The sequence below is a fragment of the Bos mutus genome, chromosome 19 (genome assembly GCF_027580195.1).
Source record: "Bos mutus isolate GX-2022 chromosome 19, NWIPB_WYAK_1.1, whole genome shotgun sequence".
In the NCBI taxonomy this organism is placed as follows: Eukaryota; Metazoa; Chordata; class Mammalia; order Artiodactyla; family Bovidae; genus Bos; species Bos mutus.
The window spans coordinates 24,490,008-24,561,228 of NC_091635.1; the positions used below are offsets into that span (position 1 = coordinate 24,490,008).

Consider the following 71,221-nt stretch of genomic DNA (forward strand, 5'->3'; position numbering starts at 1 on the left):
CAGAGACCAAAGCGTGAGCTTGCCAGAGCAGATTGGTAGGACACTGGGGAAAGAAAGAGGCGGGATGGGGGAGGGGAACAGAGCTGGGACAGTTGGTCTTAGGGAAGCATCTGTTGGGTGGCCAGTTGATGATGGTCACCTGGATCCCCAAGGCCCTGGAGAGGGGGAAGGGCAAGATGGCCTAGGGCCACCTGGTGGGAAGAGGGGAGAGAACAGGATGGCAGAGAGGCTTGTGGAAGGGTGCACCTTGGGCCCTCCAGTGTGAATTTAAGCACCAAGTAGCAGGATTTTAGTGTCTGCTTCAGGTTATGCTATGCCTTTGCCTCTAGCCTCCTGCTTGAGCAGATCAGCAGGTAAAGGGGTGGTGTCCTGGGTTGGCAGGAAAACTTTTCCTCTACCCATTTAGGTCTGAAAGGTAACAAAGTTTTTATGTACACCAGAGCATTCAGGAGTGAGTAACTACCCCAAATAGCTAGGGATTAAGGTTTAGACATCAGTTTAATAAGAGTGGGGGTGATTAGGGATTCAAAGGATGGAAGTCTCTAATGAGACTTGTTTACACAATTTTTTGGAATGTCCAAGAAAATGGACATTCCAAATGGCTGGGTGGTGCCTGCCTGACTGGAGATCTTCCTGGATGGGTGGAGGGGGTTGCCAGATTGTGACCACTGGTGTTTGGAAAACTCTGGTTTATTTATATCAGGGAAGTTCAAATTGGATTTCTTTCTGCATCGGCTGTAGCCCAAATACTTCCAACTTAAAAGTAAAAACTCTCCTGAAGATTTTTTTTTTTAAAGTCCATTCACCTGCTGTTTCTCTAGTATTCTATCACAGCATGGCACGAAGTCCTGGGTACAAAGTTCCCAGTGAACCTGCTAAAATTTAGCTCCTGGACTAACTTCAGCATGCTTCACATCACAGATGTGGATTTTGTCTTTTCCCTTAGTTGTTTTGACCACAGGTTTTCTTAGGAGGCCTTCTCCTTCTTACATGTCTCCCCTCAATTGCTGGAAAAGAAAGTAATGATCCAAGTCTTACATAAATCATACTCCTTGGGACTAAACGATCTTTTTTTTCACAGGAGCAGCTACATTTCAGTGGCATCAAGTCAAGCATCTGGAAATTTTTCAAGAAGGAAGAGGGATGTATATCCCTCCTCTGTTCAATCCGTTAAGGGAGTTTCTCAAAATCGCTATGATTCAAGACTTAAAATCAATCCTTTGTTCAATCTTTCACCAATCTGAATTAACCCAGGCAAAAACAGCTCTGTGCTGTGCTTAGTCTCTCAGTCGTGTCCGATTCTTTACTGGCTGCCAATCCTTTCCAGGCAGAACTCTAAGCTCAGACAGGTGGAAACTTTAGGAAACCACAATTACCTGAATCCAGTCACTACTCTGATTCTCCACCTGAGAACAGTCAAGGTGTTGTTTTGAGAAGTCAAAACCCCTGAGCCCTGGGCGGCTCTTTCTTATTGGCCAGTTCAGTGGCGGTGTCAGGGCCCCCCCTACGGCCCCCCCTCCCACCCTCTGAGGTATCGTGATTCAATAAGCCTGAGCGGTTCGTCACAGGCTTGTGATACCCATTTTACTGCTAAAGAAGCTAAGTCTCAGGTCACGTCGGCTGTCCGAGGTTACACAGGAAACCTGAGATCTCGACTTGGGTTTCAATCTAGCCCTCTCCGCTCGGTGTTTCCTGCTCCGGGTAGTGGATGTTTACCCTCTACAGAGTGCCTAAGGCCCAAGGCTCCCCTCGCTCGGACCGACTAACGCCCCTGGAGCTCCAGAATCAGACGTTCTGATTCGCTCCGGTCCCCGACGTTCAAGCCGCGCCTGCGCACGACGCCCGGACGGCGCGGGCCGGGTCCGCCGAGGACCCGGGGGCGGGGCGGACCGGGGAGGGCTGGGCGGATCTGGTAAGGCGGGGACCCGCGGAGGGCAAGCGGTAGTTGCGCCTCGCGAGGCTGGAGCGCGGCCCCGCGTCCCAGCGTCCTCGGCGTCTCCCGGGACGACCTCGGGCGCTTCTCTCCGAGCGGTTAACTGGATTCGGGAGGCTAGGGGCATGCCAACTACCGAAGGGGCCAATCGAAGCCCTGAAAAGCCCTATATGCAAATAGGGGGGCCGGGTGGACCCCAAATTAGGAGCGGCTAGGGTTGGGGTTAGGGGTTGTCTGGCAGCCAGAGGGAGCGTGTCTCCGAGGAGGGGACCCACGAGTGTGGTTGCGAACTATACGGGCGGCAAGCGGGGGCGAGACGGGGGAATAGGAATTGCGGGTAAGAGCGCCCCAAAGCCCGCTGCTGCCCCCAGGCTGCGGCCTCCTAGTGCCTCGCCAGTGAAAACCGGGTTCTACATGTCCCCCTCGTCCCCCACGGTGCCTAGTTTCCCAAGGCTACCCCTCTGCCCTTCCCTGGTGGCATTCTGTGGCAAAAGCCTCCCGCACGCCCCTGCTTTCTCTCGGTTCTCCTGTAGCCCACCTCTTCTCATCAGGTCTAGGTATCGCTTGCCCTCTTCCACGCCCCATACTCAGTTCATTGCTGAAATATTCTCACTCCCTTTTCTCATCCTCAGGACCCCATGCCAGTACCTTTCTCACACACCAGCCATTCTTTTCCCAGCTCCTCACTCTTTCCTAACCTACCTTTCCTCCCAAACCTGGGTCGCCCTCTGTGCGCACCCTCACTTCCTGCCCTCCCTCGATTTCCCCAAATCGTTGCCCCCAGGGAGCTGTCCCTGAGATACCAGAGATCCCTGGGAATCGCACAACTCTGTCCCTTTCCTCATTCCTCATCCTCGGATCCTTCTCCTGACCACCTTTCTTCCTTTGTCTGAAGAATCCTTACAGAAAGACACTCTGTTTCTCGTGGCAGCGCAGCCCCCTGCAAATAACCTACCTCCTTTCCAGCCCTCTGCAAATAACCTACCTCCTTTCCAGCCCTCTGCAAATAACCTCGGAGAAGGCAATGGCAACCCACTCCAGTACTCTTGCCTGGAAAATCCCATGGGCAGAGGAGCCTGGTAGGCTGCAGTCCATGGGGTCGCTAAGAGTCGGAAACGACTGAGCTACTTCACTTTCACTTTCATGCATTGGAGAAGGAAATGGCAACCCACTCCAGTGTTCTTGCCTGGAGAATCCCAGGGACAGGGGAGCCTGGTGGGCTGCCGTCTGTGGGGTCACACAGAGTCTGACATGACTGAAGCGACTTAGCAGCAGCAGCAGCAAATAACCTATCTCCTTTTTCTTTCACTTCTAGGCGTTATTTTTCACCTTCCTGAAGGAAAACCCTTCTAGGCTTGAGGAAAATTCTTTGAGACTTGAACCCTAGGGAAAAACGTAACATATTTATTAATAGGAATGAACGTGGGAAGGGAGTTAACAGTTTACTAAACCCTAGTATGTGCTAGGCACTTAAGTTATTTATTGTGTATACCAGTGCCACAATTACATTTTCATTTTACAATAGCCCTTATTTTGAACCAAACATTACTTTAAGAGCTTTAGATATATTAACTCACGTAATCTTTAAAGCAACCTCATGAGGTGAATATTATTTTCATTTTACCTATGAGGGAACTGAGGTACGGAGAGACTCACTCATCCACAGTCACGCTTCTGTTATAGTAAGTGGTAGAGGTGGGGTTTGGATCCAGAACCAATCTGTCTTTGCTAGTTGCTGCTGCTAAGTCGCTTCAGTCATGTCCGACTGCGTAATGTGGAGAAAATGACTGGGTATGAGCCTGCCTGAAAATTGCATCTTCCAGTCTTGCAGAATGCCTTGATTTCTAGCAGAATAAAAGATGGCATCTGAGTCAGCAAGTTTCTTGTTCGCAGGGAACGTGGCCAGTTATTCTCAGCACTTATTGGCAAAACCCTTGAATAGTTGAGTGCCTCCCTTGTTAGTCTGGGTTTTGCTAAGGGTCCCTTCAGGCCCTGTGCTGAAATTCAAAGGGTGGATAGAATGAAAAGCCAAAAGACCATAGTGAAAGTGAAAGTCTCTCAGTCGTGTCCAACTCTTTGTGACCCCATGGACTATACAGTCCATGGAATTCTTCAGGCCAGAATACTGAAGTGGATAGCCGTTCCCTTCTCCAAGGGGTCTTCCCAACCCCGAATTGAACCCAGGTCTCCTACATTGCAGGCAGAGTCTTTACCAGTTGAGGCACCAGGGAAGCCCTTCCTTTCTGAAGTCATAGTTTTATGCTAAAATATAGACCAAATAGTGCTCAAATTGACTCTGGTAACAAGAGGCAGAAAAAATAACCTTGCTAGAGTAGGGGAAGGAGTGGAGGACCATAGTAGGCATTTTATTTTATCCTGCCCGCTTCAAAGTTCAAAGCACTTTCCTGGATATTAATCTTAGTGGTGATTCTGTAATGACAGAAAAGATAGGAAATGAGGGAGAATATAAGCACTGGCTTCTAAATATGATATCCTATGTCAAAGAGGCAAAGCTAAAAGCAAGATCCAGAGATCTTACTCCATATCTTTTTTGCCCTATCTACTTCTATCTTTTCTAATAGCTAGCAGAGGCGTTCTATGCTTCTGGTAGGGGAATGAGGACTAAAAGATGAAAAGGTGAGTGGAGTGCAGGAAAACCTATTATTTGGAAGAAGAGAAGGAAATCACAGGCAGACACAGTAGGAAAACTCTTCAGTGCTGAATGAATTCCTACAGACCAAAAGAAAAGCCTAGGTTGTGAAGGTCAGGGTTAAAAAAACTAGGCTAACATTTGAAACACTTAACAACCAAATGATTCTTTCCTCCCTTTTACAGACCCCCATATTAATCCCTGGTAGCTCAGCTGGTAAAGAATCTGCCTGAAATGCAGGAGACCCCAGTTCGATTCCTAGGTTGGGAAGATTCTCTGCAGAAGGGATAGGCTACCCATTCCTGTATTCTCAGGCTTCCCTGGTGGCTCAGACAGTAAAGAATCTGCCTGCAATGCGGGAAACCTGAGTTCAATCTCTGGGTTGGGAAGATCCCCTGGAGGAGGGCATGGCAACCCAGTCTAGTATTCTTGCCTGGAGAATCCCCATGGACAGAGGAGCCTTGCAGGTTGCAGTCTATGTTGCAGAGTCGGACATGACTGAGCAACTAAACATATTAATTCAGCCTAGCAAAGGAAAGCACTAAACATTTCCCACCCTTCTGTAGCACCTCTCGGGCCAAGAGTAGTCAACATGTGTAGTCTTTGAGAAGTGGAAATGGGTCTCTCCAAGTAACCTGCGTTGTGTTTGCTTGCGTGGAGCTCTCCCGGTGCTCATCCCCTCCCCCTGGTGGCCAATGGAAGTCATTTTCATGCTGTCACTAGGCTTTGGTTGGCAACCTCTGCTTGGAAGATCCCAAGATCAAATCCCATACCAAAATGCAAACAGGGTTTTTTCCCACTGTCTTAACTATTTTACTTAGGAAGGGGAATTGACTGTGTCTTGTGTCATCAAGAAGAACTGAAGATGATATTTGCTATGTTTGCTACATATATTTGTGCAGCATAGTATGTATGTTGTTTTTGCTTTAACTCCCTAAGTCCCTTGGTCTATATTGCCTGCCCACTGACTGGCATAATGGAAAGCTATGTAGAAGGGCAGGAAGCTGGGGCTTTGATCCTGGCTCTGCTGACTTCTCTCTGGCTTTCTACAAGTTGTCCCTGTCCGCTAGCTGGGAGGGGGATTTCAAAACCTCTAAGAAGCAAACAGGCTGAACTGGACAATTTCCAAGGTTCCTCCCCACTGTAATATTCAGGAATCCCACTGGAACATGCTCTAATTACACTCAAATAAGAGCCCTGGTACAGTGTGGACACTGGCAAAAAGAAGGGAAAGAAACAGAGTAAAAATACATACACAGTAGGAACAATAGGGCTGGTCTCAGATTATGTCAGATCTGGGGAGATCCAGGCCCCTTGTTGGAAGTGGGGATTTAGAAGTATTTGGCTTAAAGGAAAATGGTGTGGGACCAGCTGATTCTTAAGAGGCTAACATCACTAGACTGCTTCTGGGAGCTAGGAAATCAGTCGCTTCACTTTATGGTTATGGTCGTTTACGGGTGATTGGCAGAGAGGAAAAGGCAGTGGATGGAGTGTAGAGGAGAGACAGGATGTGGGGTCAGATGAATATGAATATAGCTTCTAATCCCAGGTCTGCCTCTTACCCTCTCTGTGTTTCAGCCTTCTCATCTGTAGTAGAAGTAAGAGAGTATCTATGGTATGATATTATGAGGATGAGATGAGACAGTATGTATGTAAAGTGCTTTAGTATAATTAATACCTGTTATACTTGGTAAGTATAATTAATACCTGTTATACTTGGTAAGTGGGCTTCCCAGGTGGTGCTAGTGGTAAAGAATCTGCCTGCCAATGCAGGAGACGTAAGAGACATGGGTTTGATCTCTGGGTTGGGAAGACCCCCTGGAGGGGGGCATGGCAACCCACTCCTAGAGAATCCCACAAACAGAGGAGCCTGGTGGGCTATACAGTCCATAGGGTCACACAGAGTCTCACAGGACTGAAGCGACTTAGCACGCATGCATGCTAAGTAGTCTAGGTAAGTAGGTTGTAAATAGTATTTACTATTATAGTGAATGAAACTGTTTTAAATGCCTTCCGTATGAAAGGATGCAAAGTCAATGCTTAAAAAAAGTTATTTTTTATGCTCACACAACATTTCTATTATATAGATGAGGAAAAGGAACCTTAGAAAAGTGAAACTAGTTCCTGCGTTTATTCATCCTTCCAGTCCATTCATTCAAGAAGCATAGGGATCTCTGTTATGTGTCAGACACTGTGGCAAGAGTTGAGAATTCACAATAGCCTCTTCCATCAGAGAAGTCACAGTCCAGGGCCACACAGCTGAGAATGATAGCAAATAGTGAGCACCTGCTTATGTGCCAGGCACTCTCCTAAGCAGACTGTATTAACTCAAATGAATTACTACATTTAATTCTCATGGCTGGGGTACACCATTTTACAGCTGAGGAAGCTAAGGCAGAGAGCTGTTATGATAAGTAAATTGCCTGAGACCACACGCCTAGGAAGTGGCAAAGCATGGACTTAAATCTAGGCAGATAGACTCCAGAATCTTGAGTTCTTAGCCACTTGCGTACAGCTGCCTCTTAGTAAGTGGTTTAAAGCCACATCCCTGACTGCACAGGCCCTTTGTTGTTGTTGCCAGTTACTCAGTGCGACCCCGTGGACTGCAGCATGCCAGGCTTCCCTGTCTTTCACCATCTCCCGGACCTTGCTCAAACTCATGTCCACTGAATCGGTGATGCCATCCAACCATCCCATCCTGTGTCATCCCCTTTTCCTCCTGCCTTCAGTCTTTCCCAGCATCAGGGTCTTTTCTAATGAGTCAGTTCTTCTCATGTGGCTGAAGTATTGGAGCTTCAGCATCAGGCACAGGCCCTTCCACTAGGATATAAGTACCGTATTTCAGGATGCCAGCAGCAGCCCCCCTCCCTTCTTTGCATTCTCCTTAACCTTGTTCTTTGAATCTGTGGCCTCACCTCTTTTGATTTCTCAAGGCTACAAGATTGCTTTTGACCAAATTTTAAGACAGAAGAGTAGGTAGGAACCCCCAGGTTAACAGGGAGTAGTTGCTGAGACTGGGAAAGAAAAGTTGAGATCTGCTAGCAGAGTCTGAGTAAATTCAGATGTCTGTGGGGTCAGACGTGGAGCCTAAATGAAAGAGCAGTGATCTGGGGCATACAAAAGTGTTTCCTCTCTCTCTTAATGCTGCTAAATGGAAAACAATAACATGAGGGTAACTGTCACTTGGCTCCTGAATCAGGGAGACAACAGGGAATGATAGGGACTGAGGCAGACTGGAAAATGTCTAGAGAGGGAGCCATTGCTCTGTTCTGGTTGATTGCTGGTCTGAAGCTATGGGGACCTCCTTTTCTGAAAGGAATGGACATCTAGATTTTTATGACAGATCTACATTTCCCAGTTATTGGCAGCTACTTCTTTTTTACATCTCTAACAGTGATGACCACCACTGTGGGGCAAGTAAACATTTCTGTAGGCTAGATTCAGGAGGCAAACCCTGGTGACAAATGTTGAGTGAGCTGTTCTCTTTTAGGGGCTGGAGAGAAGCCAACAGGATTTAGCCTTGGGTATGAAACAGGAAGAAGAGGGCTGAGGAAGAGAAAGCTCCCAAAGACAAAGTGAAAATAGTCACATGTGGCAATGGCTGTTGTCTGCTGTCTTGCATCTGTCTCGGGTGCCTTCCAAGTGTGTCTCATGTAGCCTAGTTTACAGAGGAAGGTGGGCAAGTCTGCCATGATGAACCCACAGAACTACACAAGCTCTGTCCCTTCCTTGCCTTCTGTGCCCGAGGCTCTCTTGTGCAAGAGTAAACAGAATTTGACTGGCTTTTTTTTTTTTTAGGGGGGGTTGTTGTTGTTCTCTTTGAGGCAGACAAATACAAGCAACCATGACTTGTTTTTACCACTTGGGCAAGGATTTGAAAAAGGGCAAAGACAACTTGCAACTCCAGAGGCCAGATTCAGGGTCAGTTTTCCCTTCTCAAGTTAACATTAACCTTTAGGTAAACGGAGCCACTCCTCCTAGAGGGCTTGGTAAACAGGAGCCATTGTGGAGGCCAGGGGAGGGGAGCCGGCCGTTTACCTGGCAGGAAGCGAGCAGTCCAAGGTCAAGATTTCATGTACTGCAGTCCTCTTGAACTTTTCCAAGAATATGCCTGTTCACTGAGAAAAACTGACGCACAACGCCCAGGTTTCATCCGTTAATTGCACTGAGTGCAGCCTTTCTCCCCTTGCTCAGGGCAGGCGTCACCACAGATGGCTTGGCTGTGAGGAACAGCCCTCTTCAGCAAGAGAGAGAAACCAGGGGCAGTTCTTGGCCACTTAAGAGCTCTGCTGTTCCTCTCAGTGGTGGCTACGAGCATTCAGTGAGATGGTGTATTGAAAATTCTTTGGAAAACCTAAGGAATTATGTCCATGTAGGGTTTTATTATTAAATTATTCATAGGTAGCCTCTGAATTAGAGCACCCTCCCCCATCTTGGTTTGAAAAAGAAATGGAGAGTGGTGGCAGGGTATCATAATGTTAAATAAAACACGGCTGTAAGGTATCGAAGTTGTCTAGAATTAGCAAGGTTGGGTATAGAGGGGAGGTGATTCCCAAGAGGCTGTGTGACTCTGCTGAGCCTGCTGTAATTGCATGCTGCTGGTGGTAGCTGAAATTGTTGGAATCCCTCTGGGAAATAACATGGCGATATAAATAAATAAATAAAATATCAGAGGCTACATAATTTCCATATCCATTAATTTAGTAATTCTGGTTCTGGATAAATATCTTAAGACTATAATCCTAAAGAAATAAAGGCTCTTCTATACATGAAAGTGTGCATTTTAGAGCTATTTATATAATAGCAGAATTGAAAGCAACTTTCATTGCCAATAACTGCATTTAATTGCAACGGCTGGTTAAATTCAGACACATTCCTTCAGTGGGATATTATTACACAATGATGAAAAGCTAGAACTATGTAAACTTTGCCACAACCAAAAGAATGATTATGATATGATAGTAAGGGACAAAAAGCAGATCAAACGTTATTTATTATATAATTATAATTATATAAGACTTAATTATATAAGACATATGTAAGACTTGTATAATTATATAAGACTAACGATAATTAGAATTTTAGAATAAAAAGGAATATACAAGGGACTTCCCTCTGGTCCAGTCGCTAAGACTTTGCCTTCCAATGCAGAAGACACAGGTTTGATCCCTGGGCCAGGAACTAAGATTTCACGTGCCTTGTGGCCAAAAACCAAAACATAAAACAGAAGCGGTTTTGCAACAAACTCAATAAAGACTTTTTAAATTGTCCACATTAAAAAAAAGAGAATGCACGAAAAGGCCAAAGTTGCTCTGTTAGTTACAGGTGGCTTCCCACCTTGCCCTTTTCTGAGCTTCCTTTAATGTTATAACATTAACAGTATTTCAATGATAATAATAAATTAGAGTAAATTGTAGTAAAGGTATTAACCATTTTTTAAAAGCCAAGGAGTTTTGAGGAAAGAATAGGGTAATTAGCAAGAGGACTATTGGCATCAAATCAGAGGGATTAAAATAATGAAGAGGTTGGTGGGGTTTGGGGAGGTGAGGAGAATGTACCAGAAATCTGGTTTTATGGTCATAGAAGCCTCAGATGTGAAGGGGATATGAATCAGTTCATTGGGCCTGGCCAGTTCTAGCTTACCCAAAGGCAGACTAAACACATTCCTAAGGATTAGTGAAGCAAGGGCATTAAAATCCACGTCGAAAAACTTGATTTTGAAATTTCAAGCAAGCATCAAGGAAGTCATCATGGAGGTGGGGTTAGGGGATGAAAATTTTGCTGGACTTCCTTGTAGGTATTTTATTATTTTGTCTTGCTTTTATTTTGAATTGGATGGTGAGGGAGACACTGTAGCCTCTTCTGTGGTTGAAGTCTCTGAAGGGTTGCATCTGACCCTGGGCTGGAGTCTTGCTCAGTCAGCTACAAGTCAGTCCTGCATTTGTGAATGTCAGTTGCATGCGGGATGTTTGGTGCAGTGCCTGAATAGTTAACAGACCTCCTCAAAGCACCCCGTCTACAACCATGGGGACCAACTCCCTCAGCTAGGGAGGCTCAGGGCTCAGTTCTGAGGCTGTCTCCAGACACTCAGTTTAATAAGACTGTTTACCTGGTGCCGGGCATAGCATCTCAGCTTGCTATGATGCTGAAAACCCCAGGAGGGAAAAACCAAGGCCAGAGTTGGCTGAGTGAGTCCCCAAGGTCATAGTCATGGCAAAAGGTGGAATCAGCTCCTTGCTGGAGCTTGCACGAACCGTGGAGGTGAGGTAGCATTTCATGCACTGCAACCTGTTGTCTGGTTCTGAGTGCTGGCCCACCGCCCACATGAGCAAGGGAGGGGGTCCCCCTGCAGGTGGATCTGAGTAACTGCCATTCTGTTTGCCCTCTCTCCAGGGTAGAGGCGGGGGCAGTATTTCCCCCGAGCCTCCTCGCAGGCAGGGGAGATGCTCCAGTGCCTACCTTTGGAAGAAGAGGAAGGGACAGACTCAGAAGAGAAAGAGGATGGTTCTATAGAAGATTCTAAAGAAATCATCACCATGGCTTTTGTGAGAGAGAACATTGGGGCGCAAAGGGGGCTTCAGAGTGCCCATCAGCAAGGCAAGAAGAAGAGGAAGAAAAAGAGGTTAGGATTGCAAGATGGGGAATGGGGATCCATATTGGGAAAAGCAGGAGGGACCTGGAGGGGAGGGGGCCTCAGCTGCGAAGGAGTAAGTAAAGGAGAAACTGTGGAGTAAGTCACACCATTTTTGGTTCATATAAAAAAGAACCTACTTTTGATTATCTGTTTTATAGAATCAAATAATGGTGTGTGTAATCTAAAACCACACCTGTCCTCATCTTTATTCTGTTGTTAGAATGCCTTTTGAAAAACTGTGTGGGGAGAGACGATTTCCTCATTTTAAGAGAGCACTTATTGTCTTGGGGATTCAGTATACTTTAAATGTAACAGAACCACATTGATTTCTTAGGATCTGACTGTGGCTTCTGTATTCCAGTTCTTATTTAATATTTTGCCATACCCTACTCCATTCTTGGTGAGGGGGGAATGAATCACTCCTCAGACTGATTGATATCTGACATCTTATCTGCTTTCTAACTCATAGCTTCCCTTAATCGGGGGCAATAGGAGGGAGACCATTAAATATTTTGGCCAAAAAGATGTTCACTTCCTATTCCTGATGGGCCACTGGAATTAGAGGATTGAGGAGTGATGATGTTAATGTGAAGCTTCAAAATCAGCGATAATCACAATACAGAGTTTCTAGCTCATAGGCAGAGCAACAGTACTCTGCACCCATGTTTCCTGTCACTCTGCAGCTACAGGGGTGTGTGTCCTTGGTAACAGGGATGGTCAAAGCAGGCTCAGTGTGGCCACTGAGAGTTCACTCAGCTCCCATGGGGCTGGATGTTTTTGCATGCAGTCACTTGTTCTGGCAAGTGTGTCTGTCTCTGTCTTGGTGCTTTCCCCTTTCTCTTTTCCAGATGATTGGTGATCAATCTATCCAGCTGCCGATATGAGAGTGGTGAGCATCTGCCCTCAACGCATCCACCATGGGGACCCCACCAGATTCCCCCAAAGAGTTGGGAAGGGTCACTCACATATTCCTGAGGACAGGAAAGGGGTTCTAATTGTGTTCTTTGCATCTCCCAGTCCAATGAACTATTTGAGAAGGTTGGGTATCTCATTCCAAGAAAATACGAGTTTTGATCTCAGTGGTGTGTACTTCCACTATCTATAGTTCCTGTTGATGGTTATTGGGGGATCTGTTGAAGAGCTGGCAGCGATGGCTGCAATCAATGGCTCTTTTTTGGAGTACAAGTTACAAACTGGCAGTCCATGGGCGAAAGATGACCTGCAGACCTACTTTGACTGCAGAGCAGAGTGTCATTATTTTCACTTTGAATTTGGGTGCTTTAGGCTGGTCCTGACTCTTTGGGTCACTACAGGCACTTCTTCCTTTCCAGGTCCTTAAAGGTATTTGAATTTGTGTTGGAGTCAGCTCCCAGTTATTAATAGGGACCAGGAAAGAAGGATGTGTGTGGTTTTGAAATACACTGTGTAGTTTTCTTCTGTCAATTTACCTTACTAATTAAGCTTGGTTTTGGCTGATGTTAAGGATTAGTTTATATTCCCTGAACACTCAGTGCTAGTGTTTGGAGGAAAGCCAAGGCCTGCTTCCTGGCAAGGGTGGGTGAAACACTGACCTCAGAAAACCTTTTGTGGTGATCGCTGGGCACAGGCCATGCTCTCCAATAGCTTTTGACTCTCTGTGTTCCTTTCTCGGCAATGGCATGTCCAGATGGGGCAAGATGGCTTCCGGTCCCAAGGAGCCCACTAGTCTGGCTTCCGTGTATAGTCTGGGAGCACCTAGGAACGTAACCTCCCCCTCTTGTGCTTCTTCCCCACTTTCCCCCTTGGGTCTTTCTTCCTCTCCCTCCTGGCAGTGCGTAGGGCCGCCCAACAGTATGGCCTTCGAGAGGGAGGAGAAAATGACGACTGGACTCTCTACTGGACTGACTTCTCAGTGTCACTGGAACGGGTGATGGAAATGAAAAGTTACCAGGTATCTGGGTCAGAGCTGGTCCTCGGTGTAAGCGTGGCATCGACCCTGTGGGGCCCCACTCTTATGACTACCCCAAAGGGGAGCTCCTGGGTGCTCCTCTGGGCCCCATTGTTCACCACTTCGGCTTCCTTTGCAGAAAATCAATCACTTCCCAGGGATGAGTGAAATCTGCCGCAAGGACTTGCTGGCCAGGAATATGAGCCGCATGTTGAAGATGTTCCCGAAAGATTTCCACTTTTTCCCGAGGACCTGGTGTCTTCCTGCTGAGTGAGTGCCCCTTTCTCCACTCCCCACCCCCAGTTTACATTTTCCTCTTGCCCCTAACCCTGGTTACTACTTTCCCTTCCCATGGGATCTTCCATTTCTCTCGCTTCAGGAAGAGAAGGGATAAAGGGTGTGTCAAAGGTTGAGAAAACACAAGGCTCTGCCTGTAAAATTAGATGACATTTAGGGGCTGGGTGCCTTGGAGCCTGTGCCCACAGTTGGGTTGAGAGTTTGTTCTCACCTTGAAAGCTGTTAATTTTGAACTTGTTCCAGTCCTTTCACTGTGCAGTTTCTGAATTTTTGAGGCCTTCGAGCACTTCTGGAGGGAGTGAGGTGATAGTTAGAGCCCTCTAACCATTAGGAGCAGGGAGGGATGCCTGACCTCTGACCCATGGCAGGACATGGCAGTCAGCCTTTTCCCATCTCTGTCTCACTATATCCATCTGGACATCCATTCCTGGTACATAAAGTACTCTGGACCACACCGCTGAGAAGCAGGAGAAATGTGAGGTGACATGAGCATGACCTGGGTACAGTCCGGTGTCTGGATGAGGTGGGGAGGTGGGGGTACAGAAGCATTGCCATCAGAATGATGTTCATAGGGCAGGGGCCCCACAGGAGTCCCACTGTCCCTGCTCCACTGAGTGCTTTCCCAAACCAAGAGCACCAGGGTGCCCAGCCTTTTCAGACTTGTCTAGAACAATTGGCAGAACTTAGCTGCAACTTAGAAGGAAATGTGTTTGTCATCAGGTCAGCAGGCTCCTCCAGATTTCCTGGCCACTGAGAGACATTGTAGTTACATGACTTTTCCAGTGGCCACAAAGCTCCTTTGAGTTAAATGGAAAACAAGAAGTATTGCAAGGCTGAGATTTAGAATGCTTTAAGTTGGTTGCTTGCTTCTGAGTATACTTTCTTCAAAGTACATTCAAAGATAGCATTTGCCGGACTACCCCAGTGGTCCAGTGATTAAGACTCCACCTTCCAATGCAGGGGGTGCAGGTTCAATCCTGGTTGGGGAACTAAGATCCCAAATGCCATGGGGTGAGGCCAAAAATTAAAATAAAAAGATAGCACTTTCCCTGTCCCTCTAGCTAGAGTGGAGGTGTTACAGAGGAAAAGCTGAAGTCCAGAGCAGGGAAGGAGATCCAAAGTCACGTCATTTGTCAGGGCTTGAGTCAGATTTAGAACTCCACATCTCTTATCTGTAAACTCAAAGCCAAACTGCGTGGATCACAGTTACTTTTATGGGAAGTGAGGCATGTACCAACACCTTGCCTGCACTGTGTCATGTATGAGATAACTGCCATTGTCCACATTGTGTAGATGAGGGAACTGAGGTTTAGTGAGATCAAGTCCATGCAAAGGGCCACACTGCTGGTGAGTGATGTTGCCTGGGTTTAAATCCAGCTCTGATCTCCCTCCAGAGCCCATCCACTCTCCACTGTGTGTGCTCCACTATCTCTCCAGATCTCTGGGCATCTGTCTGTCAATTCCAGGGTTTTTGTAGCTTTTTTTAAAAAAATAAAGAGCTTTCATTTTCGCTGATCCCCAGCTAAAGGTGTCTCATTCCCTCCCTGCTCTGGTAGCTGGGGAGATTTGCAGAACTACAGCAGGTCAAGAAAAAATAAGACTTACATCTGTAAGCCGGATTCGGGCTGCCAAGGGAAAGGTATATTCATCACCCGAACAGTGAAAGAAATCAAACCAGGGGAGGATATGATCTGTCAGCTCTATATCTCAAAGGTACTTCCTCATCATAACTATTTATTTATCATCCATGCACCCTCAGGCTGTAGCTTCACTGTGAAACTAGGGAAGGGAGGGCAGGGAGGGAGTGATGCTGAATCCCATCTTCTGCCTTGTACTTGGTCAGACCAAGCCTTCTGACTGGAGAGGTGACATGTGCCTAGGCCAGCGTGCCCTTGCACCCTTGGAGGTTGGTCTGGCCCTGCCAGGCTGGCCCCTTGCCTCTAACAGCCACTGATCTCTGGAGATCCCACCTCCTCTGGGAGAGAGAAGTAGCTCTGGAGAGATCAGGGCAACCAGCTTTACTCCATGGCTGGAGATAAAGCCCAGTACAGAGAGGGAGCCTTCTAGAAGGTACATGGAAGGGAAGCCTGGCTGGCATTGCCATCAGCATTGCAACTGCATGAGAATTCTGGCAGAAGAGCAACAGTAGTATATGCAGTCCTGGAGGGTGACAACATGTCCTTCATCATAGGACTTCTTCATGTTATTTTGTTTCATTGCCAGGAGAGCTCTTCAAGGTAGTTACTTACTTGTGCCATTCGACAGATCAGGAAACAAAGGCCAGGTGTGGTTTAGTGACTTCCACAGGGTCACGTGATGGGTCACAGGGCCCAGGCCCCACATCTCCCTCTCCAGTCCTGGCCCAGGCCACCCTTTTTTAAACACAGGCAACACTGGAGCTGACACCAAACACAAGACAGGGCCCTAATGAGCTTCAGGTCTGGGTTTCTCCTCTGACGCTGTGTGGCTTCTGTTCTCTCCTCCCAGCCCTTTATCATTGACGGGTTCAAGTTCGACTTACGGATTTATGTGCTCATGACATCCTGTGACCCCCTCAGGATTTTTGTGTACAATGAAGGACTGGCACGCTTCGCCACCACCTCTTACTCCCATCCCTGCACAGACAACCTGGTGAGCTCGGGGACACGCTCCCTCCACTTCCTCTTTAAGCTGGTAAAAAACCCCTAGTTACATCTGCATTCCCAAGGCGGGGTGAATGTGGCTGTCACTTGCTGGACTCTCATTTAGTGTGTAACAGGGTGTATCTGTTCTTGGATTTAGCCTTCCCAAGAGCCCTCAGAATAGGGATTATCATCTCCAATTTACAGATGAGGAAACTAAAATCCAGTTATAAGGACAGCAGAACTAGGAAAGTCCAGGACCTTGGGCCAAGGCCCAAGTTCACAGAACTAGGAAGAGGCGAGGATGGGACTCGTGGCCTGACTGCAAAACCACAGTTCCATGGTGCTCAAAAAAACGACATGGGCAAGCCCTTAGTCCTTCCCCCACATCCCTGGCCCCAAGGTTCCTCAGGTCTTCCTCAGCAGAGTGCCACTCAGCCTCCAGAGGAGTGGGAGTGTTATGCTCCAGCTATAGGGTACCCCTTCTTTCTTCCTCCTTTTAGCCAGTATATGTAAGCCCTAAGACATCTTCTTCCTTCTCTTTAAACCCCAGGGCCCATGGGAGGGTGCATTGAGGATGTGGGAGGCTGCGCTTCCTTCTGACCCCACAGACTTGTGTCTCTTTCCCCAGAACGATATCTGCATGCACCTGACTAATTATTCCATTAATAAGCACAGTGCCAATTTCCTTCAAGATGCTCACTCTGGCAGCAAGAGGTAAGGAAGCGGTTCCCCTTCTCTTTTCTTCCCCTGCTGGGCTCAGAGTGGCTCTCTGTGATTCTACTCAAACCCCGTCAGACCCCATCAGTGTTTCCATCTCAGATCATGTGGTCTCAAAAAATATTTCTTTTCCTCTAAACCCAGAACAGACGCCTTAGTCTCTGCCTTCTGGCTGTTAATCATTAAAAGAAGGTCACATCATAAACCCTAGGGGGTTGGGAGGAGGAGAGATAAACATGAACTGTTTCCCTAGCAGGATACACACACACACCAAAACATACTCATATTACAGTTGGCCCTTCTGACATTTTCAGACCAACAGCTATTTATCGATTGCTGGTCTGCCACTGGAGAAGGACCTTCCAGGCCTGGGGTTCCCTGGGGTGTTGCTCCGACAGAGATTCTCAAATGATGTGGCATGGTGTCCTGGTGTGACATGACCTGTGGCTAGCTGGCTAGAAGTTTCCCCAGAAGAATGGGGGGAAATGGGAGGAATGCATGAGTGGCTTTTACATTTTCCCCAGTGGCTTTTACATTTCTATTATCATCTAATCCTGTCTCACTGAGTTTTAAGATGACTAGGCTAAAGGGAGAAGGAAATGGCAACCCACTCCCGTGTTCTTGCCTGGAGAATCCCATGGACGGAGAAGCCTGGTAGGCTGCAGTCCATGGGGTCGCACAGAGTCGGACACGACTGAAGCGACTTGGCAGCAGCAGCAGGCTAAAGGGAGAGGGCAAGGAAGGCCTGTGTGTCAGGGCCCATGTTGGTGCTTTGTGTGCATGTTTTTTTCATTGAATTTTTGCAACACCATGGCAGAGGTGCCATCACCTCCCCTTTGTAGGTGGACAGCTATGAGTTAGGCACCACCTCCATTTTATAGATGAGGAGACTGGGCCTCTGAGAGGTTAAATAAGCTGCCGAAAATTACAGGCTATAAATGCTTGAGCTGGACACAAATGTCAGTCTGTCAGATTCCAAGGCGCATGATCTTTCTCTTGTATCAGGCTTAAAGGACTGGTAAATAGAGTCTGTTTGGCTTCAGAGAATCAGAGAAGCATAGGAAATTTCACAACTCTCTCGGTAGCAGAATTCCACAAAGCAAAAGGAAAATCAGTAGGTTAAGCCTCCTGGAAGGGGACGTGTCGGGTGGATAGAAGGCGATCTCCCCCTTGTCCGAGAGTGCCGACCACCCATCTTGCCCACAGCTCCCTGACCTCCTCTTTGCCCACCTGGTCCTTGGGGACCCACTGGCATTCTGCATTGTTCCATGTTGAACATCGGGGCTCGGTGAGGCCCAGCTTCTAGTCCCTGCTCTGACTCTTGCTGGCTGAGTAGTCTGGAGCAAGTCCCTTCACCTCTGTGAGCCTCCGTTTCTTGGTCTGTAGGATGAGAGCAGTGAGATGCCCTGCCCTGCCCACCTCGTAGGGTCACTCCAAGCCTCACGTGACCTGTGAGAGCTCCCAGACCGCTAGCGCTCCTAGTTACTGTGATTTCTCCTTAGTCTAGAGGCGTGTAGTTAAAGGACCACCATCCCCCTCCTCTTATGAGAACAAACACCCCACTAATGGACTTTGGGCCCTCAGACTGTGATGGGCAGTGTGTGTGTGGTGCCAGGACCAAGGTGGGGGTGTAGAGTATTGTTCTGCTGCCTGTATTTTCCTTCCTTCCTTCCTCTTCTTTCTCGTCGCCTCTCTCACCCAGGCCTGGCCTCACTGCTCTGCTCTTGTCCATCCCCCTCCCTGCTGGAGCCCCCTCTCCTACCCGCCCCCCGCAGTCCACCATCCACCCTTTCTCTAGGCCCATCTCTCCTCAGCTGCACCTGGATGTCTGTGTTGCCTTCTGCTCAGCATTTCCCAATGTCTTGCATCCTCTCTCCTCATGTCCACCCCAGCAGTCCAAGCTTCCCCCTCTCTACCTTCTGATTCACAGGATTGGAGAGTTTGGTATCATCTCAGATGTTTCCTTTTTCAGCAAATCATTGAATTCTGAAGTTCCTTCCTTCAAATTTCCCCAGTCCTTTCCTGTCCACCAGGCCTGACCTTGGTTCAGCCTCTTCCTTGACTATTGCATGACCTCATCACTCTTCTCCTTAGCTCCAGGCACCTCTGCTTAACCTTTCTGTACCTCCGATTTCTCATCTCTGAAATGATGAGATTGGGACATCCCTGGTGGTCCAGTGTCTAAAACTCCGCACTCCCATGCAGGGGGCCTGGGTTCAATCCCTGGTCAGGGAACTAGATCCTAGATGCTTCAACTAAAAGATCTTGAATGCCACATCAAAAGCTCAGCATAGCCAAACGAATAAATAAAATGACATGATAGGGAATTCCCTGGTGGTCCCGTGGTTGGGATTCCGCATTTACACTGCAGGGGGCACATGGGTTTGATCCCTAATCAGTTCACTGATCAGATCCCACAAGCCGTGCAGTGCAGCCCACAAAATAAATACAAATAGATAAATAAAATGATGCAATAAAAACAAATCCTGGCCAGCCAGCCTCAAACAGATTTACCATAAGAACTTACTGAGATGATGTGTATGAATAGGCCTCAAAAACCATAACCCCCATGCAGGTGGCTCCTGTTATTATTATACACTCCATATACTCATTACTTCCACACTCAGGCAACCAGTATGATTCCCAGGTGCCTAGAGCACCAGTTCAAACTCCTCTAGTCGCTCTATGCTTTGACCAGACCCCATTTCCCACTATTATTATTACTACAATAATAGTTACCATTTTATTTGTTGGGCATTTGCTGTCTGCCAGACACTGCTCTGAGAAATTTACACACCTCAATACATTTAATCCTCACAATGACACTATTAAGTTGGCATGATTTCCCAAGTTTGCATATTAGGGAACAGGTATAATAATGTTAAGAAACTTGGCCAAGGTTACACAGCTAGAAAGTGGCAGAGCTGGAATTAACTCCTGAGTCTGGTCCTTGCCCTTAACTACTAGTAACACTGCCTGCACCATCCACTCTGTGGTGTTCTCCAAGGATGTTCTTTTGCTCGCTTTTTGATACACAAGCCTTGCTCATTCCCACTTCTCTGCCTTTGCTCAGCTCCACCTGGAAACATAGGGAAACATCCTTGAAGGCCCTTCTGTCTAACTAAGCTCAGTGTTGCCTTCTCTGACCTGGTCCTAGATGCTGGTCCAGCCACATAACCACTGCAGCGTGGGGGAAACCCATCTTCTCCGTGGGCCTCTGTTTCCTCACTTGTCAGATGGGAGAATTGTCTTCCATCTCTAAGGACAAGCCTGTGGAATCTGAGTCTAATCACCCCAGAAACCTCTCCATCTCTGGACTCCCACCATCCTCCTGGTCAGCATCAACTGTAGCCTGTAACTACTCTGCTTGGAGCACATGTTTGTCCTGTGTACCCAGTTGTACTTAAGTTCCTTGAGGGTTAGTATGGCGCCCTGGCTTTAGAATCTAGGTGTTTCCCATGTTTTAAGGCAGAATGTTTTCCTTCTCTCCCTCCAATTTGCTTTCACCTCTCTTCATTCTCCTCTTCCTCACCTTTTGAAACCATCTGCTTCTCCTACTGACTGCCCCACCTGCCCTAAACTCCCCCCTTCCTAGCTTGACACCAACCATACCCGCAGTAAATCCCCACCAGACTGCAAACTCAGTAGGAGCAGTGAAGAAGAAAAACTGGAAACTTAGCAGGCCTCCAGGGCAGACACGGGGCCTTCTTCATCTTTCAGGGAGCCTGGCACATAGTTGGTGTGTTAAATTGAATGGACTAACCACTGGGCGTTATGAAATTACACAGTATTGTGGGTTCATTGTGATGTGCCTGAGTCATCAAGAAGAGGTTATGTTATGATTCATAATGTCTATTATAAGATGGTAGAGGAGTATCTAATCTATTTTGGGAATATTTATTTCCCAGTTAGGCAAATTAAACACTTTTTTTTTTTTCACTTGAGAGGATTGGCTTCAAGTGATCTGGAAAATTCATTTACGAGCAGCACTTCATCCTGGACAGTGGCAGGTAGAAAGGCGTGCCTCTGTACTGAGTGTCTCTGTTTATCTGTCGTCCTATAAGTGCGTCTTTGGTTGTTTCATATGTATGCTGGCTCCTCAAATGGTCCTTAGGCTTCCCACAGGAGAGGTGCTGCTTTCTCAGGATCCCCTCATCGCATGAATTTTGCACACACAGCAGTGTGTTTGTCGCTCAGTTGTGTCCAACCCTTGGTGACCCCACGGACTATAGCCCGCCAGGCTCCTCTGCCCATGGGATTCTCCAGGCAAGAATACTGGAGTGGGTTGCCATGCCCTCCTCCAGGGAATCTTCCTCACCCAGGGATCAAACCCATGTGTCTTATGTCTCCTGCAGTGGCAGGTGGGTTCTTTACCACTGGAGCCACCAGCAGGCCCTTAGTAAGTGTGCATTGGCTCCACCGACTGGGGTCCAGATCTATGGACTGCTGCTTGAGCTGTATTTCCTGTCTTCTCATTCTTCTCTTTGCTTTTCATTCTCCCGCATCACCCATATTTCCTCCTCCAATGTTTTCACTTCCTACTTTGGCTCTGTGCACACATGTGTGTATGTGAGGGGGCTGGTATCTGTCCCCACCATTGTCTTTTGGACCTGTCAGATTTGTCCTGTCTCTGTACTGCCCAGCTCAGAGCTGACTGGAGCATTTCTTCACAAATTCTCTGCAAGGGGCAGATATTCTCCGATATCTGTGACAGGGGGACCAGCCATCTTGGTTTGCCTGTGACTGAGGGGTTTCCTGGGATGTGGGACTTTAAGCTGTAAAGTCAAGACTATCTGGTTTGCCTGGGACAGTGGGTAACTCTATCTGTGGAAATGCCTTGGGGTTGCCTTTTCCCTCTGGGCTTCCCTTTAGGGGGTTAACATTGAATAAAATTAACAATATTTCTGTGTTTTTAGTGTCCCCAGAATCCCCTCAGATAGTGGAAGTGGAACCCAGATATCAGTGGTCTTAAAAGACTCCTTAAGTGCTTCTAATTAACACCAAAGGCTAAGAAACCATTGCTACCAAAGCAACATTGTGATGTGGGGTGTTGGTTTTTACAATTTTTAAAATTCATCCATTCAGCGGGATAGCCAATCCCTGCCCCAGCCCACAGATGTTTCCTCCTGCGGGTCCTCCTGAGCTGACACAGCTATTACCCTGGCTCCTGAGTGTCCCTCCCACTGGCTTTGGGACTTTATCCTCTCTAGAAGTTTCTAGTTTCCAGCATTCTGCGGCCTTAGATGACCAGAGGTGGGCCGCCCTGCCTCATGGCCCATGGTTCCCTTCCAGGAAGCTCTCCACCTTCAACACGTACATGGAGAGCCATGGCTACAACGTGGCGCAGATCTGGAGAGACATTGAGGACGTTGTTATCAAGACGATCATCTCGGCCTACCCCATCATCAAGCATAACTACCACACCTGCTTTCCCCACCACACACTCAACAGCGCCTGCTTTGAAATCCTGGGCTTTGACATTTTGTTAGATCACAAACTCAAGCCCTGGCTGCTGGAGGTAGGGAGGTTGGGGTGAGGGGTAAAGCTGGCACCTGTGACTGGGGTCAGTCCCATCCCTCCGCCCTCCTGGCTCAGCTAGCATGTTGTAATCCACTTGCTGAGCAACGGCCTCCCCGGTGCTCGCTGCCTGGGGCGTCTCCCTTTGCTGAAAAGCGGCCACCAGAGGGAGGTAGACGGCCGGGAATTAGAGAATTCCTTGTGCTTTCTTGAGGTCCACCCAGACTTAGAAGCTCTGATCTCAGGCACAGAGTGACTCTAAAGACAGCTCTACCTTTTCTAACAGAGTTGTCTCCGTCACAGAAAGGAGACTTTGATCTTCATCAAAGCTGGGTGGAGGATATTTGAGATCAGATGGAGCTACTGGGCCTGGCTATCTGGGGCCTAGATTCAGTACCAAGCACCAGCAGAGAACAACCTAGTGTCTGTGGGCACGGAAAAGGGCGGGGGCCACTCAGTGAGTTTCCTGTCTCCTCCAGACCCATGGGGTGGTGGGAAGAGGAGGAAGAGAAGCTTCTGGGTGTCTGAGTCTCTTCCTGACTGGACCTGTGCGAGCAGGCCTCTCCCGCGGCCGTTCAGAGTACACACCGGAAGCAGGGGCGAGGGCAGGGTTGTGGTGCAAGTCAGAGGTGATGGTGACGGCTGCCAGTGATACAGAGGCAGCCCTCAGACGGGAAGACCCAGAATTACATATCAAATTCCTGGGGTCTTGCCTTTCCTCCATTCCTAGCCCTTGTTCCCAAGTGCAGGTGGGAAGGAGAATATGGCCGTTCAGAGCTCTTACCAAAGAGCAGAATAAGCTACCAGGAGCAAGCCTTCAGAAACTGCTAGAAGTCTTCAAATGTCACATAGTGCCTCTGAACAATATGTACTCTTCTGTGAGCAGGAATGAGTCATCTCAGTCCTCCCACCATCCTGACCCTTAACCCCTGTCAGGATCCTGAATGCATCACTCCCTTCCCCTCCCCACCTCCCAGCCTGGCCCTCTGGACTGCCCTCTTCCAGCTGTTCCCTGGGGTGCACAGTACACGGGAGGGGCACATGCACCCCAGATGAAGGGGAAACCAAAGACAGTGCCCCCACTCCCACCCCTTGGCATGCTCCTCAGGAATTCAGGACTGAAATAAAGCTAGTTACACTGCAGGGGGTTCTGCTCCTTCCTTTTTTCACCGGGGCTCCAGTCCAGACCCTCTTTCCCTCTCTCTTCCACTCATTGTGGTAGCCAGGGCCCCTAGGTGGGCTCGGGTGGCTCTGTGGAGGGGGCACTTAGCTTTACCCCCTGCTTGCATGCTGCCCAGCCTCCCCAGCTGCCGTCTTGTCCTCACAGGTAAACCACTCTCCAAGCTTCTCCACTGACTCCTGGTTGGATAAAGAGGTAAAGGATAGTCTGCTGTACGACACTCTGGTCCTGATCAACCTGAGAAGCTGTGACAAAAAGAAGGTCTTGGAGGAGGAGAGACAGCGGGGGCAGTTCCTACAGCAGTGTCGTTCTCGGGAGACCAGGTACAGTCATGGGTCAGTTCTAACAAATGATAATCCTGTTTGGAACATTAGTTTCCATTTGCAGGATGTGGCAGGTTAAACAGTTTTTCCTGTGGTTATTCCTTTGTTCCTAAAAATAGATTTATTTATAGACATAAGTACATGTGATGAATATAATTTGTTAATATCATATGAAGAGATCCAGGGATTACCGATACAAAAAAGTAAAACCATTTGTCATTACAAAAAGGAACATTCATCTGTTCTCCCCTTGTCACTGAGTTGTGGGGGACACCTCATCCCTGCTGCATAGCATTTGCTTTCATTCTATAACAGAGGCCTTCGTCCGCAGAGCGAAAAGGAAATCTCAGAGCCCGTCAAGGACTTGGCTTTGCTGCTTTTCAGATCTCACAGTGGCCCCTGCCCTCCCCACAAGCCTGACCCTTCGGAACTGAACTTCTGGAACCAGGCCATGGCATCAGGCCATCTCTGTTTGGATGGCACTGTGTTTCTCAGAGCACGTTCATGTCCACTGTCTTCCCTGTAAGGAGGGGGCGGGTAGGTGGTAGCATGGGGGATTGTATGTCCTGCTTTTGGAGCTAAGAAGACCAAGACTCTGGAAGGGGAGCTGCCTGTATAGGTCACCTCGCTGGCAAGTGTCAGGTCTGGACACAGAGCCTGATAGGTGTGCGCTGTCTGGCATTCCAGGATGCCTTCCACTGAACTCTTGGAGAAGGAGGCAGCATCATCTAAGGAGCATCCCCTGAATCAGTCTCCTCGTCATGACTTGGCCCTGGATGGCTCAGGGGCTCCTGGTTTCCCTACTATCAAAAGGGCTTATTGATCCTCCGGCCTGACCTCTACCTCCTGGGGGGCTGTGAGGGGGAATGAGATCATCAGCTCTCATAAAATCTCATCAGGCTTATCCACGAAGCCCTCAAGTTTAGCCGGTTCTCCAGAGGAGAGTAGCGGGGACTGTGATTGGAAAGGTAACAGTCTACCTCCCGTCAGAAGCTAAGCCAAGAGGGAAATGGGCTTTACCTGTGATGGGAGAGAATTTGGTGAGCTGTCAGGAAGACTGTTCTAACCAGCTGTTAGTGCACTATGACACCAGCTGTCCCAGGAGGGCTAGAATCTCCTTTCAGGAAACGTTCATGTATTCATTTACTTAGGAAACGCTGGTTGAACACTCTTGCGTGCAAAGCCTTGGTCTCACCCTAGATGACATCCATGTCCTTGGAAAGGCCATGTCCTTTCCAAGCTTGGTCCCAAGAAAACCTAACTGCAGCCCTGTGTTCTGCTTCCCAACAGGAAAGAGGAAGTCAAGGGCTTTCAGGCCGTGCGTGTAGAGAAAACTGAGAAGTATGAAAAGGAAAACTGTGGAGGGTTCCGCCTGATTTATCCCAGTGTGAATTCGGAGAAGTATGAGAAGTTTTTCCAGGACAACAACTCCCTCTTCCAGAATACAGTTACCTCCAGGGCTCGGGAGGTCTATGCCCGGTAGGAAGGCTCCTGGGGTGAGGGTGGCTGGGTGTTGGGGGAAGAGGAGATAATGCTTGACCTGTGGTGTGACCTTGGGGCAGCCATGAAGTTGCTTTAGTCTCACAAGGACCAGGAATCATAAGGTTCCTTGGTGTGGGATGTTGGTAAGTGGATATGAAGCTGTTTCTACAAACTCACCCCTAAGACAGCCACCCCAACCCCACTCCCAGAAAGCCCAACCCCTCAGAACTACTTCCTAGATTCATTCAGGTATCAGATTTAAGGACCAGAAGGGACTCATCCCATCCAGTCCAATGCCTACCCACCATCCATTTCATGGAGTGGAAAAAGGATCATCCAGCAAATAATGACAGAAGAAGCTCTAGAAGCCCTGTCCCCTGAGTCCTGTGACTGAGTTATTTCCATCACGTCTTTGACCAGAGAGGCCCAGCATATGAAGGGTTTGGATGTGGGAGCCCCTGATTTTATCCTCCTACCCAGACCCTCTCCCTAGCACTTGTCAGTTGTGTGATCTGGCATACTGGGAAGGGAGGAGGGAGATGGGGTGGTACAGTAGGGTGCTGCCCCCACCACATCTCTCCCTGGGCTAATCCCAGACGGGAAGTGGTGTGGTTGGAGGAAGGACTATCTCCTCCATCTCTTGCTTTGGAACTCTCAATCATTTGGACACACTGGGGCAGGGAAGATGGAGCACTGCCCCTCCTTGCCCAGTCTTGTCTGCCCCTCAAGAAGTATGTCCATAATATTCATAGCCCATCCCTAACCTGCGTGATACTCACTGTTCCTCACTGGGCAGGCAGCTGATCCAGGAGCTGAGACTGAAACAAGAGAAAAAATCCTTCCAAATGAAACAGAAGAGGGTAGACATGCAGGGGGAATCAGCAGGCGAGCAAGCGAGAGGCAAGAGCTGGCAGAGCTTGCGACAGAAACGACAGCAGAAATGCAAGACTACCACCAGCCAGACCTCCAAACAAGTAAACGTGGATGGGAGGGGAACGCGCATGCCCAGCACACTTCCCCGGCTGGGGCCAGTTTTCCAGGGGGGGATGCTGAGAAGACCCCTACTGAGAGCTCAGAAACACTGAAGGAATGGAGGCTGCATGGAGGGCTGGGGCCCAGGAGGGGGGCCTGGAAGTCACAAGGAGCCCCGCGGCCTTCAGAGGATCCCTCCATCCAGGCAGAGAGGACTCGCGCTGTTCTGTCCTTCTCCCTGCAGTAGGAGTAAAAGCAGCTGGGAGGCTGAGGACCAGCCCCATGTGGGAGTGGGCTCTAGGACTACCCTACTCATGGTCCCCAACTCCAGTTTAGGTTGGAATGCCCCCTTCCTGCAGGCCAGGGGCACAACTGAGAGAGGAGGCTACAGGGAAGAACTTCTGGGGGCAGGGCCTCAGAACACTACATGGAGGGCAGAACACAGCTGGTCCTTCCAGCCTGCTCTCTGCTCCAAGTATGGACTGGCCTCCAGGCTGGAGCCAGCTGTCCAGTTGTCCCGTGATCTCAGTCTCTGGAACCCCCTTCTTGGCCTAGCTCTCTCTTCTTGCTCAGTGGAAAGATTCAGTTGACTTTTCAGTCTCTCTCCTCCTTCTTAAAGACTTACCTGAAGTGACAGGATTAGAGGGGTTTTTTTGGAATAATTTTTTTAGGGTCATAGACCCTCTGAGAATCTGATAAAAGCTATGGAATCTCTTTCCATAAGTAACTGCAGTTTTAAGTGGTTCAAAGGCCCCATGAAGCCATCCATGAGCCCTCTAGGGGTGTCCTTGAACCCTAGGTTAAGAGCCCTGGATTAGAGAGACTGATTCAGATTGCTTTCCTCTACTCCTGATCTCCTTTGCACCTACCGTTGGGTGCAGATGATCTGGAAGTGGACAGAGCTTGGTTCCCATGGGCTCTATGTTTGGTTTCCTTCTTCCCAGTATCTCCAGCCATTGATATTGGTGTCCGGTACACCTGACTTGCTCTCGAGTGTCAGACACACAGAGAAAAATGAAGCAGATGGCAGCCTTGACCAGGAGGCCCCCAAAGAGGAGGCTGATCCAGCACTCTGTAAGCCTTCATCTTCAAGGCCTTACAGCTCTGTACCTGACCTGAGGAATTCAAGCCTTCTCAGCTGCTCCAGGCCAGAGCTCAGTAAACCCATCTCCAAAATGAAGGAAGCCAAGTCTACCTCTGCAGTGAACACGATCACCAGCACTGTGGTAAGTAGAGCAGTCTGCCTCCCCTGAGGACTGAGCTGGGGTGGGGTGGGGTAGTGGTGGGAGTCTTGCCTTCTGGTCCATTCTCCGCCCCTGACTTACTATGGCCCTTTGAGTAAGCTGCCTTCCCTTCTCAGGCCTCGATTTCCCCACTTGTGAAGTCCAAGTTGTGGAACGACACTCCTGCTAGGAGTCTAGGCCTATGGTATAGGGCTTTTAGAAAGGATGCATGCCCTCTTTGGGGCAGGTTACCATCTGTTGTATTAGTTTCTGTAGGGCTGCTGTAACAAATTACTGTAAACTTAGTGGCTTGAAACACAAATCTCTTATCTCACAAATCTATTCTTCAGATCAGAAGCTAAAGATCTGAAAACAAGGTGTTGACAGGGTCATGCTCCCCTCTCTAGGGAGGATCCTTGCTTGCTTCTTGCTAGATTCTGGTGGCTGCTGTCCAATCTCTGCCTCTGTCATCACATGGACTTCTTCCTTGTGCTTCTCCTCTGTGTTGACTGGTATAAGGATACCAGTCATTGGATTTAGGGCTTACCGTTATCCACAATGAGCTTATTTTTAACTTGAGATCTGCAAAGATCCTATTTCCGAGTAAGGTCACATTCTGAGGTTGTGGGTGTACATAAATTTTAGGGAGCTGTTGAACCCAGTATACCACCTCAACAACATTTCCATTTGAAACAATGGAGTTTCAAACTCCATTGATGTATGGACACCTTTTGATGGAAAGAAACCTCTTTCAGATTCCAATTGTAAACAAATTATTTTTTTAATATATACAAGCATAAGATCAGATATAAAGCCTTTATACCTATAACTCTTGAAGTGAAGTGAAAGTTGCTCAGTCATGTCCTACTCTTTGCCACCCCATGGACCATTCAGTCCATGGAATTCTCTAGGCCAGAGTACTGGAGTGGGCAGCCATTTCCTTCTTCAGGGGATCTTCCCAACCCAGGGATCGAACCCACATCTCTCGAATTGCAGGTGGATTCTTTATCATCTGAGCCATCAGAGAAGCCCACCTATAGCTCTTGCTCCATGCTAAGTTGTTGCAGTCGTTTCCAAATCTTTGCGACCCCATGGATTGTAGCCCACCAGGCTCCTCTATCCATGGGATTTCCCAGGCAAGAGTACTGGAGTGGGTTGCCTTTTCCTCCTCCAGGGGATCTTCCTGACCTAGGGAAGACCCAGTGTCTCCTGTGTCTCCTGCATTGGCAGGCAGGTTCTTTACCACTGAGCCACCAGGGAAACTTATAACTCTTACACAGCTACAAAACAAAACAAAGCACTTCCTGGTGGTCCAGTGGTTGAGGATCTGCCTGCCAAAGCAGGGGACATGGGTTCAATCCCTGATCCAAGAAGATCCCACAGGCTTCAGGGCAGCTAAGCCCGTGCAGCACAGCTGTTGAGCTCATGCTCTAGAGCCTGTGAGCTGCAACTGCTAAAGCCCGCACACTCTAGGACCCATGCTTTGCAGCAAGAGAAGCCTACACACCACAAAGAAGAGAAGCACCCGTTCCCTGGAACTAGAGAAAGCTTGCGCTCAGCACCAAAGACCCAGTCTGGCCAAAAACTAATTAATTAAAAAACAAAGCAAACAGCACCAATAAAATGGGCACAAAATATTAACTTCCCATGACAGTTGATTTTCTATTTTTTGTAGAAACCAAGTTGCCACATAAATGTGGTACTGAGAGTCCTAACACAGGTTCTTTTAGGCCAACCACGAGCTATGTGGTGACTCTACTGGAAAATCTTCAGCACTGTTGGGCCTTCACTTGGTCCAAGTGCAGTATAAAGCAGTGCAGTGTTTTTCAAATTTCTAACCAGAGCCCATAATAGAAATTCATTTTATTTCATAGTCCATCAAATATACATACCTACAACTGGAGAAGAGTTTAAAACAGTGCTTAGCCATGCTGCATATAGTGAGTGACTCAGTCTTTTCTTTTAAAAATACCACTTACAACTCCCTAAATTAATTTCATGACCTAGTGGTAGGCTTGCAACCCATAGTTTGATAAACATCTTAAAGAGAGTTTGCTTCAAAGCTTTATCCCCTTGGATTTCACAATGATTTCTTGGATATGACACCAAAAGTACAAGCAGCAAACCCACACATAGATAAGTGGGACTACATCAGACTTAAATAATCAACAAAATAAAAAGACAACCTTGGAATGGGAGAAACTCTTTTCAGATTGTATATCTGATAGAGATTAATATCCAGAATATATAAAGAACTCTTACAACACACAGCAACAACAAAACCAAACAACCTGATTAAAAAATGGGCAAAGGCTGGGACTTCCCCGGTGGTCCACTGGTTAGGACTCTATGTTTTCACTGCGGAGGGCACAGGCTCAGTCCCTGGCCAGGAATTAAGATCCTGCCAGCCATGTGATTCAGCCAAAGGAAAGAAAAAAAGTGGGGTGGGGAAGGAAAGGTTTAAATAGACATTTCTCCGAAATGAAATTAGCCAGCCACAAAAACAAGAAAACAAATACTGCATGCTTCCACCTATATGAGGTATCTCGAGTAGTCAAACTCTTAGAAACAAAAACTAGAGTGGTGGTTGCCAGTGGCTGCTGGGTGGGGCGAAAAAAGGATGTTTAATGGGTACAGAATTTCAGTTTTGCAAATTAAAAAGATTCTAGAGATCTGTTGCCCAACAATGTGCATATGGTTAAAACTACTGTACTATACACTTAAAAATGGTTATGATGGTAAATTTTATGTTATATGAGGGTTTTTTTACTATAATAATAAAGAGTAAGGAGTATACTTTGGGAATCCGGCTGCCTCTGTTGGGTTCTTGGGGTCTCAATTTTATTATATACATGACTTCCATCTAGTCAGTCTAGTCTCCCTAAGCCTTAGTTTCCTCACCTAAAAAATGGAATTTTCATCATAGTACCTACCAATGGATTACTATGAGGATTAAATGAAAGGATCCACAAAAATGCTTCGAGTGGTATTCAACACACAGGAGTCAGTAAGCATTAGCTATTATTTTAATGTTACTGCTACTTCTTAAGACCCACCCCCTTGCGTATGTGTGTGTTTTGCATAAACCCAAGAATTAAAGCAGTACTTTAACCTAAGACTTAAAGCAGTACTACTTAACTCTGATGAAATTACAAAATAAGGCAGCTAGCAAAAATTCACTTTTTTTCTTTTTTTGGATTTCATGTTGATTTGAGCAAAATCATTGGCTCAGGATGTTGTACTATACTTGGTTCATTCAAAGCCTTTGCTTGTTTGGTTTATTTACTTGTCACTTTGTCCCTATGCTCATCTCCATTCACCTAGCCACCATCTTTTGTTTATATGTTTCCTTGTAAAGAAGAGATTTTTTAAAATGCAAGCATTTAAAATTTGTTTAAATGTGACTGGGTTATTTATCTCATTCTATGTCCTATTTTTATTCTTATTGAGCTCTACTTTTTCTTTTCTTTTTTAAGATTAATTTTACATGCATTAAAATGCTAAGTTTTAGCTGAACAGTTCTGACAAATAAATACACCCGTGTGATCCATATCCCTGTCATGATATAGAACTTTCTGATATTTCCCCAAAGTTCCCTCTGGCCTTTCCCAGGCAATTAACCTTTGCTCCCTGCATCCCTCCCCAAGGCAGCCTCTATCCTGACTCTTTTTTTCATTAGTTTTGCCTATTTTAGAATTTTGTGTAAATGGAATAATATAGTATATATTATTTTGAGTGTGACTCCTTTAATTCAGTATTATATCTGTGAGATTGATTCATGTTGTTGGAGACATCAGTACGTTGTTCTTCTTTGTTGCTGAATTGTGTTCCATTGTACAAATACACGGCAGTGTGTTCCTCATTCTCCTGTTGATGGACATGTGGGTTGTCCCTAGTTTTTATTCTTTTATTGCTATTGTGATTAAAGGTCTTATGATATAAGTCTTTTGCGGACGTAGTTTTCTTTTCTCTTGGATAGCTACTTACGAGAAGGATTGTTAGGTCAAAGGGTAGATCTATGTATAACTTTATAAGAACACCAAAGCCTTTAGTTAAAGTGATTATAATAGCTTTTGTACATTTCAGCCAACAATGGATGAAGGTACTGATTGCTCCATGTTTGTTACCATTTGGTGCTGTCTTTTAAACTTTAGCCACTCTAATGGCTACGTTGTGATTTCTTATTTCAGTTTTAATTTGATGATTAACCATGTCAAGCACTTCATCAAGTATGTTTCTTTCATGAATGTTTCTTTATGAGGAGTTTGTTCAAGTTTTTGCCTTTCTCCTTTTTAAGAAATGGGATTTAAAAAAAAAAATATTTGTTTATTTGTTGCATTCGGTCTTAGCTGTGGCACAGGGGATCCTCATTGCAGCATGTGGGATCTTAGTTCCCTGACGAGGGATCAAACCCACGTGGTGGATTCTTAACCACTGGACCACCAGGGAAGTCCCAGATTTAAAAAAAAAAAAATTTTAACACCAAAAACATCTTGTACTGGGGTGCAGCCAGTTAACAATGTTGTAATGCTTTCAGGTGAACAAGTGAAGGGACTCAGCCATGCATATACATGGTAGCCATTCTCCCCCAAGCCCCCTCCCATCCAGGCTGGCACATAACGTTGAGCACAGTTCCATGTGCTAAACAACAGGTTTTTGTTGGCTATCCACTTTAAATATAGAAGTTTGTACATGACCTTCCCAAAGTCCTTAACGATCCCTTCCCCCTGGCAACCATGAGTTCCTTTTCTAAGTCTGTGAGTCTCTTTCGGTTTTGTAAGTAAGTTCATTGGTATCATTTCTTTTTTGATTCCACATATAAGGGATGTCATATGATAATTTCACCTCTCCTTGTCTGACTTACTTCACTCAGTATGACACTCTCTGGGTCCATGCATGTTGCTGCAAATGGCCTTATTTCATGCTTTTTAATGGCTGGATAATATTCCATTGTATAAATATATATACACCACATCTTCTTTATCCATTCCTCTGTTGATGGACATTTCGGCTGTTTCCATGTCTTGGCCATTGTAAACACTGCAGTTCTACAGTGAATGCTGGGGTGCCTGTATCTTTTCGGGCCATGTTTTTCTCTGGGAATATATACAAAGAAATGGGATTTTTTGTTTTGCTGTTGTGTTGTAGGAACTCTATATATTCTGGAAACCTACCTATTCTTTTTCTTAATAGTGTTTTTTGATTAGTGAAAAAGCAATTTCGATGAAGCTTATGAATTTTTCTTTAATGGTTATTGCTTTCTGTGTCCTGTTGAAGAAGTTTTCATGCACTCCCGTGTCAGAGATATTTCCCTAGTTTTTTTCTGAAAGCTTTATGGTTTTAGCTTTGTGTATAGGTCCATGATCCAACTCAAATTAACTTTTGAGTGTGCTAGGTGATGGGCAGTAGGGTTTTATCCCCTTAGGCACATCTAGTTACAAGACTTTACTGAAGGACTTTCCTTTCTCACTGAATTGCTTAGGTGCCTTATAAGTTCTATTAAAGTTTTATTTTGTTGTTGTTGTTGATGCCATAGGATTTTTATCAAACAATTATGTCATCTTCAAATAAAGACAGTTTTACTTCTTTATTTTCAATCTTCATACCTTTTATTTCTTTTTCTTGCCTTATTGCCTGTCTGGGATTTCTAGCACAGTGTTGAATAGGAGAGGAGAGAGTAGACATCCCTGCCTTGTTTCCAATCTTAAAGGGGAAACATTCAGTCTTTTATCATTAAGAATGGCATTTTTTGTAGTTTTTGACAATGTTCTTTACCAGCTTGAAGAAGTTCACTTCTATTCCTAGTTTGCTGAGAGTTGTTTTAAATCATGAATGGATATTGAATTTTGTCAAGTGCTTTTTTGGTACCAATTGATAGAAGTTTTTCTACTTACATTGTTAATATGGTATATAACATTGATTAATTTTTTATCTTGAGCCAATCTTTTATTCCTGGAATATAAAACCCTTTTGCCAGGTTGTATTGTTCTTTTTACAGATTGCTGCATTCAATTTGCTAACGTTTTGTTGAGGATTTTTGTCAGTGTTCGTCAGGGATGTTGGAATATAGTTTGTTTCTTTTGTCTGTTAGCTCCATAAAATAAATTGGGAAGTGTTTTCTCCTCTTCTGGAGGAGATTGTGTAGAATTGTCATTATTTCTTATTTAAGTATTCAGTTAGAGTTCTCCAGTGAAATGATCTCAAGCGGGTGATTTCTTTTTTTGTAATATTTTAAACTATAATTAAATGTCTTTAATAGTTATGTATTCCATTTTGAGTGAGTTTTGGTGGTTTGTGGTTTTTAAGATATTGGTCCATTTTATCTAAGTTATTGGATTTATATGTGAAGAGTTGTTTATAGTAGTTTCCTATTATCCTTTTAATGTCTGCAGAGTTTGTAGTGATACATTCTTTCATTCCTGATAGTGGTAATTTGTTTATTCTTTCACTTTTTTTCCCCTTGGTCAGTGTCACTAAGAGTTTATCAATGTATTATTTTCAAAGAGCTGAGTTTTGTTTCCATGAATTTTTTTATTTTCTATTATTTTCCAATTATTTTCTATTATTATTTCCCATTTCCTATTATTTTATGATTTTTTAATTTCATTGACTTTTGTCACTAATACTTAGGTTCTGTTTGCTTTGGATTATTTTTGCTTTTTTAATTTCTTAAGGGGGACATTTAGAATGTTGAATAAGACCTTCTTTCCTAATATACACATTTCATGCTATAAATTTCTTTCTAAGAACACCTTTAACTAGATACCATGAATTTTGATCTATTTTCATTTTCATTTAGTCCAAAATGTTTTCTAATTTCACTTGAGATTGTCTTTATGACCCTTGGGTTATTTAGAAATGTGGATTGTTTTTTAATTTTTAAAATTTTATTTATTTTTGTGTTTTTTTATTGAACTATATTTGCTATATAATATTATATAAATTATAGATATACAATATAATGATTCATAATTTTTAAAGGTTACACTCCATTTATTGTTATTATAAAATATTGTCTCAATTCCCCATTTGTACAATATATCCTTGTAGTTTATTTTGTACCTAATAGTTTGTACCTCTGACTCCCCTATCCCCTCCCCACTTCCCTGTCCCCACTAGTAACCACTGGTTTATTCTCTATATGTGAGTCTGCTTCTTTATTCTTATATTTGCTAGTTTGTTGTATTTTTTAGATTCTACATGTAAGTGATATCATACAGTGTTTGTCTTTCTCTGTCTGCCTTATTTCATTTAGCATAATGTCCTCCAAGTCCATCCATGTTACTGCAAATGGCAAAATTTGGTCCTTTTTATGGCTAAGGAACGTTCTTTTGTGTGTGTGTGTGTGTGTGGTTATACGACATCTTTATCTATTTTTCTGTTGCTGGACACTTAAGTTGCTTTCATATCTTGGCAATTTAGAAATGTGTTAACTTTCAGTTGTTTGGGGGTTTTCCTGTTATTGATTTCTAATTTAATTCCATATCATCAGAGAACACACTTTATGTGATTTCAGTTCTTTAAAATTTGTTAGAGTTTATGTTATGACCCGGAACATGGTTTCTTTTGGAGAATGTTTCATGTGCACTTCAAAAGAGTATCTGTTTTGCTGCTATTGGGCAGTGGGTCAATTAGGTTTATTTGGTTGCTGATGTTGTTCATTTCTTCTATATTCTTACTAAATTTCTGTATACTAGTTCTGTTAATCACTGAATTCTATTCAGTACTGGAATCCACCTCAGGACTTTCATCATGGATATGGGGGCAAAGAGAGTAGAGAAAAGAAAAAAAGAAGAGCCACAACTAAAAGGTTCTGTTAGGGCTTTCTCTGTCTAAGGAATTACTTAGCTGGCTAAGGAATGTTCCTTAGCCATAAATAGGACAAAATTTTGCCATTTGCAGCAACATGGATGGACCTGGACATTATACTAAGTCAGAGAAAGACAAATACTGGATGATATCACTTATATGTAGAATCTAAAAAAATACGACAAAATAGTGAATATTCCCCAGTACCCACTTTTGAATTTTGAGTTGCTTTGAGTTCAAGTCAGGGCATACTGAAGGAAAAAACAGTAAACTTCTCTGGTGGCTCAGATGGTAAAGAATCCACCTGCAATGTGGGAGACCTGGGTTTGATCTCTGGGTTGGGAAGATCCCATGAAAGAGGGCATGGGCATGGCCACCCACTGCAGTATTCTTGCCTGGAGAATCCCCATGAACAGAGGAGCCTGGCAGGCTACAGTCCATGAGGTCTCAAAGAGTGGAACACGACAGAGCGACTAAGCACAGCACTGCCGACTTGCTGGTGCTTTGAATTCTCATCTTCCTTAAATCTTCCTCAATCTGCTTGCTACTATTTACTTTTCAGAATTGTCAGATAACTATTCTATGCATGCGTTCTTTGCAGGTTTTATAGGAATAGCCTATGGGAGAGATAGATGCAATATGCTTAATTCATCTTAGCTAGAATCAGAACCAAACTACTGTCCCTTCTGGTTGTTTTAAATTTTCTTATCTCTTTGATCTCTGCATGATGCATCCAGATATCTCCTTTTTCATGGATGATAAAAGCATTTATATTTCCTCTTTATTTATTTTGATCTTAGTATGAGATTATTCATTTTATTAAAGAACCAATTTTAGGCTTTGTTAATTTTCTCTACAGTTTGCTTTCTATTTATTTTCTATTGCTATTGCTTTTCCAGAGAAGGCAATGGCACCCCACTCCAGTACTCTTGCCTGGAAAATCCCATGGATGGAGGAGCCTGATGGGCTTCAGTCCATGGAGTTGCTAAGAGTCGGACACAACTGAGCAACTTCACTTTCACTTTTCACTTGCATGCACTGGAGAAGGAAATGGCAACCCACTCCAGTGTTCTTGCCTGGAGAATCCCAGGGAAGTGGAAGCCTGGTGGGCTGCTGTCTATGGGGTGGCACAGAGTTGGACATGACTGACGTGATTTAGCAGATTGCTTTTCTAGTGTTGTTGTTCGTTGTTTCATTGCTAAGTCGTGTCTGACTCTTTTGTAACTCCATAGACTGTAACCCACCAGGCACCTCTGTCCATGGGATTTCCCAGGCAAAAAATTGGAGTGGGTTGCCATTTCCTTCTCCTGGTGATCTTTCTGACACAGGGATTAAACCTGCATCTCCTGCTTGACAGGAGGATTCTTTACCACTGGGCCACCTGGGAAGACCAGTGTTTTCTTTATTATTTCCCTTTTTTCTCTTAGCTTTTAGTTTAATTCTATCACCATTTTCTAGTTTCTTAAAGTAGAAAGTTAGATTATTTACTGTAAGCCTTTCTTCCTATCTAATGTAAGTGTTTAGCACTATAAATTTCCCTATAAATACCAGATTATCTTCATAACATAAATTTTGATATGTTGCATTTTTATCATTGTTTGAAATATTTTTCTGATTTCCTTGTGATTTCATTTTTGTTCCATGGGTGATCTAGAAGTATATTGTTTAATTTTCTAATATTTAAGAGTTTTCTAGTACTCTTGCCTGGAAAATCCCATGGACGGAGGAGCCTGGTAGGCTTTAGTCCATTGGGTCACTAAGAGTCGGACACGACTGAGCGACTTCACTTTGACTTTTCAGTTTCATGCATTGGAGAAGGAAATGGCAACCCACTCCAGTGTTCTTGCCTGGAGAATCCCAGGGACGGTGGAGCCTGGTGGGCTGCCGTCTATGGGGTCGCACAGAGTCGGACACGACTGAAGCGACTTAGCAGCAGCAGCAGCAGATATCTTATTGCTATTCAGTCAGTTCAGTCACTTAGTCATGTCTGACTCTTTGTGACCCCATGGACTGCAGCATGCCAGGCTTCCCTGTCCATCACCTACTCCCTGAGTTTGCTCAAACTCATGTCCATTGAGTCGGTGATGCCATCCTTACCATCTTATCCTCTGTCGTCCCCTTCTCCCACTCCTGCCTTCAGTCTTTCCCAGCATCAGCGTCTTTGCATCACTTCTTTGCATCAGGTGGCCGAAGTATTGGAGTTTCAGCTTCAGCATCAGTCCTTCCAATGAATATTCATTGACTGGTTTGACCTCCTTGCAGTCCAAGGAACTCTCAAGAGTCTTGTCCAACACCACAGTTCAAAAGCATCAATTCTTCAGTGCTCAGCTTTCTTTATAGTCCAACTCTCACAGCCATGCGTGACTACTGGAAAAATCATAGCTTTAACTAGACGGACCTTTGTTGACAAAGTAATGTCTCTGCTTTTTAATACACTGTCTAGGTTGGTCATAGCTTTTCTTCCAAGGAGCAGGCATCTTTTAATTTCATGGCTGCAGTCACCATCTGCAGTGATTTTGGAGCCTAAGAAAATAAAGTCTGTTACTTTCCATTGTTTCCCCATCTATTTGCCATGAAGTGATGGGACCGGATGCCATGATCTTAGTTTTTTGAATGCTGAGTTTTTTTAATTTATTTTTTATTGAAGGATAATTGCTTTATGAATGTTGTTTTAAGCCAACTTTTTCATTCTCCTCTTTCACTTTCATCAGGAGGCTCTTTAGTTCTTCTCTTTCTGCCATAAGGGTGGTATCATCTGCATATCTGAGGTTATTGATATTTCTCCTGGAAATCTTGATTCCACTTGTGCTTCATCCAGTCCGGCATTTCTCATGATGTACTCTGCATGTAAGTTAAATAAGCACGGTGACAATATACAGCCTTCATGTACTCCTTTCCCAATTTGGAACCAGTCCATTGTTCCATGTCCGATTCTAACTGTTGCTTCTTGACTTGCATACAGATTTCTGAGGAGGCAGGTCAAGTGGTCTGGTATTCCTGTCTCTCCACACAGTCAAAGGCTTTGGCATAGTCAATAAAGCAGAAGTAGATGTTTTTCTGGAATTCTCTTGCTTTTTCTATGATCCAACAGATGTTGACAATTTGATTTCTGGTTCTTCTACCTTTTCTAAATCCAGCTTGAACATCTGGAAGTTCACGGTTCACATACTATTAAAGCCTGGCTTGGAGAATTTTGAACATTACTTTGCTAGCATGTGAGATGTGTGCAAATAACATTCTTTGGCATTGCCTTTCTTTGGGATTGGAATGAAAACCAACCTTTTCCAGTCCTGTGGCTTATTGCTATTAATTTCTGATTTGATTCCTTTGTGGTTTGTACAATGCTTTGATAAAGTTTCAGTGTCTTAAAATTTATCATCTTATTTTACAGCCCAGCAATACCTTGATGAATATTCCATGGGCACTTGAAAAGAATGTGTATTCTGCAGTTGCTGAGTATAGTGTTATATATATCAATTCAATCACCCTGGTTGATAGGGTCACTCAGATTTTCCATATCCAGACTAATTTGATTTCTGCTTTTTATATCGATTGCTTAGAGATGGATTTTAAAATCTCAACCCCAATTATGGACTTATTTCTAAATATTTATTTATACCTCATATAAAGAGAATCATACAATAATTGTACTTTGTGTCTGGTTTATTTCACTTTGGAGCTTCTTTGGTGGCTCAGACAGTAAAGAAATCTGCCCGCAATGCAGAATATCCAGGTTCGAAGCCTGGGTCAGGAAGATCCCCTGGAGAAGGGAATGGCAACCCACTCAAGTACTCTTGCCTGGAGAATCCCATGGAAAGAGGAGCCTGGTGGGCTATTGTCCATGGGGTTGCAAAGAGTCAGATATGACTGAGTGACTAACACTTTAACTTTATTTCACTTAGCATAATCTGTTCAGAGTTCATTTATGTTGTAGCATATATCAGAATGTACTTCCTTTTGAGGATGGTAATAATATTCCACTGTGCCTATACCACATTTTGTTTATCCATTCATTTGTTGGTGGACATTTGGGCTGTATCCACCTGTTGCCTATTGTGAATAATGTTGCTGGGAACATTGGTGTACATACTTTTTTAAAAGGAGCAATCTTATAACTTATTTAGCATCTATAGCTAGGAGCTGAATTGCTGGGTCAACAAGGTATTTGTAATCTTATTTATTTATTTTTGACTGCACTGTGTCTTTGTTGCTGCATGCAGGTTTTCTGTAGTGGTGAGCAAGGGCTACTCTTCATTGCAGTGTACGGGTTGTAATCTTATCTTACTTATCTTTCTAGATGGTTCACCAGAGTGTCTGGACCAACCTACATTCTCATCAGCAGTGCATGAGCGTCCCTGTAGCTCCCTTGCATTCCACCAACACTGATATCCAGCTTTCTATTTTTTGCCAGTTTAATAGTTGTGAAATAATACCTATTTCTCTGATTACTAGTCTCCAGTGTTTAAAGTCTCTCACATTTAAAGACCTCCAGAGGAAGCTCTGTGGACATTCCCCACCATCTTCCGCCTTAGTGTTTAACCAATTCATGGTTAGAAACTGTTCTAACCAAAATCTTCCTTATTGCTCATGAATGCAGCTCTTCATCTGTTTGTTTTAATTAAAAAGGGCATAGGAAGGAGCCCTTTGCTTTTCATAATCTCATTTTGGGCCATTTTCTCTTCCAGCCTCTAACTTCAGTAGAAGCCTTCCCAGAATCCACCACCCAGGTCTCAGACACCCCTGAATGTCTGCTGAATGTGACTATGACAGCCAGCTCTGAGTGTAGCAGCCCAAAGATGGACAGGGTGGCCTCCTTTAAATGCAAGCCACAGCAGGTGCCTTGGTACCTCATCCCAGAAAAAGTATCAAACGGTTTTCTGCCTACAAAATCCCAGAGCTTCTCGTGGAGTCCGAACCCAAGCTGGACTTTGCTAAAGAATGGCCTGAAGAAGCAGCATCCTATGTCAGAGCTGTTCACCAAGGTTCAACTGAGAGAGAAGCTGTCTTTGTTCCCAGCTCACTACAACCCAAAGCTGGTGCTGAGTGACCAGTCACGTGAGTGTCAGTGTGTTTGAAGATGTGCCAAGAGCATAGGGGATGAAGAAACCAACAGGACCAGCCTAATCTTGGGGAGTGCCCCATCTGAGGGGGGCTGAAACCCCTGCCTTCAGGGAGATCCCAGTCTGATAGTGGAGACATAGTCTTTGTACTTAGGGAGTCTCTAGCCTTAATGGGAAAGCAAAAAAAAAAAAAAAGTGATAAAAATAGAATGCTATGTCTAAGTACCCTTTTCAGTCTTTTCTGGTTCTTATTCAAATGAAGCCCTTTCAGCTGAGCCTGTACAAGTTTGGGGTGTTAAGTCTGGAAAAAAAAAAAAGGGAAGAGAAACTGTTTGGAAGAAAGGCGCAGTGGCTGATTCTAATTAAGGAGCTTCAGCCAGTTTTAAGCAGGAGACCCTAGTGGGAGGTGGCCTTCGCCAGGAATTTGTGCTGAGTCCAGCAGCACAGATTGATGATGCCAATGACTTTGCCTTTCCAGAAAACCCCTCCCTGCTCCGGGAGTCCTACTTTCGCAGCCGAAGCTCTGGTGAGAAGAGGCAGCTGGATGTGCCCTCCTTCCTCTTCTTACAGAATTCTCACAGCCATGATGTTTCCCTGAAAGACCTGCTGGTGGTTGCCACTCCAGCCCGACTGGACCCAAGGCCTGGCAGAAGCCATACAGGTGCTTTGAAAGACCTGTGTATGCAGGATCAGGAAGCATACAGTCACTACCTGATCTCTGGCCAAAGAGGATGTGAGAGGAACTAGGTAGGCCCACTTATATTCCCTTCATGTGTCTACAGCATTGGCAGGCACTCTTACATATATTTCTGGAATGTTGGGTAGGTAGGTGGGCAGATAGATTCATAAAGACACGCAGGTAAGTAGACAGTTAAGACTCACCTCAGGGCTTCCCTGCTGGCTCAGTGGTAAAGAATCCGCCTATCAATGCAGGAGACATGGGTTCAGTCCCTGGTCCGGGAAGATCCATGTGCTGCGGGGCAACAAAGCCCGTCCACCACAGCTGCTGAGCCTCTGCTCTGGAGCTTGGGAGCCACAGCTACTGAAGCCCTGCCTACAGACTGTATTCTGCAAGAAGAGAACCCACCATGATGAGAAGCCTGCACACCGAAATGAAGAGTAGCCACTGCTTGCCCCAACTAAAGAAAGCCTGTACACAGCAACGGAAACCTAACACAGTCCAAAATAAATAAATATGTTTTAAAAAAAGACTCACCACATTCAAAATGTGACCCCCTTGCAGTGTATCGATGTGTTTCTACTATGACCGATCTGGCCCCGCTGCTTTAAGTACACTTTGCCTTGTTTTCCACTTCTGGCTGAAACTGAGACAGTCACTAATGCCGGCCCTGGAAGTAGAACCGTGTTAACCATGAAAAGGTGATCTCCATATCTTTTGTCTTCTGCCAGCCTAGCCTACTTAGGTCCAGGGCACTTGACCTGAGAGCTGACCCTGTAAGGCGTGTACTAAGGGGACAGAACAACAGGACACTGGTGCCTGAGATCTGGAAACAAAGATCCTTAAGCTTTTACTTATTTACTTATTTATGGCTATACTGGGTTTTCATTCCTGTGCACAGGCTTTCTCTAGTTGCACTGAGCCGGGGCTACTTTTCTTCACAGTGTGAAGGCTTCTCATTGTGGTGGCTTCTGTTGTGGAGCACCAGCTCTAGGCCCAGGGACTCCAGTAGTTGCTGCACATGGACTCTAGAGCACAGGCTAAGTAGTTGTGTTATGGCGCACGTACACGTGGAATCTTGTCCTGGACCAGGGATTGAACCTATGTCCCCTCTGTTGGCAGGCAGATGCTTAACTACTGGACAACCAGGAAAGTTCAAAGACCCTTAAGCTTTAATTCCACTGTGTAAAAGCACCAAAGAGATGGCAAGGGAGCCCTCTGTCAGAGCATTAGTGCTTCTGAAGGAGGGTGATATGTGAAAATTTAGAGCTCTACAAGATAGCATTGCCTATGGTGGAGGGTTAGAACTGGACATGAAACAACAGACTGGTTCCAAATAGGGAAAGGAGTACGTCAAGGCTGTATACTGTCACTCTGCTTATTTAACTTATATACAGAGTACATCTTGAGAAACGCTGGGCTGGATGAAGCACAAGCTGGAATCAAAATTGCCAGGAGAAATATTAATAACTTCAGATATGCAGATGACACCACTCTTATGGCAGAAAGAGAAGAACAACTAAAGAGTCTCCTGATGAAAGTGAAAGAGGAGAGTGAAAAAGTTGGCTTAAAGCTCAACATTCAGAAAACTAAGATCATGGCATCCGGTCCCATCACTTCATGGCAAATAGATGGGGAAACAGTGGAAACAGTGACAGACTTTATTTTCTTGGGCTCCAAAATCACTGCAGATGGTGACTGCAGCCATGAAATTAAAAGACACTTGCTCCTTGGAAGGAAAGTTATGACCAAACTAGACAGCATTTTAAAAAGCAGAGACATTATTTGCTAACAAAGGTCCATCTAGTCAAAGCTTTTTTTCCAGTAGTCACATGTGGATGTGAGAGTTGGACTATAAAGAAAGCTGAGCGCGGAAGAATTAATGCTTTTGAACTCTGGTGTTGGAGAAGATTCTTGAGAGTTCTTGGGACTGCAAGGAGATCCAACCAGTCCATCCTAAAGGAAATCAGTCCTGAATATTCATTGGAAGGACTGATGCTGAAGCCGAAATTCCAATACTTTGGCCACCTCATGAGAAGAACTGACTCATTGGAAAAGACCCTGATGCTGGGAAAGATTGAAGGCAGGAGGAGAAGGGGACAACAGAGAATGAGATGGTTGGATGGCATCACCAACTCAATGGACATGGGTTTGGGTGGACTCCGGAAGTTGGTGATGGACAGAGAGGCCTGGCATACTGCAGTCCATGGGGTCGCAAAGAGTCAGACACGACTGAGTAACTGAACTGAACTGAACTGATGGTGGAGGGATTTATACTGCTTGACTGCCTATAGGAGATAAATTTTAATCATCTCATTCACTTCTGCCACCTAAAACAGACTGACCGGACAGTCTGACCTGACCCCCTTGTGACCTATAGTTCACACTGCAGAAGGGCTGACGAGTGAATATCAGCCCATATGCATCACTTTGGATGCTCATAAAAATGCATATTCCAAGGCCTGCTCCTGGAAGTTCTGAATCAGTAGGTCCTACTGAGGGGTTCAGGAATCTGCATTTTAAGAAGTTCCACTATGTGTTCTGATGGTCCTCTCACCACCCTCAAAGGAAAAAAATGGCCTAGTGTTTCCCAAACTTCCATGATGATATGAATTGTGTGGGGGCCCTTGTTAAGCCTGTAGTTTCCAAGGCCACACCTCTGGAAATCCTGACATGAGATTTGGGACAGGTCACTGGGAATTTGCCTTTTGAAGACATCTCTCTAGTGTGGAAATGAAAACTATCCTGTATGTAGACCCAGGCCTGGGCAGAGGAAACTGTGATGACCACCCTGACCTGTGGACCTGTTATAGGAACAAAACTCCTCAGTCCTGATGGGGCTCAAACCCACCCCCACTGTCTCTGGCTCATAATTTTCTAGAATTTTAAGTTATTTATGCTCCTACTTTTAAAGGGAAGGATAGGGGACTTCCCTGGTAATCCCTGGTGGTCCAGTGGTTAAGAATCCACCTTGTGATGCAGGGGACACGGGTTCAACCCCTGATAGGGGGACTACGATCCCATATGCCTTGGAGCAACTGCACTTGTGTGCCGCAACCAAGATCTGATGCAGCCAAGTAAATAAATATTTTTTAAAGTGAGGTGGATGATATGTGGTTGGAGGGGAGGGGGGTTAGTCGCTGAGTTGTGTCTGACTCACTATGACCCCCATGGACTGTAGCCTGCAAGGCCCCTCTGTCCATGGGATTTCCCAGGCAAGAATACTAGAGTGGGTTGCCATTTACTTCTCCAAGGGATCTTCCTGACCCAGGGATCAAACCTGGGTCTCCTTGCATTGCAGTTAGATTCTTTACCAACTGAACCACTAGGAAGCCTGGGGCATGAAAACATATGCAATATGAGTGTTAAAATAAAGTTATAATGATCAGAAGCCACACTGAGAAAGGGAGAAATAATTATATTGAAAGGGTATGATTAAGTGCTTCCTAAAATGACAATTGAATTTGGCTCTGGATCTCTTAGCAGAAAAAATAACATCACATCCTGTTTTGGACTTTTTTGTCTCCCTAATCAGAGACTCCCGAGGACACAGACTATGTCTGCACCGTCACACTGGGGTTTCCCTGAAGGCAGGGTCTTCATCCTCCTACCCCAACCCCGGAGAGGGCACTCCCCAAGATTAGGGCTGGTTCTGTGGGTTTCTTCATCCCCTAAGCTCTTGGCTACTTCTACATCTACTTCTGCTTCACTGACTATACTAAAGTCTTTGTGTGGATCACAACAAACTGTGGAAAATTCTTAAAGAGTTAGGAATGCCAGGCCACCTTACCTGCCTCCTCAGAAACCTGTATGCAGGTCAAGAAGCAACAGTTAGAATCGGACATGGAACAGTGGACTGGTTCAAAATTGGGAAAGGAATATGTCAAGGTTGTATATTGTCACTCTGCTTATTAACTTATATGCAGAGTACATGATGCGAAATGCTGGGCTGGATGAAGCACAAGCTGGAATCAAGTTTGCCAGGAGAAATATCAATAGCCTCAGATATGCAGATGACACCACTCTTATGGCAGAAAGTGAAGAGGAACTAAAGAGCCTCTTGATGAAGGTGAAAGAGGAGAGTGAAAAAGCTGGCTTAACATTCAGAAAACTAAGATCATGGCATCCAGTCCCATCACTTCATGGCAAATAGATGGGGAAACAATGGAAACAGTGACAGACGTTATTTTCTTGGGCTCCAAAATGACTGCAGATGGTGATTGCAGCCATGAAATTAAAAGATGCTTGCTCCTTAGGAGAAAAGCTATGACCAACCTAGACAGTGCATTAAAAAGCAGAGTCATTACTTTGCCGACAAAGGTCAGTCTAGTCAAAGCTATGGTTTTCCCAGTAGTCATGTATGGATGTGAGAGTTGGACCGTAAAGAAGGCTGAGTGCTGAAGAATTGATGCTTTTGGACTGTGGTGTTCAAGAAGACTTGAAAGTCCCATGGACTGCAAGGCAATCAAACCAGTTAATCCTAAAGGAAATCAGTCCTGAGTATTCATTGGAAGGATTGATACTGAAGCTCCAATACTTTGGCCACCTGATGTGAAAAACTGACTCATTGGAAAAGACCCTGATGCTGGGAAAGACTGAAGGCAGGAGGAGAAGGGGATGACAGAGGATGTGATGGTTGGATGGCATCACCAACTCAATGACCATGAGTTTGAGCAAGCTCTGGGAGATGGTGAGGACAGGAGAGCCTGGCGTGCTGCAGTTCATTGGGTCACAAAGAGTGGGACATGACTGAGTGACTGAACAACAGCAACCTCTTGGCACATCTCTGTACACACTGGCACTCATGTAACTAGTCTGGGAACAAAGATAGCTTCTCTCTCAGTTGAACCTTGGTGAACAGCTATGACGTGGGATGCTGCTTCTTCAGGCCATTCTTTAGCAAAGTCCAGCTTGGATTTGGACTCCATGAGAAGCTCTGGGATTTGTAGGCAGAGAAGGTTTTGATATTTTCTCCTAAATGAGTAAAGATAAATTTACTCATCTAGTAAACAGGTGATTTTTTTTTTTTTTTTTTTTTTCATTAGGGCGGCAGGAGGAGGTGGAGGAGGACTCCGGGCGCTCCGCTCTCGGGAGATCCACCCTCCTCCTGGCCGCTCTGCAGCAGCTGCCCTAAACAGGTGATTCTTTAGGGGTGATTCTTTTCACTGCCTCTGATTTCTAAGAGCAGTTTGTCATGTGGTCACTTGCCATTATGGACTTTTTCTACCATAGTAGACGATGGCTGAAGGTACTGGCATGTTTTCTGATGAATATGAATGATGGTAAAATTTACTCTTTTTTTTTGGTAATGTACTCTATAGGCACTAGCACTCTCTCTGTGTATATATATATAATTTAATTTCAATCATAATTGTGAAGTTTAGAAAAGAAAAAACTGAGGCTCAAAGAGCATAAGGTTTAACATTCAGGAGGTTCCACAGCTTTCAGTGGTGAAGGGTTTGAGTCAGATGTTTCTGATTCCGAATCCTCAAGCTCTACAACCACTCTTTCTTTCAAGTGGTATTTTTAATATTAGTCTTCAGTTAGAGCTAAGGGAATGATAAATGGCTCTTTAGTGAAGGTATCTCTGTAGGAAGCAGTGGTGGCCACGGCCAAGCAGGGCATTCCAGGGTATTGTGTGGAGTCACCAGATCTCAGAGCTTATCCTCTGCTTTTAGGTCAAGTAATGGCTTCTCAAAATTCCCAGCTGATCAGACTGCAAGGAACTGACACATACAAGGCAAACTGGGAAAAGTCTAATTATATGCAGCAGAATGCCTGTCAACGAGTTGGTTTACAAATGGAGCAGGATGGGTATGAGAATAGGGCTTCTGCATAATGCTTGAATTAGAGAAGGAAAGCGCAGAGCAGATGTTCAGACTACAGATCATGAACTTTCTCTGTAGGTATAATAACAATACCTTCCACACATCACGTTTACCTACTGTCTCTCATGTAAGCCTCAGGTCAATGCTGTGAGGTTGGCAAGACAGAATTATTCCCTTATCCTCAATTTGCAGAGGAAGAGAATCAAGGTTTGGGAACATTAACTGATTTGCCCAATGTCACACAGTGGTGGGTTTCGGTGTTTCTTCCTCTTTACCAATCCGCCATGAACTTAGATCCCATCCTGACTCATGTGAGGAAGGGAGCCCTGACAAATTCCTCCATTTTTCTGCTTAAATCTCTATAACCTCATCATCCTTCCTTGGGATCCACTTTCGCAGTGAGGCCACTGAGGTCAGGGCTTCAGATCTGCTAACAGTTGAGCTTTAGGGGATAAATAGTCCCTTTTGTAGCACTTAAGGATGATTTAAAGCTTGCTAATGCAGGGTGCTTGGCAACCTCCTCGATAAATGTAGCTACAGTGATGATGGTGGTAACGATACTGTGCTGATGGTGTTGAGCCCAACACAGACTGGACACTTGTTTGGGGTGTATTAAAAGTTTTGCCTACAGTATCTCAATCCTCAAAGCAACTCTTTGTGGTAAGTACCACTGTTATTCTCTTTTTTCAAATGAGGAAACCAAGGTTTAGAGAACTTAACTTGCCCAAGGGCACACAGATACTGGGAGCTAAGTTTGTGCTCTTAACAAGTACCACTTGTTGTCTCTGGACCAGCCAGGTTAGCAGCTCTTAAATGATCCTTGTCAAATGTTTGGGGCTATGATAAGGATTCAGGAATATGAATGTTGTGTAGGTAATGGATGTGAATCACCACAAGATAGGAATGGTGATGATGAAAGTTAATTGACTTAAATATTCTAGAAGCCATTTTAAAGAAAAATCTAAGAAAAAAATCTTTTTTTTTTTCTTTCTAGAGTCAGACTGGATTTCTGCCATTTCTTCCTCTTACTCCCAGGAAATGATTTGTCTCTTCCTACAGTGTCTACGATGCCTGCAGAAGCAACTGAAAGTTTTATTTCCTCATCTAGAGAGCCTGGTCTTATGACTACCTCCCTTTAGCACTACGGAAGCTAACAGCCTTGCTTTTTGTCCCGCCCCCCAGTTAGCTTACAGTCCTGGAGAACCACGACTTCCGGGAGTTATGGGTGCTGCCCCAGGACACGTTCTAGCTGCCCCACCAGTGGCGTTCTTATGGGTCCCTCACACAGCACTGCCATCCAGGACACTCCCAAGGATAGAGCAACATGAAGGGAGGAGTGTTGCAAGGAAGGACTCCCCATTTCCAGAAGTCCAGAGCCCTCAGGGCACCACCAGGTCAGTGTCAGTGGTCTTCAACTCCAGAGAGAAAAGACAAAGAGCTAGGGCTTGATGGAGAACTCTGAGCCCCGAGTAAGGGAATCAGGACAGCTGTAGCTTCATCAGGTAAAGACCAGACCTCCTCCTACACCAGCAGCTCTGTGCCCAAGTATCTTCCGGCTGCCTTCCCTACCATCCTAACTCAAATTGCCTTTTCTGATGCCACCATCACTATTAGGCTGCCATAGGTCATAGTCTGGCCCAGAGAAAAGGTGTAAGACTTGCTGAAATGGGACTTCCTAGAAGCTCTGTATCTTTCCCTTTTTCTCCCTAGTCACCAACCCCAGCCAGTCAAGGTTCCTGAGTTGATAAAATGGAAGTCTCTTAAGGTGAAGTCAGAATTATTTGTCTTCCTAAGGGACAATTTGGTGCCAGCACTTTTGAACCTAACGACAGGGTCACCTTCATGGTCGTGCAGTCTATGCAGTCACACAGGGCTCCACGCTAGGAAGGCCTTGCATCTGGTTTAATGCTGTTACCATCTTGAAATTCTGAATAATTTGTGAACAAGGAGTCTTGTATTTTCATTTTTGCATTGGGCCCACCAAATTAAGTAGCTGATCCTGCCTAGAGGCTGTAATGGCTCTGGGTTGTCCAAAGGCAAAATATTATTAAGAGTAGGATGCTTTCCTAGCCCCACCTCCTCCTGCTTGTTCAGCCATGGAGCTATGCAGAGCAATTGTCTGCTGAATGCTTATGGGGGACAAAAAATGCTCGTGGCAGTCCTTGCCCCCATGGAGTGTGCGGTGGGGTAAGACGGGTCCCCGGATAACTAGTCGGATTTAAGTTCCACTAAAGAAGAGCATTGGTGGATGAGAAGGAAATGCCCTCACACCCAGTTGCGAAGATTAAGTCTGCTTCATTAGAAGAGGTGATATTTGAGGTGACGGAAAAAGATAAATGGATTTTTTAATTAAAAATTTTAATGTAAAAAATTTCACATTGCAGTGATGATTTATTTGCCTTTGTATGAAATTTTGTATAAAAATTTAGGTTCAAAATGCCTTTCCTTCAAAAAAATTTTTTAATTGAAATACAATTGACAAACAATATTATATCAGTTTCAGGTATACAGCATAGTGGTTCAACATTTACACACATTGTGAATTGATCACCACCATAAATGTAGTAACCATCTGTTACCAAACAAAGTATTACGATATTACGGACTACATACCCTATGCTGTACATTACATCCCTGTGATTTATTTATCTTATAACTGGAAGTTTGTTTCTCTTAAATCCCCTTCACCTATTTAGCCAACCTGCCTTCCCTCTGGTGGTTACCAGTTTGTTCTTTGTATCTCTGAGTCTGTTTCTGTTTTGTTTGTTCATTTGTTTTGTTTTTTAGTCCACATATAAGTCAAATAATATGGCATTTGTCTTTCCGTGTCTAACTTATTTCACTTAGCATAACACTCTCTAGAACTATCCATGTTGTCGCAAATGGCAAGATTTCATTCTTTTTATGGCTAAGGAATATTCCATTGTGTATGTACACTACATCTTCTTCATCTATTTATCTATCAAAGGACACTTATGTTACTTCCATAACTGGGCTATTGTAAATGATGTTGGAATGAACATAGGGGTGAATATATCTTTTCTAGTTAGTGTTTTGATTTTCTTTGGATAAATACCCAAAAGTAGAATTTCTGGATCATATGGTTAGTTCTATTTTTAATTTTTTGAGGAACCTCTATACTGTTTTCCATAGTAGCTGCACCAATTTGCATTCCCACCAACAGTACATGAGGATTCCCTTTTCTCCACATCCTCACCAACACTTGTTGCCTGTTACACCCTGATAATCAGTTATGTTGAGCATCTTTTCACATGTTGAGCATCTTTTCACGTGTTGACCAGCTATATGTCTTTTTTTGGAAAAATGTTCAGGCCTTCTGCTCATTTTTAATTGGATTGTTTGGCTTTAAAAAAAATTGCTATTGAGTTTTGTGAGTTCTTTATATATTTTAGATGGTAACCCTTTACTGAGTATGTCATTTACAAATATCTTCTCCATATAAACAGGGTTGTAAAAAGTGAGTATGAGGTGTGGGACTGAGTAATAAAGTTCTGGAAGAAAATATAAACAACCCGGGACAAAAGAAGTAAAGTCTAGTCCAATTTGGCTGGATCCGAAAGGATAACTGGGAGATGACAATGGAAAGATAGTTTAAAAGAGGGCCTTGGAGACCCAGGTGTTCTTTGTTTCATTATCGTAAACTTCATGATGATGGTGAACTTGTTTGTGGCTGTCTCTCCACTGGACTGTACCATATGTCTACTTCTTTGTATCCCCTGCTTTCAGCCTGGTGCTTAGGACCAAACTGTGATTCAGTAAATACTTGCCAAATGAATTGATGTAGTGGAGAGTCTAAAATGTTTTCCTGGGAAATGTTAACCTAATTTAATAGGCAGTAGGAAACCACTGGAGAAGGAAATGGCAACCCACTCCAGTGTTCTTGCCCTGGAGAATCCCATGGACGGAGAAGCCTGGTAGGCTGCAGTCCATGGGGTCGCACAGAGTCGGACACTACTGAAGCAACTTAGCAGCAGCAGCAGCAGGAAACCACTAAAGGTTTTTGAATGGGATAGGTTTTATTTAGTGTTAGAAAGGTGAATCTCGTAGTAGATGGTAGAATGGATGACTAGTAAGGGGGAGAGAACAAAGCTGGGAGAGAGGTTAGGAGGCTCATACAATGATCCAAGCCCTTGCAGCCCCTATCAGGATGGCTGACTGTGGGAAAGAAAGGGAGACAGGGGAGACAAACATTGTAGAGCTGGGACAGAGCAGCTGAATGAATGGAGGGGGAAAAGGAAAGGAAACAAGAAAGATGGCCTCAAAAGAACTGAGTCCCGTCAAAGAAAATAGGAACTTTGGAGCTTTGGGGGATGGAGATCAGAGTATTTGTTTCATAAAGCAGATGGATGAGTTCCTGTCTCCAGATGGATTTAAAAAAGCAGCACTGAAGGACACGTTTCCAAATACAAAAATGATTTTCTGAAGACAAAGCTGTTAAATGCAGCCATGTTGGATCAGGAAGGTTCTCTAGACTCAAAACTATCTGAGCAGCTTAAAAAAACTATCCGGTGCCTCCACTCCCTCAGACAAAATTAGTCAATCTGGCTGGGGTAGAGCAGTATTGACCTTGGATTTAGAAATCTCCCTCAGAGGGTCCTGGTACATAGTGAAGTTCGGGAGCCACTCATCTGACTCATCCCACTGGACAGCTGTGGCCACCTCAAACAGGCAAAATCAGTCCAGTTTTCCCTTCACCCTGGCAGTGGGTGTGAGGTGAGCAGACTGGCAGCTGTTCCAAGCATCCTCCCCCACCCATGCTGGATGATTACATGAGCCAAATGTAATCATTCACAAGCCTTGTCTTTACAGCTGGCATGTCACTTAGCTTAATTACAGCACACAGTGGCATTTCAACTCAAGGAATCTAAAAAAGCAATAAAATGGGTTTTGCAAATTGTTAGAAAGGCAATGAAGACCTTGAAACTGCAATTTACTAAGCATTGCTTTCAATTATTTTCCATTCTCCAGGCATGACTCTAAGTTATTAACCAGCAGCCTAGGAAAGCCAATTGGCAATGTGTCCTGTGGAGGATATTGCACGTCTCCTGAGAGCACACTATGTGCTCGGGAGGTGGTGAGAGGCTCTTGGAGCTGCCCTGAGGTGGGAAAGGATCATTATGAGCATGTGTTTTTCCCACCATGCACCTGCTGATGATGCTTCTGCCATGACTTTCCTGAACCACAGGCCATGATTGGTCTGGGGTGGCCTCAGGAAGCCCCCCTTCCTTTTTATTCCTGAACATCTACTGTCCCGAAAAAGTGTGAGGAAAAAAAGCAAAACCTAGGACTTAATTTTTTTTAATTTAGATTTTGTGCTTGGTGTCTTCAGCTCCCTGTCTGATTTCTTTTGCTATTTCCTGGTTCCTTTTAATTCTTGAGTACATACTCTTTGGGCAGCCATTTTAAAGGGAAAGACTGTGGTATCTCTCTACCACCCTGCTTTCCTGAGCCTAGGAGTCTTAGGAATGATAATAAAAAGAGACTCCACCCATCTGAGAAGGGGGTGGAAGCAGCAGGGAGTCACAGCATCCCCTTGCTGTGAGCAACACTGATCAGCATGACAATCAGGAGCAGAGTGCCAGCTGCCTCTGCAGTCATGCCAGGCAGGAGAGCAAACACCCAAATCCTGTTGGCAAACCCAGCAGGGCCATCACAACGTGGCCAAAGTAAACAGGGGCTGGGGCAGCCTGCTGAGATGGACTCTCACTTGCCCTTGGATCTGGTAGAGGGTGAGACCGAGCCAGCTGAGCCCAGGGGTCAGGGCATTGAATAGCCAGGGACACTCATACCCATCCCTGGGTTGGGGCAAAACCTGGACCCTTGCTATCCTTGCCATGATACCCTTTGAGTTAGGCACAGGCCAGGGAACATAAGATGATGATCAAGCATGTTCCCATGTATTACTTTATTTATTCTTCACAGCAGGCTTATAGATCAGTATTATCCCCATCTTGCAGATGAGAAAACTGAGGCAAGGAGACATTAAAGACACAGAGCCAGGACTTTGTCTCAGGGCCTCTGACTCAGCGTCTACTGCACTTCTTATCCCCTCTGCCTTTCCACTCTCCACTCCAAGCTCTCCCCTGTCAGTTCCCACAGTCCTTCCACTGGCAGAGCTCTCACACTCTAAAGCGGACTTGAGTTCTTTCTGTTTCTGAGAAAATGAGGGGCCACTCAAAGGAGCATGCGTGTGTGCTAAGTCACTTCAGTTGTGTCTGACTCTTTGAGACCCTATGGACTACAGCCTGCCAGGCTTCTCTGTCCATGGGATTCTCTAGGCAAGAATATTGGAGTGGGTTGCCATGCCTTCTTCAGGGGATCTTCCCAACCAACCCAGGTATTGAACCCACGTCTCTTATGTCTTCAGCATTGGTAGATGGGTTATTTACCACTAGTGCCATCTGGGAAGCTCAAAGGAGGGGGAGGGGTTATTAAGAAACAGCTAGTAGACCCCTGATTCTGTGTGCCACACCCACCAACACAAACAGAGGCCCAGTGAGAAGAATTTGTTTACAAATATTTTCAGTTATTTGGATATTTCACCAGTGCTTTTTACCCTCACCCCTTATTTAAACAGGAAAGATCTGAATCAAGAGCTCTGCTTTTCATGTTATAATTTCGTTGTGTTTGGACACTGTCTGAATAGACCCTCTTCTGACCTGCAGCCTCTTAGTCAGGTCTTGCCGCCTGGTTGGGAAATATATGTTTCACTGGCAGCCACACAGAAGCTATATTCATATCTAATGGAGGGACTGGGCTCCTATTGATAAAAGAAAAGCCAATTCTTGGGTTGGCTGTTCCCTTCTGGGTCCCCATTTCTCAGCAGATTTCCTGGTTATTTGAAATTTTCTGATTATTTTTCCAACATGACAGTTTGAGGAGAAGGAGGGACAGAACCAGTACTTTTCCTCTAACATTTTCATTTGCTCTGCTTCTAGGAACCTTGCAGGGAAAAGCCACTGTCAGAAGGAGCCTGGGAAAGAGGAGGTGAAGGGCGCACTTGGAGCAAGTCCTCCAGTCCCTGTCTCTGGAGAGAGGATTTAGAAGGCAGGGTGGGCTGCGGGTCCTCGGGAGAGAGCGAGGCCTGTGCAGAGCTGGTTTGGAACTTCTGTTGGAGAAGATGCCGCCCGGCAAAAGCGCATGGGGGAAATTTGCCTGTTGTTGGAGATTAGGACACGAGCAGTAAAAACCTCGCTCCCCACCACCCAGGCCCGAAGTGCGGTTCCTAAACGACCCAGGGAGTAGGCTGATTCGGGGCGCTGAGTCCGGGAGAGAAAAGTCCCTGGTGGACCGTTTCTCGCTGCCTGCTTCCCAGACACCGCGCCTCACACGCGCTGTCCCGCCCAGCGCATCCCGGCTCCGGCGCCAGAACCACGACCGGCGCCGCGGGCGCGGGCGAAAGGGCTCCCCGTAGAGAGAGGCCAGGCTTTCGCCCCAGCGGGGTCGGGGGACGATGGGTCCGGGGTGGAAGTAGAACAGAGGTTGGCCGGGCCGCGCCTAAGATTCCGCTAAGAATGCTCAGGCCAGGGCCAGAACGCCGGTTACCAAGCGCTTCCCCCTCGCTCCACTCTCGGCTTCGCTCCACAAAGCCTCTGAGGTAACATTAGGGCGTGAAATTGGCTTCCTCCGATATGGACTAGAGACTCCGTAGGCATCGCTGCTGTTTATTCAGCAGTCATCATGTTCCAGATACTGGGGCAAAGCGCATAACAAGCTTTATTATCCCCCAAACCACCTGATGAGGGGGCTACTATATCCATTAACAGACGAAGACTGAGCCTGAGAAGTGGAATAAACCAATAGGTGTCGGTTCAAGACTGAACAGTCCATGTCTCCAAGCCCAGGGGAGACCTGGGACGCCTGGACCTCGGTTGCTTGAACTTACACTTCATGCTTGGAGTCAGTTTCTAGTGTTTAGATCAGTGTAAGGCTAGTCAGGGAGCAGAGCTGTGCGTTTCAGCGTGGTCACCTCCGTTTCTTGGCTGCTTCTGTAAGGACTCCCATGAAGACAGGGTGGGAATGGCAGCAACTCCAGTCTTACAGAACTGAACTCAGTGACGACCGTCCAAGTCGTAGACAGTTTAGAGCAGTCTCAAGGAAGGTCTTCTGATGTCCAAGAAGAGTTTTCAGCCTGGCTGTTCTCTTGAATTATTTTCATCGTTGGAGTAAAACACCGGCTGTTAGGGGTGTCTCTGCATTTGGTAGCTTTGATTTAAATGCATCTGCCTCTTCCCAGAGCTATTGATTCTCTTGGTGTGGTGGTGGGCTACAGCCTGGACACCTGAAGAAAGGGAACGGAGCGCTCTCCCTTTCCTTCCCTCCCTCCTATCCTTCCTTCCTCCCTTCCGCCTACGTTTTCCCTTCCTTCCTTCTTCTCTGGGGTCTGTGGAGAAGAGTGGAATTTGGTGTTACTTTGTCTTTAATTCACTTCTCAGTCACTCTAGTCACTTGGCTGTAACTGGGTGGAGGCAAGTGCCTGAGGGTTTTTCTGGGACTTGTGTCACTGGGGCCTTAAGAAGGTCTGAGAGGAAGCTGAGGCTGGTGGGACATTTTTGCTGACACGAAGTCCTGGGCTATGTACTGTGTTGATATGATTCTAGCGTCAGTGTTGTGACTGTTAGTATTATCCCCCTTTTACAGGCAAGGAGGCTATGCTCAGGGAGATGAAGCCGGTGAAGCTGGTGAGGAGAGGGATCCAGGTCTATGCTGGGTCTGTTTGACCTCACAGCTTCTTTGTACTCCAACCAGGGCCCAAAAATGACTTTGAATTGAGAGTCAAAACAGGCTCCCTTTACATCATCTTCAACATTAAAAATGATAGCCATAGTAAGTATGTTCTTAAGATTTAGTAACCAAGTCCGTCCCCAAGAAATGAGAATTTCCTCTTGTCCTGCCTGTGCCCTCAACCCTTCATAGATGCCCGGTGTCCCTCCAGAGGGATGTCCTTTAGCTGATTCTGAGGGAATGGGAATCCAACTGAGACCTGACAGTCCTTTCCCCCATCCTCCAACGCTGGGGTCATTTTCCAAGTCTCATTTCTGAGGCTCCAGAAAACTGATTTTTTTATCTAGCTAGAGAGAAACATCGACAGTGGGATGCTCCTTCTTCGTCCTGCAGGCTGCCCTCAAAGATTCCTGGCAGGAAAAAGAGAGAGAGGATTTCAGAACCTCCTCTCCTCTCAGCCTCTCTCCTTTCCTCCCTCCCTCTCCCAGCCACCCCCTCGCTTTCTTGTCCCACCAGTTTTCAAAGTGCAGAGGATGTTTACCCTCCGGAGCAGGGCCGGGATGGCGCAGAGGTCAGAAGCCTGATTCACCACTGGGAGGCACCCGAACCCGGCCCCTGCCCAACGGCCTCGAATGCAGAGGCGATCCAGCCTCGGAAACCCCACGCTGCCTTGCCAGTAATCGCCTCTGGGACTCCCCAGCCTCCCAGGCATCCCTCCTGAGCCCGCCTGCCAGGCCCAGAAGTGCACTCAACCATGGGAAAACTCTGAGGGGGCCCTGGGCACTCTCCATCCCCAGGCGCCGTCAGAACTGAGGGATGTGGAAAAGGGTTTTCATATCCCATCCCGCCTGACCTCCAGTTCACTTTAAGACCGTCCTGGCTTGTCTTTGTCTAAAGCCTAGAGATTTCTGCTCACCCTTTCCCTGCTCCCACCCCCGCACCAGGCCAAGAGGCTGTTTGCCCTTGGGGAGGAGGAGCAAGGAGGTAGAGGAAAGTTGAGAACTTGCACCTTCCCAGAGGCCACAGGTTGAGAACTGAAAGGGTTTGGATCTTAGGTGCAGAGAGGAAGGGGTAGCAGCCTCCCGGCTCTTCTAGTCCATGACCTCTGAGGAGCGGTTCCCCCTTCAGAACCTGGGGTGGAGTGGGGTGTTAATATTTCACCAGCTACCCCCTTCCTTCCTCCCAGAAGCTCCTAAGTGGACCGTCCCCAGTCCAGGTGCCACGTGGTCCCATGTTGAGTCAGCCTCCTCACCGTGCAGCCCCGACCCAGGCCCTGTTTGCCGGAGCTTGATGCCTCGGCCCCCGCCTGACCCCGACACACCGATAAGCCCCCAGACGGCCAAACATCGTTAACTTCTTTGCATTTCTAGACTTCTCTGCCTGTCCTTTCCATGACCCCAGCTGAGGGGTCGCGCGGTGTGAGTCTTCACTTCTCCCAGGGGCTGGACTCCGGTGGGACGAGCAACCTTGCCTCATCCCCATCCCCTCCCCCATTCTCATGCTTCAGGATGGGGAGTCAACTTTCTGTGAAAGCTGGTTGGTCTAAAATAGTGTTCTCTCACGCTCTGTCCTGCCACAACTCACCTTGCCTGTGTAGTTTGTCTCAGAAGAGCTCCAGGAAACAGTAAAAATTAAGAGACTGAAAGGAGAAATTGACACAGAGAATGTCAACCACAATTTCAGAAACTGAAGCTTAAAATCCCTCTCAGCCCAAACCTAAATATGTGGGGTGGGGCGTGAAAAGGACTGGATTGTCCACTGGGTCTAGTAACCACCATATTATGTTCTTGCTTTCTTAGTTCCCTTTGCTTTTTGAAGTGATGCTCACACACACACACACTAAAAGGGGATCACACTAAATAGGAGACTGTCTACATCAGAAACAATCAGTTGCTGGGAAACAGGATGCCGGTGGTTTTCCCCAAAGCCCAGGGGGATCATAGCCCCAGGTTCACAGACCATCTGTCCAGGGTGGAGGGAACCACTGTTAGAAAGCTGGTTCTTCTCATCCCAGTCACTTGCTTCAAGCACCCCGCTGTGACCAGGGACACTGGTTCTGCCCTCAAATCCTTGTCTCTCCATTCCTCCTAAGAAAGAGAAGTCTTCTGGAAAAAAACACCCCAGGAAAACAGGCTCTGGCCAAAGAGGGAGCTGGGGGTGTGGAGAAGGCATCCACAGGGGAGGACAGAGGGTCTCTGGAGTGGGGATGGAGAGCTCCTCTTCCTGGAGGAACTCCCTCCCTTTCCGGACAGGAGCTGAGCTCTTCAACCCAAATATGTGGTCTACACTCAAGCAATTGTTTGGATAAATCGGAAAATTTTCTCACCTGAAATAATGCAATCATGGGACCAAGAAGTTAAAAGTCCTTTGACCAGAAATCAAATAAGAAAGCCTCCCCCAAAAGAAAGAAAGCCCCTCAGAACTCTCCTGGGAAAGAGGTCTTTTGACTAAGAAATAGATGTTATAATCTAATTTTAAAAAGCCTTTAAAATTCGATTTACCAAATCCATACCTCAATTTCAATAATTCCGAGGGGATAAAACTTTATACCAAATCGTGGGGAAAGTATATCTTGTTTTCAAATCTGAAACGCTACCCCGAGGCATTTGACTGGCTTGAAATTCCCCCCCAGTTCCTAGTCAGTTTCGGGCACACAGCAAGTGCTCAGTAAGTGTTGGCAGGCACATCCTCGCCTCCTTGTGTATATCCGGCTCCTGACGCTGGAACTCTGCAGGGCCCGAATTCTCTCTCGATCTTTTCTCTAACGATCGGCCTAATGTTTTGGGGGCCCAATTTCTTTTTATAGCGCCCGGGTAGGATCAAGGCGCAAACCATTCTGCCTTCCAAAGAATTTCTGAAAGTGGTGGGAATGAGCGGAATGAGGATTACTTCCCAGAAAAGCGCTGCAAAGGCTGCTTTTGAGCCCCCGGAATATCCAGTGCTTTAGAAAGAGGCTGTGTTTGCGACCTGAGACAGGGGAACCCTCCTGGAGTTTTGCGAGGCAGGATGCGGGGCAGTTGGCTCATTGCGAGGATCCCGCCGCTGATGGGGGCCTCTGGAGAGAGCGGTACGCGCGGCCTGTGCGGCTCCTTCGTTCGCGGCCTGTGCAGCTCCCCCGTTCCCTAATACCTCCTACTCCTCGCTGGCCTCCCTCGTCCCCCAGCTTCAGCCCCGCCGCCTCTCCCCAGCCCACGTCAGTCCCGCCGTTCCAGGTGTCCTCTGGGAATAAATAAATGCGTGGAGATCACTAGGTCCCGAGAGGGAGCGCCTTTCTCTCAGTATCCCGAGAACCGAGGCCAAGTCGACAGACTGTCCTCCCCCGTCCAGAACCCCGAAGGGCCGAATCTCCTAAGGCCCATCTGCCAGGTGTTTGTTTGGAGCAGCCGTATCTTAGACTCTACCTCAATTTTCTAGGGTTTTGTGAGTTCTTAAGTGAGAGTCTGCTGACCTGCGGAGGGGTTTGCCTGGGGTCGGGGCTCTTGGGGAGGGAAACAATGAGTCGGGACTGAGGTTCGAGCTCTGCGGCGGCAGCGCTGCAGCGGTTTCCATCAGAGTCCGACATGGGACTTTTCTGTCTTCTAATCTTAAGGAGAGTCGAAGAAGAGAGGAAATGATTAAGAAAAGCCAACTCTATCCAATAAAAATGAAACTCTGCAAGAGAAAATCGAAGTGGGTAATAGTCTGAAATCTACACTCCATTCCTTCCAGAAAAGAAAAAAAATTGTCGGGAAAACTCTAATACATATAAACTTCAAATCCTCAGTCACAAGTATAATTCTATTGACCAAAAAAAAAAAAAAAAACCTCACATTTTAATAAAATATAAAAAACAAATTAGAAATTAGATTAACAAAAAACAATAGAAAAATAGGAGGACAAGAAAAGACAGTTTTCTGAGAAAGGACATACAAATTGCTTTAACACTGTGAGACTAGGTTCAGCTTCCATGAATATCAAAAATGCACAAAACCTTTGATACAACCCATTTCTAAGAACATGTGATACACATATACTTGCATAAATACACAGAGTAGTGTATTTTGGTATAATAGGAAAAAAGGAAGAGAAAATTGGAAACATTTTATCAATAGTCACCTGGTTGAATAAATTGTGGCACATTCATACAATAAAATGAAACCATTAAAAAGACATTAGTAAAGACACAAAAGCATCATTAACATTTTTTAAAAAAACAAAAGACCATATGCAAAGCTATATATATGATGTGCTGCCACTTTTGTTAGAGGTACTTGTAAGGATACCAAGGACTCTGGAAACAGTGCCTCTGGTCAGAAGTGATCAAAGAACTACTTTTCTGGTATTTATTATTATTATAAATCTGGTATTTGTTATTTTAATAGTGTACATTATAAATTTTATACAGGATAAATTTTATTATTAAAAAATTGAAAACAGAAAAATTAAAAATGAATTACATGTATGCTTATAAGATCTAATTAATGCAATCTTTGTAACAACTAAAATGCAGACTTCTCTCAGACACTTAGGACTCGTAAAAACCAGACCGTTAACTTACTCGTTTTAAAAAATACAAGCAAAGGTTTTTTGGTTTTGTTTTCTGTAACAAGTTTGCAGAGAACGATACTAAAGCAGGCACCTAGCTTGTAGTCCGAGTAAAAAGATTTATTTGGGGATGGGGGGAGTAGGAACTAACTTTTAGCCCTAAGACCAGGTCTATACCTCCGAGATCTCCGACAGAAGAGTGAAAAGGAGACATTATTTGCACCATTCAGAGCAAAAATCAAACCAAACTCTAGCAGTTCAATTTGAAGTTGAAACATGTACTGTTGAGGGACTTTCCGCCTCCTCCGGGTCTGCTTGGCTCTGTTTTAGATCTTCGGACCTTATCGCCTGGGACCCGCCGGGCCGCTCTAGGAGATGTTGTTTCGGCGGCCATTTGGCTGGGAGTCGGCGGGCGAGGCAAGCTGGGGCTGCCCAGGTGAATCTGGGGATGAAGACCGGGCAGAGCCAGGGGCACCCTCCTCTGATGCGAGTAAATGCCCCGGGAGGGAAATGCCCTGCTCTGCTCCGCTCGCGGCCTCCCCCACCGGCCCGGGCAGACGTGAGTGCCCGAACCCAGGAGCGCCTGGTTTCCCAACCATCTTTGACCGCCCGCTTCGGGCAATCTCCCTATATTGGACTGGCTCCCGCGCCTCGTTCAAAAGCAGGCTGGCCCTTCGGGCAGGTTATCCGAAGATAAGCCAACGGGCCTGAGGTTCTCCCGATCCTTACACTGATCTGAGGGCCGGGAGTGGGTTGGGGGACGTGGGGCGAGAGCCGGGCGGCTTCTGGGGCGCCTATGGGTCCGTGTCCCTGAAGTGACCAGCGACTGACTCTAATCCGTGCAGGAGAAACATGCGTCTGGGTCCCAAATCCCACCTTGCCTAGACCAGTTCCTTGGCTCTCTTCCTGACCTTCCTTGCTAAAATATATGGACACTGAGGCCCAGAAAGATTAAAAGACATTTGCTGGAGCTGGGTCAAGGAGGAGATACTGGGGACGGCTTCTTGGTCAGCAGGATCCTTGGCAAACCCAGAGAATGAATTGTGTGAGGGGGAATGGGCCAGTAAGGGAGGTAGGAGTGGGAGGTGGGGACCATCTGGGTCAGGAGAGGGGTTGCTGAAGGAGAATGAGATCCCACCCTCCTGGAGACCCCACAGGGGTTTTGACTTAAGCGACAGAAAGCCAGTTCCACCCCACCACCACCCACAGCCATGTCTCCTCAAAGAGCACCTGTGCAGAGGCTGAAATGGTCCAAATATGGGAATTATAAATTGATTGGATTTAGCCCCAAACCATTAATTTCCTCTATTTCCTCCTTTTTCTCTCTTCCTGGGGTTTCTGCTACCCATTTTCAGTCCTCTCCGAAGGCGCTTCTAAATGAAGGAAACATCAGAGTCCGCCAGGCAGGGCCCTTGGAATCTTGTTCATCTGTCACATCCTCCCCCATTTGACTGGCCTGGCTAAAATGGAATGGGGGCTTGGAATCTGAATATTTGCCTAAATGCTCCAGCTTTCTTTGTGTAAATATGGCTGTGACTCTGTCACACCAGGCAAGAGATGACCACGAATAAGACTAAAACTAAAAGCAAAAACTTACTGGCTTTGGGGGTCTTGAAAATCATTGGTGGGTCTTTGGTCCTGTTTGGTCCTGCTTCTGACTTGTAACCTGATCAAGAAATAAATACAATTGGAACTGATACAACTTCAGGATCACTGGAGATTGTTTTGTTTATACACAACCAAAGCATGTCCTTTCCAATACTGAACCAGGAAAGGTGACAGATTTCCCCCCTGGGGAGTGGGGGAGTCTGCTCTTAGATTAGAGCAGAAGGGGCCTGATCACCTCCCTTCAGGAGTTAACAGCTCAGAGAAAGTGAAAAATCCAGCCAATCAACGATTGTTTGGTTGGAGAAAAGCCAAACAATGGCTCTAGCTGATTTCTTCCGGAATTGTCTGAGCTGACTGGTCTTTAGAAGGCCAACCAGCGGGTGCTGAACTGGGAGATCAGTATCTGTGTCAGTACAGGTTCTGGAAGGTCCCAGCCTCCGCTGCTCTCCTATCCAACTGTCTAGGACCTCGCCTCTGTTCTGATGCACTGAAATGTCCTAATTTCACTCCAATTTCTATCCTTATTCTTTTCTTTGTATGTGCTCCCATCTGGCCCTCTGTCCGTCTCTGTCATAGACTACATTCATTTCTCTAGGGGGCTTTTGCTTAATTCAGTCATTCATGCCTGGTGAAAAAATTAGCAGGTCACTGGTTAACTGGCTCAAATGTTGGGTCAGAGCATTTGAGTGATGGCACAACTGCTGTCTGTGGTTCTGTCACTCTGGCTTTTCGCAGGCAGAGCTTGTGGGTACCGTCTAGGATACCCTTCATGGACTGGACACGTTGTCTTCATGGGGAGGGTGACTCCCCTACCTAGGTTTATTATAATCCCACGTACTTCAACATGATATCAAAATTTTTTTCCTCCTGAAACCGACAATTTGACTAAGGCAGAGAGGGAAGACAATTTTGTTTCAGTTCGGAGTCTCCTTCTCTTGGTCATGTGTGGATAAAAATTCCAGGCCAAGATTCCAGCCGAAACAGATTTTCCTCACTATTTGAAAGGACCCCACTTAAGGGGTCAGCCAGGACAGCTTTCTGGGGTCCAGAGGGAACTGAGCAGTGTTTGAAGCTGAGCCTCTCTTTTCCTAAAAAAATACATTCTGGCATCCAAACCAAGGAGGAAAATTAAAGGAGGCAAAAAGGAAAAGAAAACCAGAAAGAAAACAAACTGGAGGAGGCCTCTCTTGACTCAGATCTGGCTCAGTCCAGGTCCCCTGGCAGAGCCTCCATACCCAACTCAGGGGCCAGACCAAGACTAAGAGAAAACACTTCATCCTGCTCTTCTTTTAAAAGTCTCCCACCCTTCTCTAGGGCAGGAATCCAGACACAATGCCAGAATTTCCCACCTCTTCTCTGTGGGTGGGGATGCTTAAAGTCACCCTGGACTCCTGCCCCTCTACCCTTCTCCCCGCCTCCCACTAGTACTGCCTTGATCTGGGGAAAGTGTTAAAGTGTTAGTCTCTCAGGCCTGCCAACTCTTTGCAACCCCCTGGACTGTAGCCCTCCAGGCTCCTCTGTCCATGGCATTTTCCAGGCAAGTATACTGGAGTGGGGGTGCGTTACTTCCTCTGGGGGCTCTTCCTGACCTAGGGATCTAACCCCGGGTCTCCTGCTTTACAGGCAGATTCTTTACTGTCTGGGCCACCAAGGGGAGGAGCCTAGCCATCGGGTATCACTGCTCAGAGTAGCCAGACTGCTCCCGGACCCACAGTACCTCCAGACTCCCTTCAAATGTACACATTCAACCTAATCCCTCAAAAAGGTCTAAACAATGTAGACTCCCTAATGGTATGGACCTGCCCCGCAGTGCTAATGGCTCTATAGAGATCCCACACTCCTTCTTGGAAGGAGCCTGCTTTGTAGGTGTGGTGCTTGGCGTTAAGGACTTTTAAGTTAAACAGAAAAGAGAGTAAATCCTAGACAGGAGCAATTCCGTGCTTGCACAGCACAGATCTTGTGATGTGCAGCAAACACGAATCTTGGAAGATAAACATCGAATTTCCGAGGCCCCAGCAGCGGGAAGACCTGCAGCTGCCAGGTTGTCTGAAGCAAAATTTAGCAGCATTTCTAGTTTGCAAAGAGATGGCTTCCCATATCCTTTGCAGACATTGCACAACAAGTGATTAATATACATAAATGTACATGCGTGCACGAAACACCAGATTTTCTAAGGGAAAAAACCCTGTCAAATAAGCAGTTGGGAAAACAAGACTAAATCTCTTAGTACTGCTGGCTGGCTGAGGAAGCTCTTTTTAAGCCAAAGTCACACCTTTATTTCACCCCAAGACCTTCAAAGGATAAATATGAGTTTTGTATAAACCTCTGGAGAGGATCACAAGCTGCTTGTTACTCAGAATGCATTATGTGAGATTCATTTTACAAGGGCAAACTGTATTTCACACATGAGTCACCTTGAATAACCCAATAATTAATTAAAACCACGTTCTGCAGTGGAGAAATTTATTACATTCGCTGGCTTTTTATGAGCTAGGTGTAGTTTGGAAATGAAAAATGTGAGGACTCTTCAGTATGTCTGTGCTACATTCTGCATTGGCTCACGGTGACTCCCTGTCTCCGGGTCCCAGAAAGCAGAGTCAGTCGGGGGTGTGGGACCTCAGTTGGGAAGGGTAGAACCCAGTTATTGCAGCTGAGTTGGACTCTCTTCAGTTTTTGTAACCAGGGCCTGGGGCAGTGTTTCCTGGACTTCCTCTTGGAGATGAGTTGGGGCTTTGGGGTGCTTGAGGGATCCCTGGAAAGAGGAAAGTGGTGTAGCCAATAGAGAAGGGGCAATGGGAAGAGGGAAGAGACAAAATCCTGACTTGTGCCATGCTGCTTGGCAATTCCTGGGAAAGAGGAGTGGGCATTGTGGTATTCTTCTTCATGACAAGGAGGTCATAGCTTCTTTGGCTGGGTACCACCAAGTCCAGATCTCTTCTTAGTTTGGGGGAGGTGCTTTTTGTGTACCCAGCCAAAGAAGCTATGTGTGGAGGTGCTTTTCCATAGACATAGGACCAGAACAAGCTTGTAGGTTGGTTTCTCTTCCCCTAGTAGAAATCCCACATTCATCTTAGGCACTGCCAACTCAGAGCTACAACTTGTTGGTTATACGTATGTTGTAATCTTTATACAGCAACTTCACTTCCCTCTTTATTGTCTCCAAGCAGCACTGTACAGAAGGCTGGGCAGAGACAATCACTCCCACTTTACAGATGGCGAGACAGAGGGCTGGAGAGAGATGGCCAGATCTCTCAGGACATGCAGCTAGCAACATGTGTCAGAGCAGGGAGAGAAATTCCAGCTCCCCATGTCAATAATGCCCAAAGGGCAGGAAGGAATAAGAGATGGCAAAGCTAGTCTGGCCACTCCACCTTGGAAATAGACAATGCTCTTTAGTTCTCTTGGGAAGCGTGGTGGCCTCTGGGGGCACCTCCAAGGAAGGGACTGGACAGTCATGCCCCAGTGGCAGTAATCTTGCTTCTAGATCTGAAGCTGAGTATCAGTCTTTGACACTCTTCGAGATAATTCAAAGACTCATCAGAGGGTCCCATTCTTGACTGCCTGGGAGGGGAAGAAAGAGGGAATAAGGGAACCAAAGGAAGGCAGAATGTGGTCTGTGGGGGGAGGGGCATTGCCTGGCCCAGCTCCACTTTCTTTGGGAGAAGATATAGGAAATTGTGCAGTTTTCCTGTCCATGGCCAGCTGCCGTGGACAGTGGAGCAGAAACCTGTAAAAATAAGTCTTTTGGCCTAACATAGAACAGTAATCTTTCTTGAAGATGACAAATATAGGGCTTCCCTGGTGGCTCAAAGGTAAAGAATCTGCCTGCCAGTGCCTAAGATCCCCTGGAGAAGGAAATGGCAACTCACTCCAGTATTTTTGCCTGGGAATTCCATGTGCAGAGGTGACTGGTGGGCTACAATCCATGGGGTTGCAGAGTCTGACAGGACTTAGTGACTAAACAATGAAATATCTCTGGGAATTGGGTTGACCCAGGGTTTTAAATAAACAAATTGTATGAAAAAAAGGAGACAAGGAAACTGCTATAAGAAACTTCAGACATATCAACTAAATGTAATGTATGACTTTATTTCAATTATGATTTGAGCAAACTAATTGTAAAAAGATAATTTTGAGACAACTGAGGAAACTGAAACACAGATCGTATTAAAAGATTATTGTTAATTTTGTTACGTGTGATAATCACATGAAGGAACTGCTTAAAAAAAAGGAAAAAGAAGTCCTTATCTGTTAAGAATTCAAACAAAGTATATTTGGATGAAATGCTGCCTGTGACTTGCTTTAAAATACTCCAGAAAAAAAAAACTGAAATATGATTGGTTTTGAGTTGATAAGGGTTGACACTGAGTGATGAGTTTAAGGAGTTATGATACTCTTCTGTGGAGAAGGCAATGGCAAACCATTCCAGTACTCTCGCCTGGAAAATCCCAGAGGAGGAGCCTGGTAGGCTGCAGTCCATGGGGTCGCACAGAGCCGGACACGACTGAAGTGACTTAGCAGCAGCAACAGCAGCATGCTCTTCTCTATGTGTGAAATTTCATTTTTACTGTTTTCTATGTATATGAAATTTGCTACTAGAAAACAAATCAATAAGGCTGTGGGTCCACATCCCCCAAATCCACACACACAATATCAAGGAGTGTGCCTCTGAGAACCCTCATGGAATCAAGTTCAGAATGTTTAGGCTCATCAAACTCCCATTTTTCCCCAGGGAGAGAGCAGGATTGGAAAGTATTTTAGCACCAGACTGACCCCATCGTTTTCTTTCTCTGCAGTGCTATGGGGCCATGAGACAGTGAGGAGTTTGAGTCTCAGAGGATTCAGCTACAGGTGAACATTTCCAGGCATAGCTCCCTCCTTGCTCTAATGGACAAAGCTCGGAGATGAAACAGGGTGGCAGGGGTACGGATAAGTGAGCTGAGTTCAGTCCATACCTTTTTGGTTTTACATCAACTATGCCTCGATTTTTTAAATGCTATGTGTTAAAGGATTCGTTTTATTTTGGAGTCAATATTTTATTTTTCCCAAATCCCTTTGTTTCCTCCTTTTCCCTTTAGTAACTTCCCAAATATCTCAAGTCTATTTGTATCAGGTAGTACTTTTTAATGGGATTCATTTCCATTTTAAAAGTTGGAAATGACTTGGTGTTTGAATAGGAAGAGAAAGAGAAATGGTCAGAATCTGGATTTGGTGCCATAAAGACCAGTGTTGGAGTTCGGACCTCATTATTCATCAGTCTCTAGAAGTTGAGCAAATTAATCTCCTAAACCTCAGTTTTCTTATCTATAAAACGGGAGTAACAATTGCCCTTAACCCAGGTCTGTTGCTGTGAGGATTAAATGAAAGGCACATGCGGGGCGCTTACAGGCCCCCGCACACCCACACACGGGTTACGACGACGTCGACATTTCTCAAGGGCCGCCCCAGGAAGCCGGAGGAGCAGCGCGCAGGGACGTAGGGGCGTGAGAAGCTGGCCAAAGCGGTGTCCGAGAGGCTGCGAAGCAAATCCGCGAGGGCAGACGCCAGCGCTCCTCCTCCGATGCTCTAAGCGGGTTTTGGTCCAGCGGGAACTTCCGCCCTGAGGTCAATCTCCTCCTGAGGATGGGGGATCCCTGGAGGGCAAGGTGCACCTAGCGAGGTAGAAGAGGTCTCCCGTGGGTGGGAGAAAGATAGGACTCCCATGCTTTCCAGCTGTGCCTTTGAGGTTAGAGACCTCACCCGCCGGCGGGGCCGCTTTGCCACACGCCAGCGGGCGCACAGACCTCGCTGGGGGCGGTGTCTGCCGTTGCATTACTGAAAAATCTGCCCTACCAGGTGTTTACACAAGAGCAAGGAAGGGAATGAAGGCTCTTGGACAAAAGTGGGAAGTCCTTAGGCCCCCCTCGTCTTGACTGGGTTCCTTGGGAGCCTCCTGGCCCGCTTAACATGCACTGATCTCAGGCCAGGAAGGGCCCCTCAGGACAAGGTCCACGGTTCATTTGCACCTCCCCTGGTTTAAGGCCTGGCCTGCATCTCTGGGTCAGACGATTCCTGAGGCTAGAAAAACCATGTCGATGGGGGCAAGCAGGGGGTAAATGAACCCAAAGGTAGGCTAATGTGAGGGATTCCAATCCAAGGACAGAGAGCACCCCCGATCTGTCTGCATCACTCCTAAATACACACCACACACACACACACACAACTACAGAGCTGGGTTGGGCCTGCAGTAGATCTTGGAGGATATTGAGGGACTGGAGAGGATGGAAATATTCAGTCTGCTTCCCATGACTTCCTCAGGCCCCCATCTGGGCCTCTGGGGCCAAGTTCTATTCATATGAAAGTTTCCAGGCTGATCTCAGGAATAAGTAACTGGAATCCTGGTCTTGTCTAGAGTAGCTGGAACAGCCAGACAAGCAGTGCTTCAGCCTGGGAGGGGGTGCCCTTGTGATCAAGCTTTGACCCCATAGGACCTGGTAGATAAGGAGCTGAGACTTGAAAACCACTCTGAACTTGTGAAGCTTCTACATAGTCACTCAAAAGTCCCTGTCTGACTTTGGGACTCCCTGGGAGAGTCATGGAGATGGATAGGTATCACTGGAAATTCCAACGTTCCATCCAGCCACCATAACTGACTACTGAAGGTAGGCATCCCTCTCCTGCTCCCACTATGGCAGCACAGAGCTGCCTGGAGTCACAGAATTGGCTGTGGATTTCCTGAGGTCAAGTCATTTTGACTTGGGCAAGACAGCTTCTTTTCCTCAGCATCTGCCACCCAGCCACTCAAACACATAGCTGACTGGAACTGAATGATTTCTAAGGATCCTCCCAATTCCAAATGCCAAGTTACTAGTTTGGGTAAGTAGGGAATTTGAGGCTTCCTATTCTAACCTTCTAGATCCTTAGCTCCCAATTTAGCTTCTATATCTAGAGCTTCAAAGATTGGAATCTCCTCCCAAGCCCTACCCTGGCCACATAAGCAATGTGAGGGGAAAGTAAAGATCTTCATGTCTCTAGGGAAAAGATTTTTGACATCTGGGGACAATAACAGCCACAATCCTTTCAAATCATGGATAAATCTGTGGACTCAATGGAGACCAAATAATAAAAAAAAATTTTTTCCTAGTGGGTGATTTTCTCATTTAAAGTGAAAGGCATTTCATATAGCCTTTCAGAACTCTTAGATAATCTCTGGTAGAGGCTAAAGGGGAAGAAGTCCTAGTTTAAGCCCAAGTGGATCAAGAGGTGAGCAGATTATGAACCCAGAGCTCTGCTCCAATCCCTAACCTCACTTTGATGGAGTTCCTCATGTGTGGCCAAATATCAGCTTTGGACATCTAGGGTCACACTGTAGACAATTGAACAGATTCCTCCCGCCTCATAAGGTATCAGGGTCTGAGTTAAATGGCCAGATCAGAACCTTGGGGGCCTGGCTGAGATGGGAGTCCTTAGGTAGTAACCAGGGCAGAGTCCTTAGGTGGTAACCAGGAACTACCCCATATTCATCTCAGGCTGGGATTCAGAAAGGCAGATGAGATGTGTGTGTGTGTGTGTTTGTGTGTGTGTAGCCAGGCACTCTGGGATGCAGGAGGGTTATTTTCAAGCCTTATAGGTGGGTTTGGGACTGGAGGGGCCAGGGTCTCCATGTTGACATTCCTCTTGATTTAATGAGTGAAAACTTGGTGTTTGTCTCTAGCAGAGTCTATACATGAGTAGCCAGAATTTATCCTAATAATTATCACTTACATCCAACATTCCTTGAGGGGGGAAAAAACAAGGTGGAGATGGAGATAGGGGAGTTGTAAGAGACTCAGATTGCTTTCTTGAATTTGCAGGTAGGTTTCGTGATATATTTCCCATTCCTGAGCCCATCCAGGATCCCAGGGGCTGAAACAGAGGAATCTGAGTCTCAGGGCCCTAGAAGCATCTACAAATCCCAAAGGCATTGGCTGTGGGCTCCCATTTGAGGAACCCACCCCTGAGAGTGTGTGTAGAGGGTGGGGAGGCTGGAGGGCTCTGGGGAACTACAGGATGAGGGGTGGAGGAGGTGATCTCCAGCACCAGTTTTGTCCCATTTAATGGGCTACTGAGGAGCTTACACCCTGGGCCTGAGTGTCCCAACTGAGTCAGTACATGTCGGTTGCCTCATAGAGGCCAGGTCGTAGGGCTGGGGCTCCCTCAAGGACCTAATAACTGTGCCCTGTCCTAGACCCGTGTAGAATAATCAGTGGTGAGCCTAGAAGCCTCTTGCTGACTCCCTCCACGACTTTCCTCCTAACTAATGCCCTCAACCTCCAGTAATCATCCCTTCCCTGCTCCTGCCTGCGCACCACCCTTGTGTCCAAAGTGAACAGTGACTCAGACTTATAGGGAAGCTGATCCCGCCCTTCCTTCCTTACACAGGGCAGATAGAAAAATGGAGGTGCAGAGAGGGGAGATGACATTGCCCACCACGCCAAGCTAGATTAGACCCTTGCCTGAGCCTTGTGCTCCCCATTCCTAATGGTTGGGGCCAGATGTCACTGGGCTTCTCTGGGTTGGGGTTGCGGGCAGGTGACCTGGTTGGCCTCCCAGCAAAGCGTACTTTCCCCACAGCTTTACTCCCATCCCTTCTCGCTCTCCACCTCCCTCCCTTGGCTCTTGGCCCCACTCACGGTTCAAGGCTCAACGATTCTCTGGTTTCTGGGCTTCTGGGCGCCATCAGGACCATGGCAGCAACGTGGCTGGCACTAGCTTCTCCCCTTAGCAGACAGTCTTTGATCGCTCCTCAGATCCACTTGCTGGGTGGTGAAAGCCTAATAGGCTCTAATTTCTGGATCCTCAGCCTCAGCGTCTGAAGCATTTGCGTTTGTCCTGAGAGGGTCCTAATCCCAAGGATGTCGCAGGGCTAACAGGGTGAGAGGGACATGGAAGTGAGAGTGGCCTCCTCCTGATCAGCTGGGCTTCCACTCTCTGTTCTTGTAGCTCCCAGACTCTGCCGTCATTTTGTCCAAAACATTTTCCTGTGAGGCCTGGCCGGAGCCTGACTGATTTCACAGAGAAGGACCCCAGTGGCCTGTTATCCCCAAACAGGCCCAGTTGTTCAGGCTGGCTGGCGACTGGGCTCCAGGACCACTCTGCAAGGTACCCGCTAAGGTCAGACTCTGGCGGTGGGGAGCCCCTGGCAGGCTCTATGCCGACCTCCGAGAACAATGGAAAATTGGGAGGGCCAGGAAAGGGGTAGAGAAAAGTGAAAAGGGAAATAAGAGGGAAAGAAATAGAAACAATAAAATAGATGAGAGGGAAAGACAGAAAAGGAGGAGGAAAGGAAAAAGGAGAAAATGAAAGAAAGAAAAGTGAGAGGATGAAGAAGCAAACAAAAGAAAAAAGGTGTATGCGAGTCGGAGAGCAAGAAAGGAACCAAGGGAAAAATAAAGGTAATCGGCGGTGGGGGTGGGGAGAAAGTAAGCAGTAAAGACGTAAAGAAAGAAAATAAGAATGTCCCCAAAGCAA

At 46.0% G+C, this 71,221-nt stretch overlaps 1 protein-coding gene across 2 annotated transcripts; it reads left to right on the plus strand.

Annotated features, from left to right (window-relative positions):
• Positions 1-11,365: 11,365 nt before the first annotated feature.
• TTLL6 (tubulin tyrosine ligase like 6) lies at positions 11,366-49,189 on the plus strand. Of its 2 annotated transcripts, XM_005890358.2 has the most exons (14): positions 11,366-12,106; positions 13,029-13,147; positions 13,284-13,414; positions 14,998-15,154; positions 15,929-16,072; positions 16,694-16,779; positions 22,075-22,300; positions 23,627-23,802; positions 25,093-25,281; positions 26,081-26,258; positions 27,201-27,482; positions 39,974-40,343; positions 40,827-41,095; positions 47,850-49,189. In XM_005890358.2, exons 2-13 carry the CDS (start codon positions 13,127-13,129, stop codon positions 41,093-41,095), a joined length of 2,229 nt encoding a protein of 742 aa, XP_005890420.2. In that variant the 5' UTR covers positions 11,366-12,106; positions 13,029-13,126; the 3' UTR covers positions 47,850-49,189. The 2 variants fall into 2 exon arrangements, with proteins under 2 accessions (XP_005890420.2, XP_070244902.1); XM_070388801.1 differs by lacking the exons at positions 11,366-12,106; positions 13,029-13,147; positions 14,998-15,154 and having other exon boundaries at positions 13,286-13,414.
• Positions 49,190-71,221: the final 22,032 nt, after the last annotated feature.

Coding starts and splice junctions, on each gene's coding strand:
- TTLL6 (XM_005890358.2), top strand. CDS start 13,127: ATGGAAATGAAAAGTTACCAG. Junction 23,803..25,092: donor TGTCGTTCTCGGGAGACCAG/GTACAGTCATGG, acceptor GCTTCCCAACAG/GAAAGAGGAAGTCAAGGGCT. Junction 40,344..40,826: donor GGTGCTGAGTGACCAGTCAC/GTGAGTGTCAGT, acceptor TTGCCTTTCCAG/AAAACCCCTCCCTGCTCCGG.